Source organism: Clarias gariepinus, chromosome 1 (assembly GCF_024256425.1).
Source record: "Clarias gariepinus isolate MV-2021 ecotype Netherlands chromosome 1, CGAR_prim_01v2, whole genome shotgun sequence".
NCBI lineage: Eukaryota > Metazoa > Chordata > Actinopteri > Siluriformes > Clariidae > Clarias > Clarias gariepinus.
The window spans coordinates 49237732-49298517 of NC_071100.1; the positions used below are offsets into that span (position 1 = coordinate 49237732).

At 39.3% G+C, this 60786-nt stretch overlaps 3 protein-coding genes across 4 annotated transcripts; 1 reads left to right on the top strand and 2 right to left on the bottom strand.

The window, feature by feature from the left end:
* Nucleotides 1-19411: 19411 nt before the first annotated feature.
* On the bottom strand, nucleotides 19412-21815 carry chst2a (carbohydrate (N-acetylglucosamine-6-O) sulfotransferase 2a). 2 transcript variants are annotated; one of them, XM_053500019.1, is made up of 2 exons: nucleotides 21621-21815; nucleotides 19412-21414 (listed from the first exon to the last, which is right to left on the bottom strand). In XM_053500019.1, the coding sequence occupies exon 2, from the start codon at nucleotides 21359-21361 to the stop codon at nucleotides 19973-19975; it is 1389 nt and encodes a 462-aa protein (XP_053355994.1). In that variant the 5' UTR covers nucleotides 21362-21414; nucleotides 21621-21815; the 3' UTR covers nucleotides 19412-19972. The 2 variants fall into 2 exon arrangements, with proteins under 2 accessions (XP_053355994.1, XP_053355986.1); XM_053500011.1 differs by having other exon boundaries at nucleotides 19412-21519.
* An 8429-nt stretch (nucleotides 21816-30244) lies between these two features.
* pls1 (plastin 1 (I isoform)) lies at nucleotides 30245-43635 on the top strand. Its single transcript, XM_053499563.1, has 16 exons — nucleotides 30245-30328; nucleotides 30428-30536; nucleotides 30890-31050; nucleotides 31206-31335; nucleotides 31951-32083; nucleotides 32709-32790; nucleotides 34967-35132; nucleotides 36173-36315; nucleotides 36854-36949; nucleotides 37659-37857; nucleotides 40562-40640; nucleotides 40929-41043; nucleotides 41457-41590; nucleotides 41777-41900; nucleotides 42809-42933; nucleotides 43020-43635. The coding sequence occupies exons 2-16, from the start codon at nucleotides 30479-30481 to the stop codon at nucleotides 43156-43158; spliced, it is 1884 nt and encodes a 627-aa protein (XP_053355538.1). The 5' UTR covers nucleotides 30245-30328; nucleotides 30428-30478; the 3' UTR covers nucleotides 43159-43635.
* On the bottom strand, nucleotides 41784-54750 carry pcolce2a (procollagen C-endopeptidase enhancer 2a). Its single transcript, XM_053500695.1, has 10 exons — nucleotides 54665-54750; nucleotides 53425-53533; nucleotides 52534-52789; nucleotides 51659-51783; nucleotides 50466-50602; nucleotides 49273-49439; nucleotides 48478-48561; nucleotides 48097-48264; nucleotides 46454-46586; nucleotides 41784-41858 (listed from the first exon to the last, which is right to left on the bottom strand). Exons 1-9 carry the CDS (start codon nucleotides 54733-54735, stop codon nucleotides 46456-46458), a joined length of 1248 nt encoding a protein of 415 aa, XP_053356670.1. The 5' UTR covers nucleotides 54736-54750; the 3' UTR covers nucleotides 41784-41858; nucleotides 46454-46455.
* Between the last annotated feature and the right edge of the window lie 6036 nt (nucleotides 54751-60786).

Consider the following 60786-nt stretch of genomic DNA (forward strand, 5'->3'; position numbering starts at 1 on the left):
TCCTGTTTAAAAACTTGCTTCGATCGTTAATTATTTACCTTCATAAACGTTATAAGAATATATCGAGGATTTTATCAAGGATGACTTCCTGTCATCATATAAAACATTCGAATCTTTTCATGTTTAAATTCTCTAAGAAAAAACCTTTTAAATAATATAACATAACATTATAGAAAATCAATCAGTTAATTTATTCATTTTATCTTATAATTGTATGAAACATGTAAAAACCTTTTGGCATCCGTTTCTACTTTATTTTCTCAGAAATCTATTTTTCAGCAGTATAATTCTTACAAAGTTTTAAATGTTCTAAACGTTTTATTTTAAATGAATTAAGTATTAATTGTAGCTCATGTGTATATTTAAGATTTTAAAGAATAATTGGTACTTTTTCTATATTCAAGTTTACTCTTCTTATTCACACTGATATTATTCACACTGGTATTCACACTATCAAATGAGTCGGTCTGTCACATTAGCCGTATTGTGCTTCTATCTAGTGGTGAAGTCTACACACTACACTTATTGTCAACTACAAAACCTTAAAGCATACATTATATTTACATTACAGCATTTGGCTAAGCTACTTACATTTTTATCTCTTTATCTGAGCAGTTGAGGGCTAAGGGCCTTGCTTAAGGGCCCATCAGTGGCAACGTGGTGGTGGTGGTGGTATTAATCGCTATTAATTCTAGGCGACTGTAGTTTAGCCCAGCTTGGTGATTTTTTTTTGTTTTTTTTTTGGTTCCTGATCAAAAGTTTAATACTCATGTTGAGAACATTGTTTGTGCACCACTCATGATCAAAGCGTGAAAATTCACTCAGTCATAATTAAATTCTTCTTCTTATTTGTTGTTGTTTTTATTTTGGTCCATCCACACGGCATTTGACTGACGAATACTCCACATCCTAGAGATATATCTGGCATTTCTGCGGCAGTTACAGTACTTAAGCACTTAAGGTCGCAGCTCGACGCATGATTCTCAGTCACACATGATTTGGGAACGCCAGTTAGCCTAATCTGTATGTCCTTGTACTGTCGGAGGAAATCAGAGTACCTGAAGGAAACCCACCAATCACACTTCATGCAAACTCCAGGCACACAACGCAGAAAAAAACGCTCAGGTCACTGAGATATCTGTTGCAGGACAGTGAACAGGACACAAAGTTAAAGTTTTACCAGTAAAATAAATCCTGACCCTCTACAACCACCTGAAATGACGGGTTTATATTTCTTGGCAGACGCATGAAGAGACCATGGGCTGACAGTAATGAAGAACTTTAGAGTGCCTTTATAACCAATCAGACTTGCAGACAGCAATTAAGTTTGTATCATTGTCATTATGAACATCAGTGTCATGGCAATATTGGCACGATTCTCAAAGATTTCTTCGAACTTTCCAACATTATACAACATACACCTTTAAACAGAAGAAAAGAGTTTAAATTGTGTGTGTGCACAATTATTCTGTTTGTCCTTGAGTTTTCCGATATGTGTTTTTTGTATAAACCCGCCGACCCTGATGTCTGTCAGCTTTCTGTTAGTGACCATGATGCACTCCAGCTGGTAGCTTCTCTGTGCCAACATGAATGGGTTTGTTTGACATTACTCACCCCTTAGCAAGTGAATCTGGCCAAACCTATCAATAACTTTTTTAAATACGTTGAAGATGATTAAGAACCTTTTGAGTCAATTGTTACAAAAATTTCTGGAGGGAATATCTTGATCTATTAGAGAGAATTTGCTTCCTAAAAGGAATATTGTTGGTCTTTCGGCTGATCCCGACGCGGGGTCGCCACAGCAGACCATCCAGTCCACACATACAAGCCTGGCAAAGGTTGTATGCCAGATGCCCTTCCTGACGCAACCCCCCAACTTTAACTTTAACCCGGCTTGGGACCAGCACTGCACTGAAACACCTAAAACATTTTTTTTATCAATCAGAATTATCTGCCAATAGAAAAAAAGATTTTTGCTGGCAATTTCAGTGACATTTGACTAGAAATTATCCTAATATTCTTATATTTGGTTTGGTGTAATTACAGTTTATTAAAAAAAATTTTACCTGTTCACGTGACTAAATCACAGGTGAAGTCCAAGGAACTCGGTCCAGATGTAATAAAGAGGAAAGTAGATAATGGAGGTAAACATGGAGGAATTTCCTCACAGCAGCAGATTCAAAGATCTGTTCAAACAACAATATGTAAGTTATTGGGAGATGGAGCTGATATGCCAAGGTCTGGATCAACTGTTTTCCTCAGCTGAGAAATAGCTGTTGGAAACAACCCAAGAACCACCAGTTTTCATGGGCTGAAAGGCTGCCATTGAAAAAAGAAGGTCCTGCTCCAAAAGTCCACACCTTCAAGCTCAAGGAAAATATACACCTGTCCACGTGGACAAAGAAAAAGCCTTCTGAAAGAAAGTTTGGACCAGAGGCCTTCAACCCCAAGGACAATGTCGCAGAGGTAAAGCACAGTGGTGGTGGCCTGTGTTAACTAGATCTGGTGCATTGCACAAAGTGGATGGAATTATGAAGAACCAGGAACCTCAGAATTCTTTTGCAGAACAAAAAACCCTCAAAGCTGGATGTGGAATGAATGAATCCAGCTAACTTTTAGCTAGGGTTAGGTCTGGTCAGTCCCAGGAAACAAACAACAAGTCAACTTAACATTTCTAATTTAGTCAAGAAAAGTGGTCACATTTCTATCCAGAATTTTGCCAGACCCTCGTTGATGTCATCTGCTGAAGAGGAAACCTGTTAAAGATTGTTCAACCAAACATTATTTGTGCTGTATGAATCATTTTGAGCATGTGTTGAGATGTAATCCTCAAATACAGTATGTATGGATAGATTTTAATTTGGTGATGCATCTAAGCTGATGAATCGTGTCAACTGGACTTCTTAGCTACTGTATTTGGATGAGTGATGAGACTTATCTAGCTGACCCAACTCAACTACCGGATAACCTCACCTAGATGACTGAAAATCTTCACAGACTTCCTGCTTTTTCTATTTCTATCTTCCTGCTGACTGGAGCTTAAACCAAGCCAATTGCATTTACTCATTTACATACTGTAAATGCTGAAATGGTGCATTTGGTATTACAGTAGGTATTAAAACATACTTTATCTGGTGGTATTGGAGTTGGGGCATTAACACACTTACACACACTTTGGGGGAGCTCTGAGACCTGTGTTAACATGTTACAGGACAACACCTTTAATGGGATCTTTAAGGCAATCATGTAAAGATGCTTAGAAAGTGGATATCCAAAGGTTTAATTTTATGTGTATACATATTCAATATATACGGTATGGCACTATCGCCTCTATCTCCTCCAGGATGAAGGATTCGAGTCCCGTCTCTGGCCTTGGGTCTGTGTGCATAGAGTTTGCATGTTCTCCCCATGCTTGGTGCATGTATGGTAGAATAACAGGCAAGGTAGAGTTATCATCAATAGTAAAAAGCAAAAGAGGATTGAAAATTGATGCTAGGTGAAAAACCATCAATGCCAATGGGAATAGTGGTCATGGATAAGAAATACAGCAATATTCTCCAGCACATCCCAAAGATTCTCAATTGGGTTAAGGTCCGGACTCTTTGGAGGCCAATTCAAGTGTAAAAATGATTTCCCATGATGTCATGATTTCTATGCTCCTGTCATCACAGCATAAGGGAAAAATTTTTAATGAAAAAACCTGGTCGTCATCTAACTCAATTAACACTGCTGAGTCTAGACCTGAGCAACTGAAGCAATCCCAGATCATAACACTGCCTTCAGAGGCTTGAACGGTGGACACTATGCATTCCCTTCTTACCCTGACACGTCCATCACTCTGGAATAGGCTCAATCTGGACTCATCAGACCGCATGATCTTTTCCCATCACTCCACAGTCTATTTATGCAAACTGAAGGCCTTTTTTCTCCAAAAAGTCTTAAGAGTCTTATATATAAAGAGAAGAAAACAGGCCCCAAAATGGAACCTTGGGGTAAACCTAAGGTAAAGCAAGAGGAGATAAAGATATAGTCTATGTTTATCCATGTGAAGAGCTTTCTTACAGTATGTAACCTTCGACCTTGGCTGTGTATACACCTTTCCTGTTTGTTCCTTGGTCCCTCTCTTTCTCTCCACCATGAGTTTGTAAACAATGCATTTCGTCACCAGATGGAGACAAAATGGCCTTTTTCCTGCCTCGCACTAGAACACACCCTGACGTTCTGTCTCCGGCAGTGTTTCTTGCTGGTGTCCTAGAAATCTGGAAGGCATTAAAGAAAATGTTTTTTCAGTAGTTTCACAGTATACACAGGGGTGTCCGCAGTACCAGTTCATTTAAAAAAGACCTGTAAAGCACTGCGGCCGCTCCACATCACCTAGAGCTAATAATGCAAGGTTCAAGAAAGGAGTCTCCAGGGTCATTTATTTTCTACCAGGGTCAGTACTTTGTCTCAAGGATATCAGAATTTACGTTTCTCTGGAACATGACATGCATTGTTTTCGCTTATTATTTTCCTAAAACACCAGAGCCTGAAGTGTTTTTATTTAAGGCTCTGTCTGTAAAAAAACAGAAAGTTGTACGGATGATACGTTCTTCAAGCATCTTAGCAAAACGTGCTTTCGAATACGTTATCTAAAATCTATAATGTCTTCTTCACTCATTTTTGTTTTCAAATGATTCCCGTGTTACGAATGAACAGTATGAGAGACACTAAATTTTTGGAACGAGTCCAGATTCTTTCACCCTTTACACAGGGTGCGCCCAAGGTTAAGCTTACTTTTTTTGTTGTTTTTAGCTTCAATTGTGCATCCATATTCTCGACACTATGCATTTTAAATACAGTACACACACACACACTTACACATGGATAAGTGTTCAAACAAAGCCACTTTCACGTGTCACAAAATGACGTGTTTGACAAACAAATGTGACAAAGAAATAGAAGAGTAGAAGAAATAGAAAAGAATATACCACCAGCAATATTTGTTCTGAGGGATTCTTTGTACTTTCATGTCTTTGTGTGTGTGTGTGTGTGTGTGTGTGTGTGTGTGTGTGTGTGTGTGTGTGTATGTGTGTTTGCCATACAGTGACTCAACTGTCACTTGCCTGAAATGTCGAGTGGGTGGATGAAACCAGATGGAACGTTATGAGACTTATGAAGAATGGCAGCGTGAACTCATACAGGTGGGTGGGGCTCTAAATGCAATACAACGTCACACACACGCGCACACACACACATGCACAATATAAAAATGAGTAAAACATGAAAAATAATGTACAATTAATCTAATTTATGAAAAAGTATTGTCCCAATATATATAATATATAAAATTTAATATATATACACTACCGTTCAAAAGTTTGGGGTCACTTTCTAACTCCATGATGGTTCCTGATTTTTATTTCTTTCTACATTGTAAAGGAATGCTGAAGGCATCCAAAAAAACTGCATTAATCTCCTTTGAACAGTTAATGGTGAGATGTTTCTGCTACTTCTGCTCTGTAAAGACTTCATAACGCCTCTAATCTGAGGTGCTGTTAATTGGTCATTTTTCAGGCTGATAACTCTAAATGAACTTCTCGTCTGAGACAGAGGTAGGTTTTGGTCTCGCCCTCCTGGGACGGCCTTCATGAGAGCCAGTTTCATTATGGTGCTTGACGGATTTTGCAAATGCACTTGACAATACTGTTCTTGCAAGAACTATTACAGAAAGGCTGACCTCTGTGTCTTAAAATAACAACTAACTGTTGTTTTTGTTGTTGTTACGTAATTACCTAATCCCATATGTGTTATTTTATAGTTTTGAAATCCCCAGTATTGTTGTAGAATGTAGAAAATAAATCACTAAACAAAAACTCTGATGAGCAAGCCAAAGGTGACGGCGACAGTGGCAAGGAAAAACTCCCTGAGATGGCAATAGGAAGAAACCTTGAGAGGAACCAGACTCAACAGGGAACCCATCCTCATCTGGGTGATAACTGATAGAGATGATATAACATCATGTGTGTTATGCAGCTGAAAGTTCAATATAACAGAAATTCTTTAAATTAACATGAAGTCCAGTTCAGCACAGGGAGTCAGTAGGTGCAGAGGGCAGATGGGGTCTGGATCACTGGGAGCACAGGAGCAGGATGTGTAGCTCCAACCATCATAAAGCAGAATCCAGCTGGAGCTGGTCCGTCTCTGGATGGTTCTCGTGACGACTTTTAGCCGGTCTCCATAATGAAGAGAATAAACCACAGAGGTGGTGGACAGTCCTGAGAACCTTCCGCTTTAGAATATAAGCTCCAGGATTGCATTCCAAACAAAAGCTAGAAAGCTAGTGTACTATGTAGGTGGTAAAATCCCTTTTTCCACACACTAAGTAGTGCCCTTGATCAGGGGGTAGAAAGGGATGTTGAGTTCAGCCTTGAGTGAGGAGCTACAGTAGCAGTTTACATCTATTAGAGGTCTAAAATGTGTATAGTGTAGACATCTATGGCATGTGTATTATACATCTAACATGGGACTCCAATATTCATCTATTATGGAGGTCTAAACCACATCTAGTTATAGAGCTTAAAGTGACATTCGACAATAGAGGTCTAATAGATTTCTATTTAACTTCTATTATGTAACATCTTAATATTCAACCTCACATTTACTCAACATGTATATTATCACACATTACAGACAATTAGAATACGGAAAATCCTTAATGTTTGAAAATGAAAACTAAGCTTTTGGAAAACTCCGTCCAACGTGAAGATTAAAAGATAGTGACTGTGTTAATGTTGCTTACATACAAAACAGAACTCTGACGACACACAGACCCTGCAGACAGCAACGGCGGTTTTGGACGAGACCCGGTCGGACTTCTACATGGCGGAACCGGTAATGACATTTGGTCTAGACTTCTGATTGGCCCCCCTGTTGATTAGGGTCCCGACAGCACTTATCTTGCGATTTCATGTGGACAATTTCATGTGCGCGAGAATTAATAATACTGAGCGTGCGGATTAATAAATCGTGCATGCAGATTTACATTTTATACAGCCTCTGAAAACAAATTCATGAAAACATACAGTACATAGCAAACAGGTGTTGTTTACAAGGTACGAGACATGCTTTATATAAATATCGCTTATTTCAGTAAAATGCGAATGGTGTCATTCAGTAACAACAAGGACAAGACACAAGGGAATTTGTTCTTTTCATATAAATTGACACCTCCAAACCATAATGATTTCTTTTATATATTTGTGGATATTTGATGCAATTTGCTTTATAAAAATGTTTGGATTGATCTCTCACTTTCCCCTTTCCCACAAAAAAAAAAAAACCTTCCGAACAGTGTTTGACTGATGGTACTCAGTTAGCGACCTAGTAACCCAGTGTAAGGATCTAATGATGGGGAACGTAATCACTTTTGTAAATCACTCTGGATGAGCATCTGCCAAATGCCGAAATGTAAATGTTCAACCAAAATGGTTTCCTGCTAAAACTGATACATCGTTGGATTTGGTTGACAATAAAAAGGTGGCGCCAGCTAGTGCAGACGTCTGTTAGGGCTGTATTAATCAATATATAGATGTGTAACAAAATGTCCAGATAAAGATATCTGATAGACATCTATACACATTTATGCGAAAATAGTTATCATATAGATGTCCAGTAGGTTTGAGTATCTCAAGAGGATAGTTTCCCACGTGAGCTTGGAATGAATTTACAGACGTCTCGAACTCTTTCAGCCTCATATAACCTCTCATTCAACCACACTATAATCGTGTGCAGCAGGACTGTCAGGTTCCCGCACTGAGCCTGAGAGAGAGCGAGAAAGAAAGAGAGAAAGTCCAGATAATCCACGTCACTGTGTTTCATGAGAAACAACATCTGTACATGAGAAATACTGCACGAGGCATAAACCCCACCCAGAACCTTTAAATCATGTTTGTAAAGTAAATCCTTTGCAAATGCATCAAATGAACGAATCAACCATGTCGGAACAACATACATCTTTTATAACCCTTTACAGATGGATGTGCAGCAACAATAGCTTCTCTAAAACCATTAGGGCTTGTGACTTTCTGCATTGTGGTAAGCCACATCCGATCCCTCCAGACCAGCAAACTGCCCAAACTTTCTGCTCTTATGAAGAGCCTGTACACCTGCTGATTATCAGTTAATCAAGAGCGGATGAGCAGCACCTGGCTTACCCTCTTAGTATTGCCTGCATGGTTTTTTTTTTCTATTTGGCTTTATTGTTGTTGAACATCAGGTGAAAAAAAGATATATGATGTCCATCTACGTCAGCAACCTTAAACACAAAGAGCCATTTGGATCCACAGAAAAGGAAACACAAAGAGCCACTCTTTTTTTTTTTCACCTTTATGCTATGTATAAAAAAAAACTATGGTGTGCTCCATTTATGAAATCAATGAACTGCTACAGAGAAAACTAAATTTTATTTCTGCATGCAACAAAACATTTTAAACTCCAAAAAAAAATTTTGGGTTAAAGGTTACTTAAAAAAAATACTTAATGTATATTTTCAATTCAATTCAATGTTATTTGTATAGCGCTTTTAGCAATTGTCATTGTCGCAAAGTAGCTTTACGCAATCGAAAGAATTATTTAAGTTTGTATGAAATGTGAATTTGTATGAATCAAAATGGTCAGATTGTCCCTGGTGAGCAAGCCGAGGGCGACAGTGGCAAGGAAAAACTCCCTGAGATGGTAATAGGAAGAAACCTTGAGAGGAACCAGACTCAACAGGGAACCCATCCTCATCTGGGTGAAACAGAAAGCAGGAATCTGCATTTATACAGTGTGTTAGTTGGCAGGCAGTTCAGCATAACAGTTGATGTTAATTGATGTTAATATGGAGTCCAGTTAGTTATTGAAAACTCAGGTAGACTTGTAGGAAATTCAAGTTCTGAACTATTGAACTGTCAAGTCCCCAGAGAAACAGTTGCCAACACCAGTCAAGGCCAGAACCGTCTTCATGGTAGAGTGAAACCATCCCCAGACACGAGACGGATCCCAAAGAGACACACGTGATCCATGTGACGAGATCTCCAACCAGAACCGGGGCACCAGCATGGGTCAGACAGGTCCGGAGGGGCAGAGGGAGTCTGGATTATGACATGTGTAGCTCGACAGGAAGAGGAAAAGAGAGACGGGGGGAGAGAGAACAGGAAAGGGGAGAGCAGAAGAGGAGAGATAACAGTTAGGTATGGTCACAGTCACACAATGTATAATATGAATGAATATTTAGTGTAGAGTGCAAGCAGAGACTCCGGCAGGACTAACTATGACATCATAACTAAAAGGGAGAGCCAGAAGGAAACACAGACATGAGGGCTTCCTGAGATGTAAAGCAACCAATCACCTCACCGTCAACAAACCTGAGTGATCAATGAGAGTGAGGAAGACAGCATCTAAACATACCAGTTCACCATAATACTCTACGTCCATGAGTCCCCCAGATCTGCTCCTTTACCTAAGGCTAATCTATTTATAAAAATGCTTGGCTAAATAAATAGGTTTTTGGCCTGGACTTAAACACTGAGACTGTGTCTGAGTCCCGAACACTATTTGGAAGACTATTCCATAACTTTGGGGCTTTGTAAGAAAAAGCTCTGCCCCCAGCTGTAGTTTTCATAATACGCGGTACTGATAAGCAGCCTGCATCCTTTGATCGAAGTAGGCGTGGCGGATCGTAAGACACTAGCAGTTCGCTCAGGTACTGCGGCGCGAGACCATTTAATGCTTTATATGTCAAGAGTAGTATTTTAAAATCAATGCGAAATTTCACAGGGAGCCAATGCAATGTAGATAAGATAGGGGTGATGTGCTCATATCTTCTGGTTCTGGTGAGGACTCTCGCTGCTGCATTCTGGACTAGCTGAAGCTTGTTTATGCATCTAGCTGAACAACCAGACAGTAAGGCATTACCATAGTCCAACCTAGGGGTGATAAAAGCATGAACTAGTTTTTCTGCATCGTTTAGTGACAGTATATTTCTTATCTTGGCAATATTTCTGAGGTGAAAGAATGCTATCCTGGTAATATTATCTACATGAGCTTCAAATGAAAGGCTGTAATCTATAATCACACCGAGGTCTTTCACTGTCGCACTTGATAAACCAGAAAGGCCATCTACAGTGTGATCTAAAATCTTACTTCTAGCTAAATGCGGTCCTATGACTAGAACTTCTGTCTTATCAGGATTAAGCAGAAGGAAGTTAATTAGCATCCAGTCTCTCATATCCTTTACGCATTGCTCAACTTTAGCAGGCTGGTTTTTCTCATCTGGTTTTGCAGAGATGTATAACTGTGTGTCGTCAGCATAACAATGAAAACTAATACCATGCTTACGGATTATTTTGCCCAAACTTGAGTGGATTTGAGTCCACTTTGTATTTATGAAATAAAAAAAAGCAGAATTTAAATTATCCACCCGCAGCAAACAACAATATCATCTGCTTCTGTGTGCCGTCATCCTTTTATTGCGTGTACTGGAGCGTGCCTAAATAAAAAACAGGGGTTGAAGAGGGATGAATGAGCCACATGCGGCTGGGGATCCCCGGGGTGCCGCCCCCTGATACGGGCTCAGTAGGTAGTGGTGGTGCACTGGGTGTTCTGGTGGCTTTCCATCATGACTCCCTTTGAGTTTTCTTGGTTTGGTTTGCTTTGGGTTTGTGCTGTAGGGTACGTACAGTATGGGTAAGGTATGGGTGAGCCCTGGGTACCCATGATCCTGTCACCAGTTTACTGATCCATAACTGATCAAATGTTATACAGTTCAGTAGGTATCAATGGTATTAATGTTATGGCTGATCTGTGTATATAAAACACAAATAGGGAATAATTTTTTTAATATAAAATAATATGTATCTAAGGAAGTAAAGTAAGTTGTTAAAAAATTTGCTGGCATCTCACACCAAAGCTCAAAACCCTAAACTATGTCTTCTCTCTTTCGGCATCAAATAAAAATGTCTCTTTTCAGGATCTTTGTCACTCTTCCTATCTCTTATGTCTGAGGTTGCGCTCTGCCCTCAGAGCTCATGGTGTTCGTTGGGATTCATCTCAATTAAAGACTCGTCCTCTGCTTTAACAGCTACAGAAATTTACATAAACTCAGAGCTCAGTTTCTCGTAATCCCTTCATTATGCGTATTGATCCTGTCATGGCTTCCCTTTCAGTTTGGTCCAGAGAGCTTGGAGTGTATGGGAGAACAAAACTGGGAGAATATTCTAATTTCATCTAAAAGTCTGGCTCATCAGTTGATACACTTCAGGTTCACTTACACAGCAGCCTGCAGAGTCTATTTGTTGAAACTATTTAGTGATAATAAACTCTTTAATAAATGCTATACAGGCTCTATTACTGTATGGGATTATATACAGTACAGTATAGTATGTTTTTTGTACAGTTTTTTTAGTATGTGGTTAATATTCTTTCTGTAATTTTGATGGCTGATATCCGTTTATGCCCAGGTTTGCTATCGATAGTAAATAATTCAGTCAGAACTCTGAAGGAGAATATTAATGAATGTTAATGACGACAGTGACGGCCCATTTTTAATTAAGCCGTGTTTGATCCGCATATTCACATATTTACACGGCTACGTCTCGAACAATTAATAACTGTAGAACTGCTATAGGGTTCGTGAATATTTAATGAAGTGATTTGTATATATTATTATAATATAATAATATATAAGTATTTAATTAATTTATTAATTTTCTTCTGCCTTTTTCCTGAATTTTTGCTGTAGTAGTAGTTTGTTTCTATTCACAACTGAGTAATCCGTTTAAAAAATAGTTAAACTATAAATAAATAAACAAACAAATGAATGAATAAATAAAAATGTTTGTTTGAGGTATAAAAAATTTATATATATATATATAAACAAAGAAACAAACAATTGTAAGAAAGTCGTTTATGACATTTATGCACTATACTACATACAGTATATAAAGGATTGTTTGTTGGTTTGTGTGTTATAACTACATAATAAATACATTATTCGAATGAATAAACAAAAAAAACAAAAACAAATACCAGATACCAAATAATGATTTATTTACTTATTCATCTTCTACACTGCTTGTCCTGTAATTGTAATCTCACGCACAAGGGGGGATTTATGTTATATCTACAGTATATATAAAATTGTTTTGCAAGACTGGGTTGTATATTAAGAAAGAAAGAAAGAAAGAAAGAAAGAAAGAAAGAAAGAAAGAAAGAAAGAAAGAAAGAAAGAAAGAAAGAAAGAAAGAAAGAAAGAAAGAAAGAAAGAAAGAAAGAAAGAAAGAAAGAAAGAAAGAAAGAAAGAAAGAAAGAAAGAAAGAAAGAAAGAAAGAAAGAAAGAAAGAAAGAAAGAAAGAAAGAAAGAAAGAAAGAAAGAAAGAAAGAAAGAAAGAAAGAAAGAAAGAAAGAAAGAAAGAAAGAAAGAAAGAAAGAAAGAAAGAAAGAAAGAAAGAAAGAAAGAAAGAAAGAAAGAAAGAAAGAAAGAAAGAAAGAAAGAAAGAAAGAAAGAAAGAAAGAAAGAAAGAAAGAAAGAAAGAAAGAAAGAAAGAAAGAAAGAAAGAAAGAAAGAAAGTCTTTCCATTGTTTACTTAACATGCTATTCACAAAATACTTTTTTACTTTAAAATGAATAAATAAGTCAATGTATGAAATAATAAATGTCTCTACCTTCTAATGATCTTTATATGTATACCCACTCACAAAAGTAAATACACCCCTCTAATTTTAGCAGACATTTTAGTATATCTTCTCAAAGGACAATACCGTAGAAATGAAACGTGGATATATTTTAGAGTCGTCAGTGTGCAGCACAGTACAGATGTATAACAGTACAGATTTACTGTCCGCTAAAAATAACTCAATATACAGCCATTATTGTCAATATGGCTGGCATCAAAAGCGAGTACTTTATGTATTATTTTAGTACCTAGGTAGGATTGTTGTTTGGATTGTTTTTTGTTTGTTTTTATACTGTCCCATGCTAACTTTATCAAACTTCACACATCTTCAAGTTATATTTTCCTCCACAGAAGTCTAGCCTAAATAGGTGAAGAATGTTAAAATAGACTGTTCGTGTATTTTTTTTTTATTTCCTGGAGTTACATTTGGCCTGAAGTTACAGTAAATCCGGCTTGTAATCCTGCTGTACGAGCTCATGATGTCCTGCTTTTTGATGCATAGCATGAACACCCTCAGCATACTTCACCTGTTATTGTAGTCTGTTTGACTTTAAACCTGTGACGTCCTGGATACGCCTGAAACATCTGCTCTGTATTCATACACCAGTCGGGACACAAAATTTCCCACATTTACATTTACTTTATTTATTTATTTATTTATTTATTTATTTATTTTCTCAGAACAGTGTTTGAACAGCATTCCTGTGCGTGGTGTCCGTGAGAAGGTGTAGGTGTTGTTCACATTCACATACACGTCCGACAGCATAGCTGTCACATGAACATTTCAGTTTGTATAACATGAACTGTTCTGGTGAACCATACAGAGTTGTTTAAAATAGCTTTTTTTTTAAATATATATTTCATAATCCTCCACAACCCTCCGCATTGTGTCTAGCGATGAATAATTAACATAATTATAGCACAGTTAACATAATTAACGAGATTCCAGAACTGACCATTTTTCCGTCCCTGACTCTGGTATTAGCATTATTAGTATTATCAGGTATTGGTATTATTTTTAGATGACGTTCAACACTGTGGTTAAGAAGACAAGAAATTACTCGCTCGTTTTTTAAAGACACTAAATGGTGTTATAGGATAAGCGCATAACAAGATTTATTAAACATATGCAATACCTTATATAATCACTGGACTACACAAAATCACATTAAGTAAGTGCGCAGTGACATTTTTTTTTTTCAATTTACTCCTATTGATTTCTTTCTGATTGTTTTTTAAAGGTTCCATATCTTATAAGTCTTTAAAAAACTTAACATGCTTTTCTCAAACTGTAAACGCCTTTTATGTCTCTCCTCCACCAAACCCATCATTTCAGTGTTTATGCTACTGCTGAGCCACGCCCCTCCAGATTACAGCAAAGGTAGTCAGGGGTGGAGCCCTTCTTATATGAGGTCACATACTGTACTGTATATGGGGGAAAAAATCGAAGTGGCTTGTTTGAACCCCGTCAGTACAAAAAAGATGAAAACGCTGGCGATATTACAGAATTTTTCCCGCCACACAGATTTTTCCTTTGTACATGTACACATCTAAATTTCTAAACACAGCTGCGGGTTTTGCATAATAGGTGCCCTTGAATGAAAGAAATTGAATCTAATACGAGCGCCTCGCTGTTGGACGCACACATCCACTTGTCCGTTCTCAGGTTACATGCACTCATGTATTCAAAGAGGACGCCTCTGTCCTTCCCGGCATATGTCACCGACCACAATGGGTGGTTCAGAGAATAGTGTCTCGTTACTCCATCTGCCTCCATGTCTGATGGAGATATCAAGATCAGGTTGCTTATTCCTTGGGGTTTTTGTCTTTATGGTGTGCTTGAACTTTAATCAACAGCTGTACACAAGACACAAATGATGCTCGTTCTAAGCCGCACAAACATTCTCATACACGGCACTGCCAGATTTGATTCCGTCCGGAGTTGCATTAATTTTCTCTCCAAGATCTTGTAATTGATGATGTGAGAGCTGGCCCGCTGCGTAAAGCCTTCTCCATCACATCCCCGAATATTCTCCCTGGAGCACTCTTTCACACTCTGAGCCCAATGAATCCTGGCATCGCCATCTTGGAACAGGCCTGTACTATCAGGGACGGAGAAACTTCATAGATGTGATGACACGATCATTCAGTACATGCAGGTCATCAGCTGACTTAATTTTTTGTGCACATACTGTAATGTTGCCGAACCTAGACCTGGTGTGTGAGGTACACGTACCGTACTGTAGGTGTGTGAGTGCCTGGACGTAGCCAGACGTCCCCAGTAATGTAACTTCCCCTGCAGCTGAACCGACACCAATCTGCTTCTTTTATCATCCATTTATTATGCGAGCTGTCTGCTATACCCGTCCATGTGATTGAGCTGTTACTATAGAAACATATCGAAACATGTTAGAACATGCGATTTAATACTTTTTAAACCTGTAAATAACACCGTTTGCTTTAAATAGGGTGTTGAAAGGCATCGCCGCTGTCAGCATTTTGAAAGAGTCCGTAAGCAAATATGCCACAAAGCTGAATTATTATGGGTCAGAACTATTAGGAAATCTGGGCGTGTGTTTGTGTGTGTGTGATGCCCCTAAGCTTAGGAAATTTCGATATTACCTCAGCTCACACAGCACAAAGCAACACCTTGTGCTGCTCATGAAAAAAAATACCCAGCTCCTCAGGAAATCTCCTAGTTTTGCTGAAAATCACTCCGGCGCTCTGTTGGGGGTTTCTGGAGTTTTCCCAACGAAAAAAAAAAAGCCCGAACGTAAGACGTCTAACACTGGCCCGATTCAGTTCATTGTCGTTTGTCAGCCCTGTGCAGATTCCTTTACCTCTCAGATACACATCTTTATACAGTTTCACGCTGGATGGAAGCGAGATAGCTACTAATATCAGATCGGAGTTGCTATCAGGCCGCGCAGGCGGAGAGCGATGTCTATTCACAACGACGGAACGAGCTGAAAAAAATCTACAGTTGGGATTCTGTTTCAGATAACACTGATAACACCGCTGCTATCCAGGCCTACAAAATGTCAAGGAATAAAAATCGAGCAGCTAGACCAGCCACGGTCCAGGAGACAACATACTGTATATATATATATATATACACAACTCTGGAATGAAAATAAGAGAGCACTGCGATTTACTGGAGAAAACGTCTGGAAAGTCATCAAGAGGAAGATGGAGGGTCACAAACCAACAAGCAAAGCTGAGCTGAGTGGGATAGAGTTCCCCAACAGCAATGTGGAAGACTGGAGAGGCAAAACACATGGGAGCTGTAATTACAGACCAGGGTTATTATTCCACCAAATACGATTTTATTAATGTTATTTAGCCAAAGCATCAACACAATTTGTTTACAAATTCTTTGCATTTTGTTTTATTTGAGTTATTAGAGCTCTTGGGTTATTTTAATTTGTTGTGATGATGTCATTTCCTCTAAATAACAATAGTTATATTTAAAATTGAATTTAGCAGAAATATTGTCAAAAGTTTACAAAAATGAAACTAAACCGTTCATCCCACCAACACATGCAGCTGTACTGTAAGAAAAAAACAAACCATAAGAAACTGATTATTTTGCAGTGCTCTCTTATTTTTTTTTCAGAGCATATACATATATATATATATATATATATATATATATATATATATAAAACGATAAATATAACAAAAAAAAGACATTTAAATCTCTTCAAACTGAAGCGACATTTCTTCAAAATTACACATGGGTTAATGACGATAAAAAATATCTACTGTATGTATTTATACTGTATACAGTGAGCCTTGCTGGTGTGTGTTAACAGGGGGTTAAAAGTTATCATTACTTTTATAAAGGGTCCATTTTACCGCTACCAGAGTATGGGAATGATGTCATAAAAAACTCTTAACATAAGCATATTCTTCTTATTATTATTACTATTATTATTATTATTATTATTATTATTACTAATTGTTCATAAAAACAATCGAAAACATCCAGTAAAACACCTGGTTATGTGTATCTGCGCTATTTCTTTGCCTGTGTGAGTCTTTATTATTATATTTTTGAACTCAGTAATGTTTGTACAGTTGGTTAACGTGAAATAAAATTCACTTCCTCATGTTGTGCTGCAGAAAAGGGCTCCGTCACTCTGTACTGCACAATCCTGAGCCCTATATAGGTTTTTTTTGTTTTTTTTTAACTAAACAAAACTGCACAACAAATAAAAGCAAAAATGCTATTAAAGCTTTAAGGGCTACAAAAAAATAAAAATAAAAATAAACCAGTGCATCCTTCATATGTTGCCATTTTTACACCTAAATTTAGAACAAGGTTGTGGGTGGAAAATTACCGAGTGCCTTAAGGGACGTAGTGTAGAGGGAGGAAAAATATCAAAACTTGAGCGAGAGTATATCTGGGTTAGTGTGAGAGTCATTGCTAGACACGTGCTCTCTAATTGTGTTGAAGTGAAATTATAGAATAATAATAATAACAATAATAATAATAATAATAATAATAATAATGATAAAAGAACTATCTGCCTCTGTGCAAGAATACACCTTGGATGTGATTGGTCAGAAAGCAGACGGAATTGAATTGTGTTTTTAGTCCCATTTAACATAATATTTTTATTTATTAAATTTCAGTGTGTGTATGTGTGTGTGCCCTGCGATGGATTGGCCCCCTGTCCAGGGTGTACCCCACTTCGTACCCTAAAACTCCTGGGATGGACCCTAGGTCTCCGCCACCCTGAATACAGGATAAAGCGAGTGAGTGAGGGAGTGAATTTCAGTGTCAATCTACAACAGCAGTGATTGTAAGTTATTGATCATTAAAGTAATTCATCAGTTAAGAAATCCCGCCTTCTAGGTTTAGCTAGTTTGTTTTTGTAGCTCATTATGAGGATTATTTTGCTCCTGGAGTTAATCTCTGTCCTGTGATTCCAAAATGTCCTCAAAATGTAGATTTTGTTTTATAGGAGATTTTAGTTTTATTCAATGTATTTTAAACTGTGTGAGATAAAAAAACAAAAATAACATTTCAGTTGTGTATAAGTTGTTCCCTGTAGACTGTAAAAGCTTCAGAACTTGGCTGTTGGATTGTAGAAGGACGAGACGGAGGAAAGAGAAGAAACAAACCGAGCGTAGTCCAAACTAAATGATAAGGTGAAAGAACACGTGTCCTGGAACAGGAAGAGAAATCAACTCCCTGTATGTGAGAACACGATGTACGGGGTGTAGATTATATCGGCAGAGGTGTATACAATGGAACGATGAGAGAAAGAGAGAGAGAGAGAGAGAGACAGAGGTCACCTTGAAATCTGCACGCTCCAAGTTTCATTAAACCGTTGTTACTTTGCTCTTTAACAGTGAATGACTTACTTGTCTTTATAGTTTATCAGGATTTCCGCCACAGTGTGTGTGTGTGTGTGTGTGTGTGAAACCGACTTCAACAAATAGACAGTATGCTGAAGTGAAAGCAGGAAAAGTGTGACATGTCTAGTTGAGGGCGATTAAGGAGAAATGTGCGCGTGTCACTGCAGTGACCCTGTTTCATCACGCATTATGAATTCAAAGAAAGAAAAACAACTGGAACTTTTTCTTTCTTTTTGTTTTGTTTTGAAGGCCTTTACTGTAAATTCCTTTTGGCAACACGTGACCGTGACCTGTCCAACATCCTGCAGATTCGAACCCATGTTTTTTTTTCCCCAGTGCTGCAGGCGAGTGTGCATCTTAGTCCTGTACATGGCACTGTACTTTATGTCCCTGTTACCCTACAGTGTAATATGATTTGTGTGAAGATAAGTTCAGTTTTAACTAGGGGGCAAAAAAAAACAGCCAAAACATCGTATCACTGTGACAAAGTACCCAAAGAGGAAAAAAAAAGGAAACGATACCATCGTTGCCATTTCATTGTCTTTATGTAATATTTAACGCCTGCAGGGCCGTTGGTGTTCTGAGTCTCGTGCGATGGACCGCCCAGACTCTGCTTTGTTTGTCTACTGTCTTCACCTGTTTCTGGGTAAACCCCCTAATCGATTTTCCACCAATGTGTTTAATACTCTTTATTTGTTAATGTTTGAAATTTTCCGAACTGAATGCATGGTCTGCTGTTTCGTTCCTCTTATTATTTAGGATTTTGCTGAACGTTTGCTCCTTTAACCACAACACAAACCAGCAAATGGAAACGTGATCGAGCGTAGCGTTCGATGACTGACCCCTTCCAGAAACAAAGAACACATCTCCGCACTCTCACAAAAAAAAAACAGAAATAATAAATTATGAAGATTTTAACCTGATTAAGTCTGATGTCTAAGTGAAAGACGAAAGGAGAAGTGGAACAGAGGAGAATGGCAGGAAGCCAGCGCAGTTGCCAAGGCTTCGCTCTGAGAGCCATCAGGTCCCCATGTGAGGTCCCTCTGTGTCCACTTAAGATCCTTGCTGAATACCGTGTCCCTATTTAGCGCTGCAGCTCTCCGTACTATTTCCCTGACATACTTCTCCACTTTTGTGAATCCTGCACCACTCTAAAGCCTGCGAGTCTCTAAGGAGGGAATGTAATCGCGTAACTTTCTACAGTTACTATGGTGAGACAGATGACAGTGCGTGCCAAAGGCTGCTTTTGTTCTTTCTTCATTTGGAAAGATTTTTATGATACAAACAAGAAACAGTTTATCATAAAAAAAAATTTATAATAATTTAAAAAACAAGAAAATTGTCTTTTCTTATTTTTTGGTCTTTCATTACAATCAATGATTTTTTCTATCCTTCCAAACAAGGCACTTCATTCATTTATTCATTTACTCAAATCATAACCAGAAATAAGTTCATGTTATTTGCTGTACATTATACAGTCGTTAAAAATCCAGACCCCAAAGTCTATAAAAGCATGATATACTCCCTGCTTAATTAAATATTTATATTTATATCAGAAGGCATAGAGTCAATAGAGTGGGTTTCCAACCGTCCAACTCTTCACAAAAAGCCTCACCACATCCCACGTACACACTTGGTGTGAAATGTTGTTGCAGGCTGTCTGTTTCAATAGAGTGAATAGCAAAGAAGAAACCTCGAAACCTGTGCTTGGTATAAAGCAATATCAGCTTTCTGAGTCTATATACACCTTGGCACAGCTGAAATGGTAAATCTGGCAACAAATGCAAGGTACTGTACGTTTGATCAAATGGCACCAAGTATACTCTAGAACCCAACACCATGTGATTTAGACAGCATGGAAATGTCAATACACTCCATTCAATTTGTGACTGTAGACCATTACAAAGTGTTCAAACCTTGGGAAAGGTTAATAAACTCTTGCTCAGGTCTTTCACCTCCCACAACGTACGAGCACGTACATATCCAAGAACGGACATGCCGTAACGACAGTAGTCCTCCACCTGCCGGATCTGTTGGAGGCTAAGCACCGTTCTCCACGTGTTAGCAGCCAGCGTCGCGTTCCTGGATGAAACCTGAAAGGGTTTGGCAGAGTTACTGTGGCCACTAGTCATGTTCAAGACGAAAGCTTCCATGTCGTGACCAGCTGTCAGGTTTACAAAGCGGTAAACATACTTTAAAGTCCTGACTGGTTTTTCCACCAAGTCCTCGTATCGCACCATGAGGTACTTGCCATTGAGCCAGCTAGGAGCGCTCAGGACCGTGTTCAGAGTCTTGGACATGTGCTCGCAAATGACCTCCAGGGCTCCGATGGCATGGTAGTCCGAAATATCTTTCCTGCTGGTTTTGTGGTTCGGGTCAGCCATCGGAACACGCCGGACCTTCGGGTTCCTGCTGCGTATCACTTGCATGTTCTCCCGAATCAGGCCGTACTTGGACCGAATCCTGGAGTTGGCGATGGCCCGTGGGTCGCGCACCAAATGGACCACTTTCAGATTGAGCGAAGGGTCCTCCATCAAAGGAGCCAGGACATTGATGTCCAAAACGCGCACGCCTTTAATCACGACGGTGTCATACTTTAGGCACTCCTTCTCCAAAGCTTGAAGGCTCTGACGTGGACACTTTTTACACACGTTTTCGTCAACCATTCCCACCACATCCTTCTTATAAAACGAGCAAAGAGGATAGGAACAAATGACTTTATTAAACGGCGCCCCAAAGACTCCCAGAGTGGTTATATTGTTCCCAGGTTGAGTGTTGTACAACTGAAAAACTGAGAAATCACACTTGTACAAAGCCCTAAGCATGTCCCTTTGTGCTCCTTGGAGTGACAATGCATCTCCAGGGTACAGTTTCTGCCAAATGTGCCAGAGCGGCTCGTACAAAAAGAACACACTAGGGTTTTGGTTGAAAAGCTCGCCGAAGAAGGACGAACCCGAGCGCCACGTGGTCAAGACGTACACGAGTTGCCTCTTCTTCACCGGCGGCGCTCGGTAGACGGCGTGGCGGTTCGGTCTGTGCGGGACGTTCGTGTTATCGCTCACTTGGAGGCTGCACGCTTGCGACTCCGTGGCCCATTTGTAGTTAGCCAGGTTCAGCATGGTCAGCGCGAGAAGTACGAAGTAGGCGAGAAAGACGACGATCTTCTTGCGACGCAGCACTTTGAACACCAGTCCAGGGTTGGCAATGATCCTGGTGTTGGTCCTGCAGTTGTACGTCCTGGGCTTCTTTCTGAACGCTTTCTCCCATGATGGCTTAAGAAAGGATGCCTTGTTTTTCATTTAGGGCAGAATGATGTCACAGTGCGCTGTTAGCAGGGGCAGGAGTGTTGTGCCTGAGGACGGACGAGATGAGGATGAGGATGAGGACGAGTCCCAATTGGGCCCATTTGATCAATATTGGGTTAATTAGGCTGCAGTTCTCCAGGGGAACCGGGAACCTAGACACAATGGACTTCTTTAGATATAATATGTAATAATAACAAATAATGTTTAGTACTAATGAAGATAAAGACAAGTCAAAACTGCATGCTTCGCTTACCAGGCAGCATCCCTGAGCTGTCTTCTTTAGATCTCTCTCACGCTGTAGGTTAATAAAAACAACCTCGTTGTGAAGATGGAACATCCAGGCATTAAAGAGAGAGAGAGAGAGAGAGAGAGAGAGAGAGAATATCTCGTTCCTGGGATGGACACCGAGCTGAATGTGATGCTCCGAGCAGCAGAAGCACCTCCTGTTTACTACTGAACACACACACACACACACACACACACTCTCCAGCCCAGAGACTTCAATCAGAGCTCAGAGACACACAGGACCCGCCCTCTCTGCGCAGCGATTGGTGGAGGCGGCGCCGCTGGGAAAGAATGTGATTGGCCGAAACACACGCGCGTCAAATCTCCCGCGAGCGAATGCGGAAGCGCGGTGACCGTTTATCAGGCGCTCGCGCTGTGTACGTTAAACGTTAACGGTTATAAAGATGTAAATCAAATTCTCTTTAACCCACCAATGAGTTTACATCAGTTACGTCACTACTGAGTCCGTTTATCATCTTATTATTTTTTTTATCAAAATATATTTAATTTTTATCAAAACAATTATCTTCAAAGTCTAGTGTAGATATTGATTTATCTATTTGTGATATAGTTTGTTGTTTTTCTCATTGTAACTGTGACATAGAATATATAGGAACTGTATTTATTTATTTTAGTGGGGAAAATATTATATTTATAAACTTCAACATTCCCAAAATTACATCATTTTCTTTGTGATTTTTACACTAAACAATATTGGTACTACATATTTTAATTTTTTTTATAATGATTTGATAAATATATATTTTTATTATTCTATTTATTTATTTTATAAATAAATTATTTTATATTATTTTTGTATTAGAATGTCTTCCGCTTTCATACTTTAATGTTGTAGTTGTTTACACATGCAATATAATAAATAAATTAATAATTAATGATACAATTCTCTTTCATTTTATCTGGAAATAAGATAAAAAAAAATTAAACAGTCAGTTCTGTCAAGTAAAAAACAAAGGAAGGACGAAAAGTATTAGACTTTTGTGATGTCAACCATGTAAAAGTGTTTAATTAACTAAACGTAATGTACTTAATAAATAAATTGGTAAAACAAAATGCCTTATAAACCCTACATCTTTATGTTCTTTATTGTTTGTTTGTTTGTTTGTTTTTCTGTTCCTTCTCACATTTTCAACAAAATTTGTGGGTTAAAGTTTTGTCGTCTTGTGATTTTTCGCCATGCATATTACCTATTAAGCTGTCTCCATTCCACCAGCCAGAACGGTTAGCCTGAAAAATCTGCCCGTGTCCACAATTTCTCACCACATAAATGTTTATTATGGAACAATGCTAATATTACCATCCAAAGGGAGTCACTTTCTCTTTCAAAATGGCACCAAATAGGTATTGATCACATATATTTCTATATAGAATATGGAATTTTGACAATATATTCAAAGGACTTCAAAAGAATGATCTCTTTTAACATGAAATTGTAAAATTTATTCATAAAATTAAAAATATAATTTTCTAGTTGCAGGCAAAACGCTTGTACCACTCCACAAGTGAAAAAAAGATGAGGAATACATTCTATCTGTTTGTTGCAGAATGTACAAATATGTCCACGTATTTTGCAATAAATTAGAATTTCCTATTCCAATTAGAAAATATAAATCAGTGATTAAGAGAATTGTTACAACTTTGTAAATCTCATCTTATTTCATGTGAGATAGTGTTTTTATTACTGATAATAAATATAACAATAAACATATATGTCAAAATTTAAACAAGAAAGTGTACCCTAAAGTACCCTAAGTGAACATGTCAAACCTGTGTTCAGTGTGAGCAGCGTTGTTATCTAGCACAGCCTTAATTCTCCTGGGCCTGGAATTCACCAGAGCTGCACATGTACAGTACTGTATAAAGTGCTATATATAATGCAAAATGGTATTTATATATAAGATGTTATATATACAAGGCATGAATATTTTAATTTGAAAACTAAGAGATTTAGGAGGAACCCTTTCCCATTTAACACCAATTTTCCATTTCTTTTCCAGCTATTACTTACTTTTGATTTGCCAAAATAAAAGAAAAAAAATCAAATTTCAAATTCCAAGGGCTCTAAATTGGAATAATTTTGTCATAACATCCTCATTTAATATAATATGAAGCAACAACAATGCAAATTGTGTTCATTTTATCACTTAGAAATTCATTCTTTTTCAATGAGACAAATTATCTTTTGTTTTATTCCCCTTAATGCTACAGTATTTTCCCAAGAATTACTTTTTTTAAAGTAATTTTTAAACACACCAGTTATCCATCTGTAGCTTTCAATGTTTGCCATCATACAGTATGTAGATCAGGGATTTACTTTGAACTTCCTTTAATGTTAGATATGAATATGTCACTCAGTCATTTAGTTCTTCGTAACTCATGTCCGTGTTGTCTTTGTAAGTGTCCTGGTTCACTTCTGCTCACATGATGTCTCCACTCTGGATATTTTCCTCGCTGTTTTCCCTTTCCTGGCCTTGGCTCCATATGTTGCTATCTCAGTATAAAACCTTATGTTTGGGTTACACTACATCGTCTTTCAATGCTCTGGTCAGATCCAGAAGGACGTTAAATTGAGAATGAGAAAGGAGTTACATACTTATTGTATACGGGCTGGTGATCCCTTGACACTGTTGCAAAGGGGCCTTTTAAAGAACATTTATCAGTATTATTTTAAATATAACCAAAATGTGTCAGCTCTCAGGGGCCCCACTTCTTAAGACCACTTCAATCACTTCTTAGGACTGAAACCTGATGCATGACTTTTTTTCCCTGGAGGAATTGAAAGAAGTGAACTTTCACCACATGGTGAGGGAGTGCAGCCCATAGTGGTGGTTGTGATACACACACTATACACTGATACAAACCCAAACAACAGGTGAAGTGATGAGGACATGCTGTACAATGATAAGGATACTGATTATAGATGACAAGGAAATCCACAACGCTGGATCACTGACGAATCATAGCAGTGTGATTATGATGCTTTTCTTGTGCATGAGCGCCATCTTCTGTTCTTCTTCATATCTTCTGTTTCTTCCCTCTGTCTCTGAAGAAATATTAGGAGACCCTTGAGTTTAGGGTGGAGAACAGCGCTGATTTGGAATGCGTGTACGTGTTAAAGGCAGCACGGTGATGTAGTGCTCAGTACTGTCGCCTTGTGCCCATGCATGTTTGTTTGCATGTTCTCCTCGTGCTTGATGGGTTTTCTCCAACAGTCTAAGAACATGCAGCTTAGATTCATTGGCTTTACCAAATTGTGTGATGGATGGATGGATGGATGGATGGATGGATGTGTAAGTGTACATTTTTCTTTTTATAATTTATCCTCATCTACAGGAACATGATATGAACAGAAGCGCTGCTCATCAACAGGTAAGGAAGGAAGTTGGGCCCCTGAGAGCTATATATAAAATAATGGTGATAAATGTCATTTAAAGGGGCTCCTTGCCATTATTTTGCCCCCACAGCCTCACAGCTGTTTCGTGACAGATTGTTGTCCTGGAAGACAGACATTGACCTTTGTCCTGGACAACTCAGGGTTTTTTTTTTTCTTTTTTGGTCTAGGAGATCCAGGATGAGAAATACAAAATGAGTAAGCTTACATCATGTCTGACCAATAATAAAAATATATATATATTTTTTATGTAACTCTTCACTGATATAAAGAAAATTTCATTCATATCACAGCCAGCAGAGGGCGCTGGTCCAGCACACAATGTTTCATCAATGCATTTAAATTACTACAAATGTCCAGTTTCTTCATATAAATTAGTATGAAGTATGTGACTATTTTACAACAGAGCTAAAACACTGAGCTAACTCGAAAAGTATTGTAGCAATTTGATATTAATTAAACTTTTATTTAGGTAATTACGGGGGGCTCGGTGCTAGTTTTCTCGTTTATTATGTGGCAAGCCGGTCCCCAGTCCCAAGCTGGATTAAATGGGAGGGAAGAGCATCTATATCTATAGCCTTATTCTGCTTCTGGTTTATCTTGTATACAGGCTTGGAGTCTATCACAGGAAACTCAGGGCACAAGGCGGGGGTGTACCCTCGTGCTCGAAGTCTCCTGGGATAGGATCCATGCCCCATGTGAGTGATGAGTGAGTGAGTGAGTGAGTGATGGTATCAGAACTGCACTGACTCCAGTCTGGTCTTTCTGTTCTTCTGTGTTTGTAGATGTTTGCATCTTGAGCTAAACTCTCTGTATTTGCATTAATAATCCTGCCTCCTCCAGAGTCATCCTGACTTACTGTAGCTAGGTGCCATGAAGGAGAGTTCCATCACCAAGGAAAGAATTTCGCGTTCATCCACTTTAGCTGTGGTCTTCAAGGGCTTTTGATAACCCTGAGCTTATGAATGCATTCCTTTTCTTTAAAAAAAATGTGTGAAAATGTGTGGATTTGGCCACTCCTAAGGGATCTGTGCTCTCTCTCTCTCTCTCTCTCTCTCTCTGAACTGCATACTGAGATTTCACATGTTTTCAGCATCTACTAAATATAAATTCAATACTTGGGATCTCATTCCTTAGTCATGAAATAAATAAATAAGAAACAAGCACAAATGGCTATAAGACTGCTTATCAGTCAGCTGTCCAATTATTTTTGAGCCTATGAAACTGCTGGGACCAAAGCCCATGAATTAAAGCTGAAAGTCTACACTTCTGCTGCAATTCACGTTCCTCGTGGTGGTGTACAGAGGCTTCCAAGCTTCAATTTTCTCAATTTTTTAATTTTTTTTCAGTCTCAATGCATGTTTTATTATTATTTAAGGTGGTAAAGAGCAGGATATGAGCTAAAAATAATTATAACTTCAAACAGGAAATAACATGCCAGATAATAAATCTGAGCCATTATCAGAGACAAGTGTTTCAATTTGTCACTTTATCCAACACCTTGTTTACATAGAATTACAAGAAATCTAAATTCGATTGTTGTTCATCAACATGATGATGGGGGGAGAATACTCTCTCTCTCTCTCTCTCTCTCTCTCTCTTGACGGTCAGCAAAATCCCCTCTTTAAATGCTACACACCTCTGTGGTTATGTACGCAGAAATGTAGTGAAGTAAAAGTACTAACATTTCCAGGACAATATAGTGAAGTAAAAGTATGAAGTATCTTCTAGTATCTTTAAAACTGCTCAAGCAAGGTACAGACCTGCAAGGGGTCGTCAAAGCGGACCATCTGACCTGCTTTGGCACATGTACTAGGTGGGACACACCCTAGACGGGACGCTGATCCATCTCAGGGCACATAAGCACAGACTCACTCACAGCCTAGGGGCAATTTGGAAACGGTAATTGCATGTGTTTTGGACTGTAGGAGGAAACCTGAGGAAATCCACCAAGCACTAGAGAATGTGTAAACTTCCTGCACACAGACCCAAGGCGGAAATCAAACCTTCGACCCTGGAGGTGCGACGCTGCAAACCAAAACCAAATGAAGAAAACAGATCAGAACTTAAACAGTAAATCAGAACAAGATCCCAAACAGAAACAAGAATAACACTGATAGAAACCCAACGGGATCCAAGACAAGGGGTTGTGAAAAGACATATTTAAAAAGGGAAGTAAATGTAACAAACTAAAACTCATGAGAAACCAAATTGTAAAGCACAAGACGATAAGTGACAACATAGTCACCCGAAAACATAAAGAGTGCAAAAACGCCATAGTCCAGTGGGGCGCACCTGTAGAAGTGCACCACTAGGGGGCAACCCTGAAAAATCCCTGCAAATTTATAAAAATCAGTTAAAACCCCAGTCAAGACATTAACATATAATTCTACAGAAATATACATTTAGTGTCCATTCAACCAAAGTCAATTCCAGCAAGCAGGACATAATTAAAATAATATTCCTGCATGCTAGCAGTCCTGCGGTTAACAGGATTGCTAGCATGCTGACATGGGCAAGCTAGTCAGTTACTCTGAAAATTGTAAAGCTGATTTCGGTTTAAAACACGCTTTGTTAAAATGTATTTGGTTTTAATTTATTACATTTTTTTTTTCCTGGTAATGCAGTGAGTTTGGGTCGTTTCTATGGTTCCTCAGGCTTTACTTCGAGGAAATTAGCATAGCTTCTATTCAAATCAGCGCCGCTCAGACCTGCAGCTTTTCCCTAAAAGGCAACAGACAAGCTTTGCCTTACCATTTTGGGGTCGGTAAACAAAAACTAAGGCTTGTCAGTATTTTCATTGCAAATGCAAACTGCCTTGCAGGCAGCAAAGAGCTTTAAAAGGTAAACAAGCTACAAGCTAAATGTCTTCCTAAAGTAGCAACAATTTTTTTTTTTTACCTTGGGTAAAGTTTGCGGTCTACAGTGGAACATTTCACTCACGTCCCATCAAGGTTTTGTTTTCCATCACCGATGAAAAAGGTGCCCTGAAGCTTAAAGCTGAAGTTCAAAACTCTCTCAGTAACTACTGCTATCTGTTTGTAGCTACAAGTTTCATCTTGTGCAACAACGTAGTTCCTGCATCACTTATGTTACAGCAGCTGCAAACTATTGTTCTCCTACTGGTTTATGGGTTTTGTTGGTGAACCAAGAAAGATTTTGTTTCGCCAACAAAACCCATAAACCATGCACCCTAGAGACTCCTATTGTAACATTTCAAACACTTCAGAATCACATCTCAGAATCCGTTGAGATGGCGTGACCTCAATACGAATCCCTGTGCATGTTGTTGCTATAGAAACAATAAAGTATAGGCTAATATGAACCATTTAGCTGGAACTATTGTCGAATAGAAAATGAATCTAAACCTTCTGTCCAATTAAGAGAAAAAAAATAGTGTTCAGAGACCCTTTGCTCTTCCTCTTCCGCTGATCCCTCTCGCAGAAGCCGTCTGTCCGAAGCAATTAATCAGAAAGCAGGTGAGAGGAGAAATCGAAGTGGGACGTGCTTCATCCATGCGACGTTCCCGTTTCTGCTTGGTAACTGATCCTTCTTGCAAAGAAATCAATAATGCAGGTGGTAGAGATGCAAAGCCCCGTGACGGCCTCTTAAAGAAGTCAGCATGGCCTGGTGTCGGGTGTCTCCGCGTTTCTGAGTCTCATTCATTTACACTCCTTTTTTTTATGAGGAACCTCGAGGTCGGACGACTCATCATGCAATTGTCAAGATAAATATACTCTGAACATGAAGTAAGTCTGGTGACTTAGCAGGTTTGGTAAGCATATCGCTTTATAAACCATCCAGTTCTGAGCTGGCCTCGCTTTTCTTTTTCAATGACTGGGAAGTGGGTTTGGATTTCAGTTGTGCTAATTATGCTACATACAGTATATTAAGCATGACATGTGCTAGCATGGGCAATGTCGTGACCAAATGTTGTGTCTTTGGGTTTTCCAAGGAGAAATTGTTGGTTGTCGAAAGGTTGTGCTAATGTCAATTTAACAACATTATGGACAATGGGACATCGGGTTGCTTTGGAAAGTTTGAAGAATGACTTCGATGAAATGGCGCAGGAACAACGTTGACTACATGTTAATGGGAAAATGTTGAACGTATGCGTCTAACCCAATGTTGCAAAATTTACCAGAATACCAGTCATAGAAAGAAACCAATGACATCTGATGTTTATGGGTCCTTTACATATAAATAAAAACATTTATATGTTTTGTCCCAAGAGTTTTAAAATCTGAACATGCACTGGGTTGCATATGGCTGGCCTCTCTTGCAGCCGACTATGTTTTTTTTGCTTCAACGTGAACACATGTTTTACATGTCAAATCCACTGGGAAGAGGCCACTTACAAAAATATGGAAAACTCTATTCCAAACGAAGAGATTTTCAAGACCAGGACACACATGACCTCTGCATGAACTGTACATCTCGGCTGTTTTATTAACTACTAAAAAACCACAACGTATTACGGCCACATAACAACTGAGCCAAATACACACCTACAGGTGTCACATGCACGATCAATCCCACTGCATACACAGCGCTCATTATTTCGGAAATCATTTACATTTCTTTGATTTACATTTACATCATGTGGCAGGTGCTTGTGCTTTGAAGTCTCTGAAAAAAAAATTACTTACTCCGGGTTGGTACTACACAAATCAGGAAGTGCCAAAAAAAGCCCTGCTCAAGATTAGTCAGTGTTTGGAGGATTTATGAATATCCAACAATCTCCTAAAATAAAGCCAGAGCTTGAGATCATTTAATACGTTTTGATTTTGTGCGCTGGTTGTGTAATGAGTGTGTTTGCATCACTTTGTTGCTTCGAACAACACTATCATAAAAACATGTCCTACTTGTGCACACACACCTGCCATCACCAAGTACACATGCTTTTGTGTGTTTCTTCATATACACAATAACAGCCTATATTACAATTGTCTAGTCTCGGTCAATGGAACAACTGGCGATGAGACAGAAACAATGCGTTAGGGCAGCAAAAGACTGAACGGTCTGTACATCCTCAGCTGGTAGTCTGGAAAGCTCTACCTGACTCATGGGTAGGTTTTAAAAAAGTGAACTTCGAAGCAGACACGGTCAGAGAGGCCTCACCCCAAACACAATTTATTAAAGCAGAAGGTCTCCTCCCCTTCCTTACTCTTGTACAGCAGGAGCTCATCTCATTTCTCACACCGCCCGGACCTGAGGCAGGACACAAATCTACCGTAAGACAGGTGCATCTGCAGCTTGCTGAGGTTTGTAAGTCATTCTCTTTTGTCACGATCTGCATACGGTTTGGATCTTATATGCGATTTTGGGAGTAACTCCAAGTCACGCTTGTGTTCTTCCTCCAGGCCACTTGTACGCTTGAGAGAGGCTGCGGGGCAGGCGGCACGACCGGTAACATGACCCAGATCTCAGAGGAGGACCTGGCGGACCTCAGGGTCGCCTTCGACAAAATTGGTCAGTCTGTCTATGAAAGCCTGAACTATCTTTTAAAACTTAAAAAAATCTTCATGTTTGAGGCAAAATGCGATAAAGTTAAAGGAAATATTAAAATTAATGCACGTCTGTCATATTTACCATTATGTGTTGTTAAGTTCTTGAATGATATAAGAAACATCAGCGTCAGTCTTATGTCACTGTATTTTCATTTTCAGTGCAGTGATTGTAAAAGTGCCTTAAGCACTCAATCGTCGTACGTGTAAGATGACCTTTACTAAGGAGAACAGCATTTGTGTAACAAATTGGCAAATTAAAATAAATCCTTTGAAAAGACTGATTTGCTTCTCTTGCCTTTCGCTCCCTCTGCACAGACCTCGACAAGAGCGGGTTTGTCAACGACTACGAGCTGCATGACCTCTTTCAGGAGGCCAGCCTGAATTTACCAGGTTACAAGGTGCGAGAGATTGCAGAGAGGTTCATCGCCGGCGACACCAACAAGGACCAGAAGATAAGCTTTGAAGAGTTTGTGGCGGTATGAATGATCTATGTACTGTTGTCTGTTTGTGATATTAGCTGCTAACATGTTAATCCACGGCTTTGATGAAATGGAGCAGGATGCCTTCAAGGGGTATTTATGACTTTTGATCAAATATTCTTTTGTGTGTGTGTGTTTTTTTGATCCCACAGATATACCAAGACATAAAAAGTAAGGACATAAGAGAAACCTTTCGCAGGACCATCACCAGGAAGGATGGGATCTGCTCATTTGGAGGAACGTCTGGAAGCTCCAGCCAAGGAACCCAGCACTCGTATTCTGGTGGGCTAATTACTGTTGTCTAGATCATTCTGGGCTTTGTTCAGAGCTGACTTGTGTACCCAGTAAACATTTGATGCCAGAACTAAGTAACTGATGAGGGATGGAGTTTGAATAAAACAGAGGTGTGTTTTAGTTGAGTATAAGTTAGAGCAAGAAGCAGTATCGCATCCAATGATAAAATAATTTCTAGCTACATATTTGTTATTTTATTTATTTATTTATTTTCTTCACTTAGAATAAGTGATTGCGTTTAAAGATGGTTGTCTAGATGCTATTTCATACCCATGTCGGTTTTACTTAAGAATAATCAGTCTAACAGTGAATCCACATAACATACTGTACCCAGTATAACAATTGCCCTAACTTTAAGAATTAAGTCAGGGGCTGAATATAGTCCTTTCTTCTTTGGTGCACCAAATTTGATTATTTCCATTGATGTAATTGCATGCGTAGTTCTCTCAGGGTGTTCTGTCATGTGCCCGTAGCTCTGGCTGAAATTTGAGCCAGTTGCTTGGATGAAGTCCTTTTATGGTCGTTGGTTGTTCACAATTCCCATTGGTAATCTGATCCTGCTGCTTCTATTGCTTATGTCTTATCTGTAAAACTGGCCCGCAGATGAAGAGAAAGTGGCCTTCGTCAACTGGATCAATAAGGCCTTGGCAAATGACCCAGACTGCCAACACTTTATCCCCATGGACCCGAATACCGACAGTCTGTTCACATCTGTCAAGGATGGAATACTCCTCTGGTGAGATGATACCATTTTTTTTTTTTTTTTTTGGTATATCAGGGGTGTCAAACTCATTTTAGGTAACAGGCCACATTACACTTGGTCCAATGTCAAGTGGGCCAAATCAAAAAAATTGATTGGCTTGATTAAACCCAAGTGCCTTGCACGAGTAAGTACTCACTTCTACATATATCGGGTAACACACTGTAACCAAAACAGCTGCAATGAAAAGGAATCTACAGAAAAAAATATTCCATAATACTGAAGTGTACCTATATAAAAGCTTTCTGACTCTTAGGTTGCTTAGTGCTTAGCACTATCACCTCACACCTCCAGAGTTTGGGATTTGAATCTCTCATCTTCACTCTGTTTGCGTAGGTTTCCACCCACACTCCAAAGACGCACAGTGTAGAAGTTTGAGTGTACTGTATGTGCCTGTGCCCGGCAATGAGTTGCCACCCCATCGTGTGCTTTAAGTTTCCTTTACCTTTGGCTTATTGCTCTTGATTACCAAAGTCAAATAAAATTAGATCTAATTCATTTAACTGTAACATGATTTTCTTTACATGTTTGTCAAGAGATCTGTGGAGTTCGATCAGTATTTTCTCCTGATAGTTTGTATTGTCTGTTGCTTTGCTTGCAGCAAAATGGTCAACCACTCCCAGAAGGAAACGATCGACGAAAGGGTCATCAACACAAAAAAACGCAGCATGTTCAACATGACTGTAAGCACTTACTCTACGTATATGATACATCTCCCTGCAGGAAGCCTAAGATTGGTGAAACAGTTCTAACCGTGTTGTGATGGCGTTCATTTGTCAGGTTCATTTGTTTTGAAAGTTCGAATGACTTCGAGATAACGTTGAACGGATGACCACAAAGTTGCATATACAACCTCAAATGAACAATATTATATTAATTATTTGTAGCATTTAATCAGATTAACATCCATTCGCACAACATCCGAGGACATCCACAGTCCCTTAACTGTCTACCAGGGTTTAGAATTCCGATTGGTTATTGGGACGGACGCAACAGCTTCCCGCACGCAGCGTGTGTACCTCATGTCACGCATCTCTTGGTGTTGAAATGTTCCCTCTCTGTTTCATTTTCTTTCAGAAATATTACATTGAGGTGAGCTCTACAGTGAGCTCTACAGTGACCTCCCAAATTACTCTACCATGACATGGTGCTTGTACAGAGTCCGAACTGCATCACGTCCTGTTTGACGGGACAGATCTCAGACATTTTTACCCTTTCCAATACAATATTCCAAATAATTGCTGTTGTCTGGTATTTTTATACCATTCATTGTTTTATATATATACATTTACTAGCACCAGCAGCATGCCCCCTAGTGGTCCAGCAGTAAACATGCAGTGCTTTCATTGTAGACACCAGAGTTTGAATCCCACTCTGGCCACTGGTTTGATTTGGTTCATTTCTATTTATAAATTAGTTTTTTGCACAAGTGTGTTGAGAGCATTCGTTCAACGTTATCCCATCATTATGTAGAACCTAAAAATTTACATTTTCAGAAACAACCCAATACCAATTTTGTTCCATCATCTGTAACCTAAATTAAAATAATCAACATTACCCAAACAAAAGGTCCTGCTGAGACGTCTTCTATCTAGAGAGGAACTGATCACCACATGGATCATATGGTTTTAGCAGAAGGCGGTGCTAACTCTAGCCACCCCCTCTGGTATCTACAGTTAATATGCATAAGTAGTGCTTGTAAAATACCACTTCTAGAGTGTTTGGGCGCATTGTTGTTGCTAACTCCTAACTTGTTTAGTACTGTACATGAGCTTCAGCCAGTTCAGTAGTATGAGTATCACTGTTGTTGTGCCTGGAGAAGTACTTGGCCTTCTTCCCAGGCACTGCAAAGTTGTAATAATGCAGTTTTCCTGTAAAGCACTCGAGTTATGAAGGAGGACAGAATGACGGATTGTTAAATTCCAATCCAAGGGATTTGTAGTCAGCGCTCGCTGCAAATGTGCCAGCTAGCAAATTTCCCTGGAAAATTAAGATGTTCCCAGATCCCTGGCAGAATCTTTCTGTCTGTATATATATCTCTGTTCACCGGGCGACAGAGCCGTGCTGATGTACGCGAGTCACTTTGTGCCAGGACAGCAGCAAAGTAGCAAGACATACCGGGCTCGCATCCAAAATGGTCTCTCCGTGCTTGGCTGGGTCAAAGTACGACACAGCCATATTGCTGCTCTCAAATCCAGCTTTATGTGCTAAAGGCCAGTCGACACTTCATCTTTTTTTCATAAGCTTTCGATTTCGCTGTGGGTAGGTGAAGAATGAAGCAGAGCCAGGCTGATCTCCAGGCCAGGTCTCAAGGAACTCAAGGCTCTGATTGATGCCAGACGTAGACCAAAAAGAACTCAGGCTTTGTCAAGCTACAGTATATCTGGGCAGCATTCCTCAGACGTCACTTTAGACATGTAAGATGATATATCCTTGGAAAGGAGCTATACAGTATATTTGGTAGATGATTGTGTGATGAATACACACTTGAGGGTGTGCTGTTAGAACTATACTTATGCAACCTTTTTATACATTATGTCTGGCTTTTAAAGTGGAAAAATGTCAAGATTGGCCAAATAGTTTAGTCTGTTCCAACGAGCTGCTCATGGATTTTCTTAGTGGCGTCTTCCAGACCATCTGTTTAGTGGCTTCTACTGCTTTCAGGAGATTTTGTGGTGGTGATGTATATGTACAGTAGATAATGAAGAACCCATCATTTGGAGTTTTTTTCCCCCCATGACTTCTGCTTACACCATCATTTATAAAAACCGAAAAAAACAACCATAACCATGTACTTATTTTATTTTTTTATTTATTTTACATAAAGACCCAATCCTATTTGTCTTTCTTGTCTTCTAGGAGAACTTGATTCTGGCTCTTAACTCCGCCTCAGCCATCGGATGTATGGTGGTCAACATAGATGCTCAGGACATGATTGCTGGAACACCTCACCTGGTGCTCGGGCTGCTCTGGCAGATCATTAAAATCGGCCTGTTTGCTAACATCGAGCTTGCGAGCAACGAAGGTCAGACATTAACGTTATAGTCCGGTGACTATTATGGTTACTGTGACATCTATCTAGTTTGAAACCAAAGGTTAGTGGTGTAAGAAAAAAATTGAGGATATTGAAGATGCCGGTAGAAAAGAGAAGTTTAATGCAGCATAATGGTGACGAAATACATCAAGCTCTTCACATTCCTCTGTGTGAAAAGGAAAAATCTGGACTAAAGGATGTATTCTGTTCCTAAACCAAAACCTTCCCAGTCCTCATCTAAATAGGCTGGATTGGAATTTGTGTCTGAGCAGTCTATCATTTCATACAGTAGAGAAAAAAATTAAAAGCAAAAATTTGCACACCCTTTCAATTTTATAACGTTTCAATTCATAGTGGTTTGTAACAGTAAGCAAAATTGTTAATTGTTTATTACTATTCTCACTTACTCATTGTCTATACCGTTGTATCCTGAGTCACGGGGGCCCTGGATCCTATCCCACGAGGCAGGGTACACCCTGGACGAGGTGCCAATCCATCAGAGGGGGCACACACACTCACACACTATCGCCAATTTGGAAACGCCAATTAGTCTAATCTGTATGTATTTGGACTGTGGGAGGAAACCCAGCAATCACAGGGAGAACATGCAAACTCCATGCACACAGAGGCGGGAATCGAACCCCGACCCTGGTAACCAACAAGCCACTGTCAAGCCCGTTATTGTTATCTGATTCTCTACGATAAAAAAGTTTATTCTTTTAATGCTGTATAAAAAAAGTTTTATTTATACTGACATTTCTGATTTCTACCATCAAGCTCCCATTAGGTTTGCGTGTGAAAGAGTGGAAAAAAAGCATTAACATTTAGAAAACGTGCACATTGTAGTAGTGCTACTGCTCCATTTTTCTCAATACGAACTAAAACAACAAAAAAAATAGTTTTAGTGATTGACTTAATGATCCAAAAAGATTTGTTTTTAGATCATGGATTCTTTTTAACACAGAAATGGCATTTCATTGATCTCAGTGATATGTTTGTAGCTACGCTTGTAACTATGCCTGTCTGTGCAGCTCTGATCGCACTCCTTGGTGAGGGTGAAGATTTGGAGACTCTGTTGTCGTTGTCACCCGAGGAGCTGCTGCTGCGCTGGGTGAACTATCATCTCAAAGCTGCTGGAGAGAAACCAATAAAAAACTTCACAGACGACATCAAGGTAGCATCACCGTGCACTTTTCTAAAAAAAAAATGTCTTTTGGGGTTTTTGTTGGTTGTCAGAAATGTTGCGGGGATGTGAATTTGGTAATGTTACAGATGTTGGACTGATGTTGATATTGGGTCGTTTTTGATAGTTAGAATAAAAATGAAATTAAATGAAATGATGTCAGAACAACATGGACTGCTACAGTAGATGATGAGCTAATGGGGTCAGCAAAGGTCATGGCAATGTCATTACAGCTATTACGACACTCGTTACGACATTAAATATCATGACATTAAATGTTTGACTTCCTGCCTCCCATGTCGCTACATTTATTAATTATCAAGAGTTATCTTCTACAAACTGTCATGATCTTTTCTTTTCCTTCCATTAATTAGCAGGTAATTAAACATATACTGTAGTCACATAGAGCATTATACAGTATATATTACAACCGAAGCATAACACTGATGTGTGTAGCCATGCGTTAATCACAGCTCTAGTATTCGGTAAGATTTTCAGTACACGTTTTCCGTATGGGTTTCTCTTGCAGGACTCCAAGGCCTACTTCCACTTACTGAACGAGATCTCTCCCAGAGGAGACACCGACCCTGGGATCCCCATCATCATCGACATGTCTGGCTTAAACGTGAGTCCGTCTATAGCCTTTTGTAAAAAACCTACATGGCTTTCTGTACGGCAAAAAATGTAATAGAGACCTCAGAGACCAGATGAACAAAAGCAGGAATGTGCAGTGCATATTAAAGCATCGTGAAGCAAGTAGAAAAGTGAAAGTAAAGTCAAAAACAAAAAAAAAAGGAGAAAGGGGTCACATGAGGACAAGCTGAAATGGGTTCAAAGTTAAGCGGGTTAGCGAGAGATCTATAAAATCTGGCAGCCAGGTAATGAAGAAGCACTACCTCGTCTTACATTCCTCACACTCGGGTCAGTGATTAACCTGCGTGCAAGTTTTCTCCAGACTTTAAGGTGCAGCAAAGCGATGTACATGCCTTGAATAAAAAGTGCAAACATTGTCCCAAACACAATATCTCACTGAACTAGCCATCTCAGAGCCTATGCAGTACCGTGTATACAGACTTCACCTACACTAAAGTATAAACGATTCCCAGCGTCACAAGCATGTTGCGAAAATAGAATCCAGATGTAGATTTCGATCCCTAATGCATGAGCCAGCGGTGATGGAAAACTCCCTGAGACGACATAATCCAGAAACCTTGAGACACAAAGGGTGCCTGTGCTGATAAATCCTTCCAGTACACGGATCGCGGATCAGAGACGACTAATAAGTGTGGAAATGAGAATCAGATAAATCTTATTGGTGTGATTTCTGTTCGCAGGAGGTAGATGACCTAAAGAGGGCGGAGCTTATGCTGAAACAAGCGGCTCGGATCGATTGCCGTCAGTTTGTCTCGCCTCAGGACGTGGTGTCCGGGAATCAAAAGCTCAACATCGCCTACGTCGCCAACCTGTTCAACATGTACCCGGCCCTAAAAAAGCCAGGCTCCGAAAATGGCATTGACGTCAGCATGATCGAGGGTGAGTCGCAGCATGCTAACGCTAACAGCGAGACACAATCGTTCGAGGTTAACAATGACTAACCGGGCGATTTCTATACGTTCTATTCTTCACGCAGTGTAAAGCAATACATTAAACCCCCTCCTGATAGCAGGTGTGTAAATAAACCAGTTTTTTATTTTTTCATGCAACGTTCTTGAACATGACCTGTCTGTCCAGGCAGCATTTGTCACAGCATCACACAAAACTGGCTAAACAGAATTTAATGAACCTTTGCCAGTTCTTCTGTATTTCCCTGAAGTTCAATTTGCACCTAAATGAAATCAAAATGCTGAGAATAAAGGACGTTATGAGCATTATGTTTCCATTACAAATCACAGCATCTTGTGTGTTTTTCGTAATGCACGAGCTGACACAATCCGCAATACACAACACGACAGCGCGGATCGCCATGGCTTACCCCAAGGCGTAACTTGAAAAGGGTGCGTACGCCATAAAGACTGAACCATGCGCCATGAATTCAATCAAAAAGTTATAAACAGTTTTGTGCCAGATGTTGTCTTTTTTTACTCATTTAGTGCTTTTTCCCTCGAGGTGCATAACTCAACAGAGCCAATTAACGCCATGGTTTACCGTGCACACAGTACATAGAGTATGCGGAAGACACAGAAACAACCGTAATAGATCTACAAGCGGACACAATCTATATTCAGTGGGGCAAAACAGGCTGACGTACGTGGGATTTAACCTGAAATAATAATAATAATATTAATTTCTATCTTTCTAACTATTTCTACAAACTCTTTTCCCATCAGCTAATTGTACTAACGCTAGTGTGGTATAATTACAAGTATGCTAATCCCTGCATCAGTTACTCAGATTGAATTACAAATTGGTGATGCAGCAAAAGAGTTGATCATGTCTCCACTTTTCTTTTCACTCCCTCCTGCCCAGAGTTGACCCCACCCATTGTAGGTACTGTGTTAACGCGTGGTTCACTTTGCATGCTCAGGAGTGTGTTCTTCTTCTCCTCATACTGCACTAAGATTATATACTATAAAGCCAACCAAAAGTGAACAGATTGTGTTTTTACTTGGTGAGACTGAAGTGAAAGCACACAGGTACATCAGCAGATACCTTAGCCATGTCTCCTTTATTAACTCCGAAGGCCAGTCTTCCTTTATAAAGACTGACTGTCACTCAGGCCACGCACAAGTCACCTGGGCCAGCTGTGTTTATTGTGACACATACAATAGGCCACGCCTCCTAAACTACACTGATAGTTGCATAGGCTATCCCTCTTACTGTTACTGATAGTCACATACTGTAAGCCATGCCTTCTTCAGTGGGACTGACTGTAGCATAGGACATTCCTCAGTCATTGGTATTTAGTCACACAGGCCACTCCTTCATTATTGGTATTTAGTCACATAGGCCACGCCTCCTTCATGCGGTGCTATTCACCTAGCCGCTTTTTATTAGGACTGACAGTCACAAAGGCGACGCCTCCTTCATTGTGACTAATAGTCATGTATACCACTTCTCCTTCATTGGGATACCTCCTGCATTGGGACCGCCTGTCACAAAAACCACTTCTTCATTTGCTCTGATAGTTACATAGGCCACACCCCCTTCATTGGGCCTGAAAGTTACATAGGCCACTCTTTCAATGGAATTGACAGTCACAAAGGCCACTCCTCCTTCATTGGGACTAGTAGTCTCTTTCAGTGGGGCTGACTGTCACATAGGCCACACCCTTTACTGGGACTGGCACTTACATAGGCCACGCCCTTTATTCCTTCATTTCCATTGATAGTCATATAGGTCATGCCTCCATTCCTTTAATTTCTCTGATAGTTACATAGGCCACACCTCCTTCATTGGGGCCAAAATTCACATAGGCCACACCTCCTTCATTTGCACTGACAGTTAGAAAGGCCACGCCTCATTGGGAATGATAGTCACATAGGCCAACAATTATGTTGGCAATAATCGGTTTATGTTAGATTTTACTACACTTCTTACAAAAGGTCGACTTTGTACTTTGTGTTCTTCGATAAATAAGGTAAAGACAATATTATTACAAGCAGCAGCAAAAAAAAACAAAAAAAAAACATAAAAGCGGGTTGTGAATATGGAACGATGAAAGGTGTGTGAGTCTGTGTAACTGTATCTGTGTATCTGTGTGTGCAGCATTTTTTTTCCTCATATGCTGTTTACTAATTAACAACTTGCTTGGGCCGGCTGATCACATTTTATTTGAACTTTCACAGAAACAGAAAAGCAAAACCTCCGGTTCTGCACTGAGAGCACTGAGAGCACAGCTTGTCACCACCACCTACTTAACAATTCTCTCATTAAGATTCAAAAAAGATGCTAAAAAAAAAAGGAATATTGTTTATTACAGTGTATTGATGGATTGCAGGTCCACTTTTTCTGATTCATGCCTAGTCTCGGATGCCTCAGGACGTGGTTTCAGCTTGTTTCAATAAAGGAGCAAAGGACCAGTCAGTAAAGCAAAATGATGGACAGTGTAAAAGGAGTCCATTGATTACCCTTCCATTTTAGAATGAATCATTTTTACTTATGGGGTTAAAAGCATGTGAGTGTGCAGTGGTTTTTTGAGACTGAGCCTTTTTCCAAACCTTTTACTGTACAACACTGGCTGAAAACCTTGGACAAGTGTGTAATTTCTCACTCGAATGATTCCATTGCATTTCTGCAGGGGAATCCAGAGAGGACAGGACCTTAAGAAATTGGATGAACTCGCTGGGGATAAGTCCGAGAGTCAATCACTTATACAGGTAAAGCCATGGAAAAAAGGTTTGCTCTTCTGCCATGTCATTTATCGGCTAAATTTACCAAATTCTGGAAATGATGTAATCATGCATACACGTGGCAAATATCAAATAGAAATCTTCAATTCGTTTACCTTATTGTGCTTATAAGCAATTCTCATTCGCTTTATTCTGTACTGTAGCTTAGAAAGTCTTCCTGCTTGGTGTGTAATTCAGGCAGGGTTATCGGTCAGGGTTTCAGCAGCTCGTGACGACTATAAAGAAGTAAAAAGCCTCCTTGTGTTTACTTTGTAGTGACCTGGGAGACGGCCTGGTTATTCTTCAGCTTTATGAGAAAATTCAAGTGCCTGTAGACTGGAAGAAAGTAAACCGTCCACCGTATCCTGCCATCGGTTCCAAAATGAAAAAGGTGGGCACGGGTTCAATGCCATGCTGTTGAGTTTTACATCAGAGAAAACAACTTAAATAGGGAATAAAAACCTGCCATCTTTTTTTATTATTAAGCAATAATTCAATTACAAAAAAACAAAAAAACAAATCAGCAATATATATATTTTTTTTGTCCTTTTGTCTAACAAGACATTTATCACGCAACTTGGTTTAGGATTTTATAAAAAGCATGAACTTCCACAGACCACCATACTCAGCTTTGTGTACAGTAGGTGCAGTAATTTCCCAAGAGCACATCATAGACCTGTTCAGAATTCTGGCATTAAAACAAAATCGAACAAAATGCCTCTGATGTACTGTGTGTAAGTGTTGCAGTAAGTGTCCTGAATTATGGATGTCTTTCTAATGAAGCAAATCTGTCCCTGTTCCCAGCTGGAGAACTGCAATTATGCTGTGGATTTGGGCAAAATGCTGGCAAAGTTCTCACTGGTGGGCATCGGCGGTGACAACATCAACGAAGGCAATCCCAAGCCCACGCTGGCGCTGGTGTGGCAGCTCATGAGAAGGTACTGCAACATTTATAGGATGTGAAATATGTTCTCAAGTCATTATCCTTAGGATTGTGGTTGTGAAAGTTGTTACAGTAACAATTACAGCCCTGAATCTAATGAGAGATTTGATATGGTTGCATGGGCGTGATTACTTTTGACAAGGAAACAACAAATATGATATATTTTATGTGCTGCATGCAGGTACACCCTGAACGTGCTGTCCGACATTGGTGATGGAGAAAAAATCAATGACCAGATCATAGTTGACTGGGTGAACACGACGCTGAAAAACAATGAAAAAACATCGACCATCAGTAACTTTAAGGTAATACCTTACAGTATATATATATATATATATATATATATATACACTAACAATTGTCTTCTATTGTAACTTTCAAACTGCTGGATGTCAAACCAAAGAAGGTTTTAAGGAGTTGGACGGACGCTAGCGAAGCTGGTATTTGTATTTATTAGGCAGGCTTTTTTTAAACCCAAAAACTTGGCCTGCAATTCCCCTGGGAACCACCCATTAGTACTTTTTCAAAGGAATGATCAACAGTGCTTCCAAAATTTCCATTTTTCCCATTTTGACTATAGTCATACCTCCCTCAACACCATAATAAAAATGTTCAGCTGGGTCTTCTCAGCATTATGAGGAACATTTGTAAGCATGATTTTTAATTTATGAAGAAAGCTCGCTCGTAGAAATTCAGTGGGTTCTGTCCAATTGAGAAACGAAACATATGACGTCAATCCAAAACAAGTTACCCCTTTGAAACTAATCAATATCACCAATTCTCCTATAGTTTTACACACACAGCTACATGCCTTATGTCAAAACATTCAGTCAGGTCTTCTGGAGAAGATTCCACAAAATGGAGAAGATTGGACAAATCGTTTGGGAGTTAGGAATGTTTGTTTGGGACCTGACGCAAAACCAATTTATTTATAAGAATGCATTGACTGCTCAGTGTAAAGGTTTGTCCCAAGGAAAACGTGTTGGCTGAGAATAAGTTGTTTTCACCGTTTTGCATTAAATTGCCAACATTTAAGGCCCACAATTAAGGCCAAATCATAAAAAGCATTAAGGTGGTTGTTTAGGGGATCTGCAGCCATTTGCACCAGTTGAATTTAAGCCACGACAGAGCTTCAGTCCTTTCAGAACCAACACTGCTCTGTAGGGGGCAAATCTGCACATGGGTTTGTAATGGAAGTATCTTCTACCTTTAGGACAAATCGATCAGCAGCAGCATCCCAGTGCTCGATCTGATTGATACGATTGCTCCTGGATCCATCAGAACTGACTTGGTGAAGACGGGAGACTTGAGTCCTGAAGACATGCTCAACAACGCAAAGTGAGCCACTCTTTAATCGTTCCATTTAATCTTGTTTCTCTAACACAAAATATCACAAAAATTTTTTTTCTTCCGTTTGTTTTCAGGTATGCCATCTCAATGGCACGAAAGATCGGTGCCAAAGTGTATGCGCTGCCCGAAGACCTGATGGAGGTCAACCCTAAGATGGTCATGACCGTGTTCGCCTGTTTGATGGGAAAAAGTCTGAACAAAGTGAAGGCCTGATTAGAAGTTATAAGTTGTCCAGAGGATATCAATTTGACGGTATTCCTGTGTTCGAAACAATGTCGCATAAGAAGTAATACACGTTTCTGGGTGAAGAGCAAACCTACGTAGAAATGCAGTAGGTTCTAATTTTTTAAAGAGGTGGAGTTGGGAGCTTCGCGGCTAAGAATCGTTCATCACTGTCATCACCTGCTGTTTTTCAGTTCATGCACTTTCCGAGCCTCACCAAGAAAAAGTCAAACCTTTATTGACCGGCATTTCATACTTCACTTTTCATTTAAAATTATCTTTATTTTATTGATTTTTTTTTTAATTCGTTTGATTTGTAGGTAGCAATTTAATTTCTAGAACAAAGAGTTGTTGACTGATTGGTTTATTTTGCTAGCAAGGTATTTTGTGTTACTGTATCAAACTGTCTCGATATGTTCATAAACTTGCTTCTGGTGACTTATTAAACTTATTTCCAAACAAAGTCAATTTCTGACTAGCTATTTATTTCGATATGAAAGGTCAGATATTGGTAATAAATATCCAAGTTCTAGAAAAACTATGCCATAGTATTGATTGGTATTGATGGCATTGAAAGTATTATTGTTTTCCTAAACCAGAAGTCCAGCTACATAAAATAAAAAAGGGGGAACATTAACACATTCATAGACACTCATGCACGAGTGATAGTACCATGCCTAAGAACACTTCCTGGCTGACCAGCGTACACATTATTATTATAGTTCTGTACCCGAGTACACTGTGCCTTCCGATACAGCAGGTGGCAGTAGGCACCAAGTTGTTTTGCAAGCTGACCAGCAAACACAAAATGAAGAAGAGAACAAGGAAGTACATTTTCATGCTATCCATGAAACCTTACTGATATTTCATAAAGGAATGTCAATAGCTCACAGGGATTTCAGAGGAGCCAGATACTTCTGGTGGTGTCACATTCTAAACAGTGTACCATGTTTAGGTACGGTTGGCTTTCATATTTAATTTGACCCATTTCAAGTGAGCTCAAGCACAGTCCATCGCAGGGCACACACACAAACACATGCACGCTCATCCACACACTTTGGGAATGCAAAAGCAATTAGCCCAATCTGCATGTCTTTGGATTGTTGGAGGAAACCAGAGAACCTGGAGGAAACCCACCAATGGAAACCATACAAACTCAGGCAGGAATCAAACCCAGACCTTGGAGGTACGAGGCCACAGTGCTTACCACTACGCCACTGTACCGCCTCTATTGAAATTTTGCGGTCAAGTGTGCTCCTGTCTGGGCCTGAGTCTGTATTGTGAAAGCACCTTTTGAGTCCATTGAGGTGTAAAGCTTCAACATACAAAGGCATTCTAAACAATTGTTCTATTGCCAATTCATGGAGGTTTAGCATGACACGGTCAATTGTACACATCAAATTATCATCGCATGCATTAGTTGATGGTGCGAGACTGATGCACAGATCGAGGCATGTTGTGGATCTGAAGCAAATACTGAAGACAAAGCTTTCTGTTTGGGAACCGACTTAATAAATAAATGTAGTTAATAAGTCAGCTGTTAGGATTGCTGGGCTTCCTCTCTATGAAAGGTTAAAGAGCTTGACAATCCAGCTGAACCTTATAGCCGAGACTTGAGAAAAGCCAGTCGGACTTGAGAGAAGCCAGTCGCGTCGCCGCTCCCCCCATGAATGAATGAATGAACCACTGCCAGATAGCCACCACATGGGATTATGTCCAGGTTGGACCAATGTTCCAGGTCTGAACCTGTCATTTTGGTAATAGAGAGACAGCATCATTACCTAATAATGAATCAAAAAGTACATTTAACCTTAAAGTCATTACGTCCACATCTTCCAATCTTTAAGGAAATGGATCGTAAAGAGTAACAGAGGGAAAGATAGGGGAAAAAAACACATTCCAGTCTGCTAATGTTACATGACACTCTTCAAGTCTATCGGGAATCCAGTCAGTCTCCGAGAGGTGAAAGTGCTGAGAGAAAAAAGATGTTTTCGGGTTGACTTTTGAAAGAACCCAGTCGCCAGGGAATGCATGTAGATTAGGATATTATTCTAATCGGGATCGTTTTCCGGCGTTTAGAAACGGACGATAAAGAACAGATTCTCATTCCGACATGGCAGCGAGCTTCTGGGAGTCTGGAGGTACGGTCCACGCTGTGGTGCTGCTGGAGTCTGGAAGAAATTAGGACTCAATTCAGTCCAGCAGTGAACGTGTCTGTGTGTGTGTAAGGGGGTGGACCGTCAGCGTTTGTGCTTGATCTACTGTAGTATAAACGTTTCGAATACTGTTTTGCATAGAAAAGCATTGTGGTGGTAGAAATCATCAACTAGAACGAGTTATGTTCTAGACAGTTTACATACCTGCAGAGTTTCCTGATTGATTCCAGACCTTACAGTTATAAGATAATGATGTGACGTTAATGGGTTTGGTCCAGGTGCTGAATAAAGCGCGGACTTCTTTGTCACTTAGTAATTTGGCCCAAAGTGAAAAATAGTCTAGACATGCAGCGGAAGGAAAGACACCATATGCTACAGACTGCGTTCTTGGGAATCCTTTGGGAACCCGGCTGTAGATCGTTTCCAAAACTCAATATCATTGGGAAGCTAGATAAGCAAGATAAGCACGCCCACTTACAATGCAGTCTAATTATTCTCTAAGCTTTTAGATTTATTTTTTTCTGTCGTTCCTTACTTTTCTTTGTCAAAAGTAATCCTTTATCTCTGCCACAGGAGTCAGTTTTCCACTAGTGAGCCTTTGGCATTACATTTGCATGTATTTATTTTGTGAGATCCTTTTATGCAAATGGCCCAGGATACAGTTTGGGTGTTCATCAGTTTGCTTGTGGTCACTGGCGTGAGGAAAGAAGAAACTTCAGGTAATCCTGACAGTCGACTGCCTTCTTGTGCAAAAAATAAATAAATCACGGAAACGTTTTATTGTTTTTTTTTAACTTGATACTCAAAACATACAGTATGTCCTAATGATCACGTGTACATGTTTGATGTTACGTTCAGGTTGTTCAGGAATAAATTACAGTACTGTCCTCCTAACGACACCAAACAGAACAGTTTAACAGCACATATAAATAAAACTAAATAAATTAATACTACTGAGTAAGTGTAGCCTGTAACTGTGACTGTAAACAGACCACTAATGGACCGTTATTATGAGAGAGTTATTAGGACTCTCTTAAAATGAATGATTACATTACGGGAAATACTGTACAGTACGTTCTCGATACAGATCCAGAGGTTGGCCTGACGAGACACCAAATCCAACGTGTTACCGTCAGCACCGCACGTTGTTCAGCACGGCCAGATCCTTCTGCTTCTTAGTCTTGAAGGCCATGACAAAGTTCTGAGGCAAAACCACGCCCTGTCCCTGCTCGTCCACGTGACCCATGACGATGTAGTTCAGACCTCGAGACAGAAACAATGTTAATCTTTTACATTGTGATAAAGTTTTGAAAGGTACCAGCTTGTATATGCACACAAGAGGGTGAGTCAAAAATTATCCTCATTCCCTTACACTTTCCGTTCCTGCCGTTCCGACTCGCAGCTCTCTAAAACATTTTCTAATCAGGGAATTATAAGAGCTTGTCTGCAGATGGACAAAGTGTATCGAACAGCGAGGAGATTATGTCGAAGATGATATAGTTGTCTTTACTGAAAGTGAATTACAGTAAATTCCACAGCCAGAGTGCAGAAAATTTTTGACTCACCCTCATACTCATATGTATGTATAAAAAATTAAAGCCTCTTGAATGAAACCGGCATGCCGTGCTGTGATTATGGGAAGCCATTGGGATCAAACTTGGTCATATGATCATTTTTTGTAAAAAATAAAAAGTAATGTGTAAATATATTTAGATTGATCACACACACACACACACTTACACGCACACACACACATATATATATAGTGATCTCAATTCATTATTCTTCTGTTGGAAAAAAACAACAGTGGAGAAAAAAAATCATTTGATTCCCTAGTTGGAGAAAAAAAATTCTAATCTTAGACCAAATTCCACTCTGCCAGCTTGAGAACTTTTTGTTTCTTCCCGTCTTTAAACTAAACTTTTAAATTCTTCTCTTTGCCACACTTGCTAAGCCAAATAAATAAATTGAACGGCCTTGCACAACATTCCAGTGGTAATAATAACTGCTGGCTATGACACACACACACACACACACACACTACAAACACTTTTGGTCGTTAGGCTGCACAACATGATGCCACAAACAGTTTAAAATATATATATTTTTACCGAGGAAGACTGTATGCCTAAATATCCCCGAGTTTTTAAACAGACAGTTTTATAAGCGATGTGTTTAAACAGATAAGATAAGAAGGACACTTTCATGTCTAGTGTAAGTGCGAAGAATTCCGAGGTGTCATCTTCAATCAGTGTGTTACGGACGTAAAGGATGTGCTCGAGGACGTTGAAAATGATCGCCGCAAAATAATGAATAATTAAACTCTCTCGCAGGTCCGACAGGCAGCAAGAACGAGCTGATTTGCATGCGGTTGCTAGGAAACTGCCGCGAAAAACACCAACGCGACTATCCCGGCGTCGCATCATGAGCCCCGCTCGGGCTAGCTGCTCGCGCGTTGCGCGCCGTTGCATCATTTTGGGTTTCGGTGTAAACAGGCAAGCTTCCCTGCCTGAGTTTTTCTCCTCTATAATTTAACCGATTTGGTCGAGTGACGAGCTGCCAGGTTTTCTTTACGGGAACAGGAGCGGAGAGTTCTCCTGTGACTATTCGGGGATAATGAGGGAACTCGTCGTGTGCGGTTTGGAACGATCGACGAGCTGAAAGGCGAGCTGATGTAGACGTAGAAACGCACAATTTGTCCACAATTTTGGATCGCCCGTGCGAAAACGCTAACTAGTAGCGGCAGCGCCTCCGCGCGCCTCAATCCACTCACCTCTCCTGACCAAAGGGCACTTCTTACACAAGATCACCACTGTAGTGCTCATGCTCTTCCCCGCCTGCTGGATGGACAGGTTTCCTTCCTTGTACACATTGCCGATGGAGAAGGTAGCGAGCACGCTGTGTTCCCTCATGGCAGCCGAGACGAGCGTTCCTGTCAGCACTGTGATGAGACGACAACAGAATGTCAACTCGGCGGTAAATGTGCTGGTGGACGTGGGGTTTATGCAATAAAACATCTCCATCAGAGATCTCCATCAAGCACGTGCAGTGATCGTTCCAAACATGAAAGTACAGAGTGAAATATGTGGCGTGATGAAAAAAAATCTCGAATTTGATATGCGTGAAGGTTTAGACAATTTATTTATTTTTTTACCAAAGTTGCTTAAGCAGTAATGACTTTCGATTGTTCCGCTCCTCTTGCACTTCTGCTTGCAGAGAGCTTCAGAATACACCAGTGCTGTGGGAGTGAGAAGAAATCATTATCGCCACACTGGAGGAAACAGCAGTACAATTTCACAGCGCTGGTTATAAAAGTGTGAGGATGCACAGGGTACGGGAGGTGCCAGAAAAAAATATCCTGTTTGACCGAGCTCGGAGATTCCACATGCGCAAATCGTCAAAGCCCGGTCCAATTATACTGTTGTCGAATTCTCGATTCTGATTGGTCAGAAGATGTTCATGCATTTTCTATGACGGTGTATGTTTTGAATGGAAGCATTGATGGAAGGAGTCACCAGCGTCGGTACTTTTTCTTTCACAAATGTCCCGTAAAAATGTAACTAGAAATGAAGAAAAAAATAAGTATGCTGTATCTTGTATCACTCCTCGTCTATTCCGCTTATTCGGAGCCTATGCCAGGGGAACTGGGGCACGAGGTGGGGGTGGCAATCCAGCGCAGGGCCACAGTGCTAACAAAGACATTTTTAATGACCCCATGGCACAATATTATAGTCAATGATCAATGATGAACATTTTCCTAGCTGTTATCATAAACTATCACTCAAAACCTTCTGAACAGCGAGGATCGAGCACTCAGTAGTGCCGTGTTGTAGAAACAGGTGTTACCAGGTGTAGCATTAGCTTAGCTACCGTACGTTACTGAGATCATACTGTAGTTCTAACTCCGTGCAGTAAAGTTAAAAACGGTAAAGAAGGTAAAAAGACAAACCTACGGGCGCTGCAGTGGTGGGAGAGGCTGCAGTAACGGGGACGAGGGAGCCCGTGATGGTGGAGTTCTTCGGCTTGAACGCGTAATGGCAGATGAAGCCGTCGGCGGTGAGGCTCAGATCAGACACGAACTGGACGAAGAGGTGACTGCCGTCAGAGTAGATCGGCCTGAACATGGACACGACACGACACAAACGCCTTTAGACACAAGAACATACTGGGAAAAATAATGAGGACGTGGGATAAGGGTGAGGGTTTTTACTGACTCCTCATCAAAACAGGTAAAAATAGGATTTAAAACGGAAATGTCTAGAGTTAATAAAGCAAAAAGCCTTTTTTTAAAAAGCATTAAGCCTAAAAATTAACACACAAAAATTGTAAACAAAAACTTTGTATTTAATCATTAAAATTGTATATATAAAATATCAAATTTATTTACAATAAATGCATTTATTTACAATTTATTTACAATAAATTACAAAATATATAAAATTTATTTACAATAAATGTTAACTTAAAATGTTAAATTACAAAACATTTACTGCAAAAAAATAACTGCAAATTATTCTTTCAAAAATCTAACTCTAAATCTAACTCTTTAAAATTAATCCAAAATCCAACAAATTTAAATAAATTATTTTTTTTTATTTAATCTTTACAATTACAAACAAATCAATAAATGCATTTTTTAACAGAATTGAAGAAACTAACAAACTAAAACTTTGCAATTACACACTAAATGTTAAAAATTACTTTAAAACATCAATGTTTAAACAAGCAGAAATGTTGGAATTGATCATTAAACTACAAAAATATCTAATTAATTTAATTTAATCTAAAAATTACAAAAAAAGATTTACATTTAAAAATATTTCTCTAATTTATTGCTCATAAAAAACTTTGTTAAAAAATTTAATTTAAGTGATATTTTATATTGTTATTGTGTATTATGAATCACATTAAAATTAAACAAATGTGTTATTGTTTATAGCCGTGTTTTAAAGCAACACTGCTGTATTCTTAGGAGTATTCTGTATTTCCCAACTTTTCTATCTGGTGATTGCTATCACACTTCTACTGTATGGAGAAGAGAGGATCTGGTGGTGATGTACAGTAAGGGAGATGTTTGCGTAGTGATATGGAGAGTCTGGGAAACTGACCACAGCACCAGAACAGCAGAGATGTGGATCTTACGCAGGAGGGCTGTCGCCGCAGAACTTCCCGATCCTGCTCCCGTCGCTCGTTTCCACGCCGTTGTAAACGACCATGTGATCGTAGCGGCAGTAGTTATCTCTCTCCACGTCGAACTTCTCGAACTTCAGTTCTACTATCTGGAATTAAAACATGGTCATTCATCCCAAAACTTTTTTCACTCTTTAAACACTTTTTTTATTACCATCATCAATTAGGGCGGGGTGATATTGTGATATAAAAGCTTTAGTTTTTAAACAATAATTGTTCTATTAAAGTGTTAAAATCTTCCCTTTTTTAGCAGTAAAAACAAATTTTCCTGTTTTTTAGCAGTAAATATGTTTGTATATTTTTTAAATATGTTGAAAATAATAATTTTAAAAGGAATTAAATGAAATGTTAGGATTTATCAAACTGTAAAAATGTCTTTAAGAATTGTGATGTGTTAATTTTAAAGAAGCAGAAATGCTGCAGTCAAGCCTTAAGAGTACAAATAAAGAGAATTTATGACAAAATAAAGAACAATTAAAATGGGCAAAAATTAGGATAAAATGACATTGACAAAATAAAGTTAAAAGAAAATTTACAACTAAAATAGTAAAAAAAATCCAGATTTAAAAAACTGTTAAATTTTTTTTATTTAAATGATTAAAAGTTGCTATAATTAAATGAGAAAAATATATTAATATATTTTAATTCTTATATAAAATTAAAGCAGCAGGCGGTGCAGTTTTTTCTTTAAAATTACAAAAAAGATTTACATAAAATCTTCAATAGAAAATTAATTAACCCTTAAAATTACTAAATATTAAATTAAACTGAAAAAAATTAAGCAGCAGAAATGTTGTAATTAATCACCAGAACATTATGCATTAAAAAAAAATTACAAAGAAATGTATTGAAAGAAGTACAAATAGTTCAATTAATCAATAAAATGGTAACATTTATACATTTTAAGGATTCTGTTTCAAAACTCATGGTTACTGTATAGCACAAACAGTGTTACCAATAAACAAATGTGTTTAGCCATAATTTTAACACAACTTTATTCTTGGCAGTTAGTTACCGAACTTTTAAATCGCGACACATACAGTGATTTTATTGTCATAGAAATGTTTTCATTGTGAGACTTTGATCAACCTTTAGGTAGTATAAACATAGTATAAACATACACATACAGTAAGTATTCCACTCACATGGTGCTCAGGTGCTACAATATGCCATGAGCATGTCACCCCTGGAGGGTAGTCTCTCTCCGGCCAGTTTGGGGTCATGAAGGTTCCTGAGGGTTTGTCCAGGAGTCCGCCGCAGTACCGCTCCCCTAGCACGAGCGACAGCAACACAGACACTGAGCACACACTCGCTCATGACCTTTTAAAGCCTTGGCCATTTTCAGTGCTGGAAAATATATCAAACCAAATGAAGACCATCGGACAATCTAATGCAGCGGTACTAAGGCCCTGTAACACACACTTTCACTTTGCAGCACAGCTCGGTGCTGAGAGGCAGCCGGGGAAAATTAGAGGTTACAGTACGTGAAGAGAGCGGCTGTGGACACGAGCAGGCTTTCCACAATATCATACTTTTCATCTTTCCACAAAATGAGCTCGGAGACAGCGCGAGAGAGAGAGAGAGAGAGAGGAGAGAGAGAGAGAGCCAGGCCTCGTTCTATATTTAACCACGTAGGGATGGAGGTTCATAAAGAAATCCGCCGCAAGTACAATTTTCTGCATATTACAGAGTGCACACAGCACACGGCAGCAGCCAGAGCACTGAATCGCTTGGTTAGGAAAACCAATATCGCTAACGTCTCATTTTTAAATATACTGTGTGTGTATGTATATATATATATATATATATATATATATATTTATTTTTTTTTTAAATATAAGAAATTATGTTCCAGGCTATTTCTGTCCTGTCTTAATTTTCAATCGTTCTTACGTTAAGCACTTGGTGTATAAAATTTCTCCTGGAAATAAATTTACTTGCCTTGAATGCTGTGACTCTTTCATTCCTATAGTATAAAACGTTACTGTACATTTGCTGATGGTACAGTAGCTCTTATTACCCCTGGCGTTTGGCCGAACAGCAACGTATCCGGCCAGGAAGCCGCTCCCGGCCGTGTTGGCGTCTGAAACCATCACTACTTGCATCCTGTTGTGGCTGGAGATCAGCGCTCCCGGCCGTGCTGTGCCACAGAAGCGCCCGAGCCGCTGGCTGTTCACGAATCCGTCGTAAACGTCCACGTAGTCGTAGCGGCAAAGCCCGTCGTTTTCCAGGTCGAGGGAACGGAAGGTAAGGGACACCACTTTGCCGTGAGGCACCTGTAGTTGGGGGGGCGAGTAGAAATGGGAGAGCAAAACAGAAAATCTGTAGATTTTTCTTAACATTTTTCTAACATTGTTGCTTTAGCTGGCCCCGCCCACTTTGCTACTTTTCCGCCAGTCTAGCTACCTCGAAGTTTTTCTGTATTGAATGTACGATCTTTTCTGTAAAATACCTTTCACTTGGAGCTTTCCTTGTTTGAATGATGTGACTATCCACAAAGTGAGCTTTTTGCAAAAAAAAACAAAAAAAAAACAAATAAGTAACCTAAAAATGATCTTAACGCAAAATATACCAAATCGTATAAATAATAAACAACTGGAAGCATAAACACGTTGTTTTAGCTGCTATTTTATTAGCCATAGTGTTTACACATCTGCACGATTTGCTGATCGGGAAACGCTTTCTTAGATGATTTAAACCCATCGCTGATGGATGACAGCGCCCTCTCCTGGTCAGCATTTATTCAACCGCCATATTCTTGACCTTTTCACGCAACTCACATTAAGAATATTCAGAAAACGTTGTGTGTGTGTGTGTGTGTGTGTGTGTATGTGTGTGTGTGCCTGATTTCTGACCCAGAAAACCACCTAGCTATTTAAACCTAGCTTATTTACAACTCCATGACGCTTACCGTGATTTTCCACACACATTTGGTGTTAGGAGGGTAAACCCCGGGGTAGCCCTGACTCCCGATGAGTCCTGAAGTTCCAGTAACGTTCCCACCGCATGTAAACACCGGCCTACGAGAAATAAGACGTTAAACGGAATGTTTTGCTAGCTACCTAAAGAGCAAAAATTCCTGCTGGATTATTATATTAGCAGTAATGGAGTGAAAAAAAGTTTTAGTTCTTGAGACGGTCTATAAAGATTACGAGGTGAATATCACTAAGGGAAGTTTATCTTTTTAGTTTCATGTTTTCCATTTAAAACTGAATTATTTATATATTAATTTTATAAATAATGTTATTTGTTAATCAGGAATGCTTCTTTACAGAAATCAAAAGTAACAGTTTATTTTCCTGTGGCTTAATGGTTTCCATTAAACACTTCCCTAATGGTTTTAAAGGTATAGTAGTAAATGACATCACATTTACTGTATCAACAAGAAATGTTATATGTTACAATTTCTTTGTGTGTAACTTTATAAAAATTATTACTTACACATATTAATATTGCAGAAGGCCATCAAATCTGTTAAATTAATTGGTAAAATTACTGAACAATTAAAAAGAAATATTACTTGTTTTCCATAAAAAATAATATCACAATTAAAGTGGTTCTGATTCAGGTTCTGGTTCTGACCTGTAACTCATTTTTAAGAAGCGTATTTACGTCTCCTTTGTAAAATAAATAAATAAATTGTACATTAATCTTAACAAATAAATAAAATAGATTTAATGGACGTTTATGATATTAACATTTGTAAGTAATAATATTCTTGTATGTTACATAACGTACAGCATTTATGTTTGATAGGTAGATAGAATGTGATTCCATTAACTACTGTACCATTAAAACCATTAGGCAAGTGTTTCATGGCAACCATTAAGCCACAGGAAGGTGAACTGTAACTTTAGATTTTTATAAAGAAGCATTCCTGATTAATAAATAATATGAATTCTTCGAAAACACAAATTTAATGTTAATTCGACAAAACAATATTCGCTCAAGTTTGTATAATAAATAAACAATATTTATATTTAATAAAGAAAGTTCAGACTGGACCGAGCCTTGGGAAATTATGGATATATAACTTTAACTAAGTTTGGCTTTATTATATAAAAACTAAACACACAACAAGTTTAAGGTTTATTAAACAACCAGCCATTTAAAAATGTAAAGAAAATAAATAAATAAATAAAATAACTTACCTTCTTTGTCTTTCACTAAACACCAAGTCACAAACTAACAGAACCCACACACTCCACGTTACAGTCCACATCTCGAGCTCGGAGTGAACATGATGTTGGCCGTGTCCCAAATCACGCCCTACACTCCTTCCTGCACACACTCGCACGCCTGTGTCACATGACTGTCTCTACACCATTCACAGCGTTCAGACAGTGACCAGTAATAACTCAGCTGCACTATACCTCCCTTATGGTGCGGTTTGGGACACGGCCGGCTGCAGGGTTATTTATTTTTCCTTTCCAGTCTGACCGCAGAGGATGAATGAGCCGTTTGTTCCAGTGAAGGTCTGCAGCGGGAATTCAGGAATTTAAAGGGTATGGGAGAAAGAAAAGGATTTTTTTTTTTCCTTTAATGTGTCACTTTTTTTTTGCAAACTTGGACAGAGAGCATTATTAATAATAGTGTGTGTGTGTGTGTGTGTGTGTTTATATATATTATTTTGTCAGCAGGACCACCACTAGATGTCTGCATTGCACAAGGATTTTTGTCAACACCTCATTCACTCTAGGCACTGAGAAAGATTTTTTTTTTAAGTATTGGCACCCTTCAAAAGAAGGCACTGATTGTTTACACTTTGTAAGAACATGCTTTTTTTTAACCTACTTTTTATTCCAAACTAATATGTGGCAAAAAATATAAAAATAAAGGAAAAATTCCATCCATCTGTCCATCCATTAAGGAACCGCTGTTGTTCAACTAGGAACCGTGGAGGCCAATGGTGACCATTTTATTTATTCCCATTTTTACAACCGTGTTGGGTCAACATCCACACAATATGGACAATTTGGGAGCTCCAGTTAGCCTAATCTGCATGTCTTTGGAGTGTGGGAGGAACCCAGAGGAAACTCACCAAGCACGGGGAGAACATGCAGACCCGAAGAGGGACTCGAACCCGGACCCTGAAGGTGTGATGAAAGTGCTAACCACTAAGCCACCGTCCCACCAGGGGAAACATTATGATGCAATTAATGTCTGTTTAATTGCACTGATGGTAGTTGTGTTTTAAAAACACATATTAATAAAACATTTTGGAACAGCAGCTTGAATGTTTGATTAGTAAAACCTGGTTGCATCTACCGTACCAGGAGGTAGAACCCGAATCAACACAGAATTAACACTCTGTCCTACCAGTACCACTTCTATAAAGTGTTGCATCATGTTGTTTGACTTAAATACCTGCCTGTTCATTAAAGAAAAAGGATCTCCAATAAACTCTACCCGTACTCTTTGGATGCCTAAATGTCCAGAGGCAAGAAATCTTTCATCAGCTCACGCTGCTTTCCCATCGCTAGTGACTGGAAATTGCTTCCAGGCTCACACGATTTCCTGCTAACATGTTGTTGTTAGCGTGGTCGTCGCCTTCTTACAGACAGAACTCAGACAGAGGGACACGTTTTACCACCCCGTATTAGCAGCCCTGTCTTTTGCAATTCCCAGCAGTGCGAGAGCGCGGCAGATCGTCCATTTGGGACGTGGCCTTTGCGCAGAGTCAGTACTAGCGCTAACTGGAAAGGGGTGCAGCGGAGTGTGCGACAGATCATTCATTAAATCTCAGGCGCTGGCCCTAGATGCCCCAGAAACTCACTCAAACGTAAATAAGGATGTCTAAGGCTTGCTAAAGATGCTGAAGGTGCCGCATTCCTCCAGAGGGCAGAGTATAAACGTCTGCTGTAAAACAAGAGAGAGAGAGAGAGAGAGAGAGAGAGGATTGTGTCTGTCTGCTGTGCGATATCGGCCTTGAGAAACACACTTTCGAGGGGAAGATCGCATTACAGCGTGTCTGTAGCTGGTGTGGTCAATATAGAAAGCATTCAGCCTTGAGAAACACACACACACACACACACACACACATCTGAAAGAAGATCACGTTTCTCTGGGTTTGTATATTGTGTGAAATGTGGCTCATCGTATGGCAGCTATTCATAAACCCCCCCAAATCCCAAATGACTCCTTATTTTCTGCGTAATTGCACTATGTAGGGTCGCTCACCAGGAAAAGCAGGAACATACGCATATGAGGCTAAATAATTCAAACATCCCCCCTGACTGGTTGACTTATAAATCGAAAACACAGAAATTAGGAGTTTTGTTTGTTACGTTGTTTTTGTTTCCTGCTCGAGCTAAAATCATAACTAGCTTCTGTCTGCCATAGCTTTCGTCTGTTTTTGTTTGACGCTTTTGCTAATAACAATTCTAGCATGTCTACGCCATTTAGTTTCATGAAAAATTCCTGACATCTTTCGTTTTGTTGTATTTAGAAATATTTGCTTTAAAATGCCTAAAACTATGACTTTTACGATGTACGTTAAATGTTCAAAAACACTGAAATTACAATCTTCTGTTTCTATTTTGCTAACCTTGCTAACAATATAACTAGCGTTTGTGCTGGAAAGTCTCATATACCGTTTTGCATGTGCCATCTTAATTATGAAATAAAGGGTAATGCCGTCTCTAATTAATTCTATGTGTTTTGTGTAAAAAATAAATAAATAAATATTATCTGACGTACATATTTTTCACTGTGCCATTATTTATTTGGCAAAAATGAAGCCAGAAAGAAAAAGCATGCGGGCAATACTAAGTACCCCCTTATTGCTTCCACTGGAATAAAGAGGGTAAGTTGCAGCCAGGTGCTGCTAATCATCAGCCTTTGATTAATTGATCGTCAGCAGGGGTGCAGCCCTTTATAAGCAGAAGATTTGGCAGTTTGCAGGAGTGTGTTAACACAATGCCAAGAGGGAAAGATATAAGCAGTCGTCTTAGAAAAGCAACTGTTGCTGCTCATCAATCAGGGAAGGGTTATAAAAATCATTTGCAAACAATTTGGAGGTCAACGTTCAAGGATTATTCACAGGTGAAAAGCATTCAAGACAGTTGCCAGTCTTCCCACGAGAGGACGTCCCAGCCCTTCACCCCAAGGTCAGACCGTGCAATGCTCAAAGAAATACAAAAAAAACCTTCAGCTATATCTCAGAAACTACAGGCTGTGCATCTTAACTGTTAAAGTCCATGAAGGCACAATTAGAAGCAGACTAATCAAATACGGTTTCCTAGGAAAATTGGGTTGAAAGGGGTCTACAAAGAACATGAAAGATTGACTGATGTTCGGAAAAACTATTATCCAAACAAACCACAATGCTTCTGGAACAATGTCCCGTGGAAGTGAAGTTGTTTGGTCTTAATGCCCAGCACCGTGTTTGTGGTTAAGTGTGAGGCCATCAGTCTGACAGCTAAAGCTTGGTCAAAGGTTGGTCATGCAACAGAAAACAGAACAATGATCTGAAGCACACCAGTAAATCTGCATCAGAACAACAGAAAAATAAAAGAATCAAGGTTTTGGAATGGCCTAGTCAAAGTCCAGACCTCAACTCAATTGAAATGCTGTGGCAGGACCTTAAGAGACCTGTGAATAACCCTTGTAAAGAAACATGGACCAGAGACAAACAAAGTCATACAGGAAATGATTACCTCAAGTGATTCCTGTTAAAAGGTAGGCCTCCGAGCTATTGAACCAGGGGGGCACATGTTTTTTGGTTTGTTTGTTTCTTTTTGGTTTCATTTCTGTTAAATAAACAATGGGAAGGGGCGAAAATTATATGTTGATCGTCTGAGGTTTTATTTGCCTAATACTCCAATATACCCGCTACGATCAGATGATTTTTATTATGTTTTTATACAAAGCATGTAGAATTATTTAGAGGGGGCACTAGATAGATAGATGGATAGATAGATAGATACTTTAAAATGTCCAAAAACAAAACTTAGGAGCTTTAATTATCCTTTTTACACAAATTGGTTAATTATGAAACTAGCATTTGTTGGCCTGATAATGTTGTGTAATATTTCAGCCATTTTCACTTCCTATAATAGATTCAGAATAGTTTCAATCAGGCCCTTTATCCCCAGTGAAGGACAATCTTAATGCTTCCGCATACCAAGACGTCTTGGACAATGCTATGCTTCCAACAGTTTGGTGGAGACCCTTTTCTATTCCAAAATGACGTGCACAAAGCAAGGACTATAAAGATCTGGTTTAATGAGTTTGGTGTGGAAGAACTCGAGCGGCCCGAACACAGAGCCCTGACCTCAACCCCGTCGAGCACCTTTGGGATGACTTGGAACGGAGATTGTGAGCCAGACCTTCTTGTCCAACATCAGTGCCTGACCTCATAAATGCTCCACAGAATGAATGAACATGAATTCCCACATGAAACACTCCAAAATCTTGTGGACAGCCTTCCAAGAAGAGTGGAAGCTGTCATAGCTGCAAAAGGGGGACTGACTAGATATTGAAGTGTATGTGTTTGGATACCATGTCACTGAAGGTTTGGCCCAAAACTTTTGTCCATATAGTGTATAAAGATACTTAAAAGCTTTATTTCTTTTATTTCTATTTGCTGCTTTCACTAACCATGCTAATATAGTGACTTTGGTGGTTTTACTAATCTTGCTTACAAAACAATTAGGTTTAAAAAGTCCTCATCACTTCTGATACTTAGCTAATTCATATTGACACATTTCAACAATGAAACACCGAACAACATAAACAGATTTGGTCAACAGAGCTGGTAGCTGTTTTTCTTTGAGATTCTTGCTAATTTAACGGGCCACTAACAACATTAGCTTGTACATGTCAGTATAACAGAGGCAGCTTTTTAGTTTTGCTAGCAAGCCAGTGTGTAGTTTCCCAAAGAAATAAAATCTAAAATCTTGAAAGAAAATCTTGGCCTATTAGTTAGTAAATTAATATAAGTAAGGTACTTTTTTAGCCGGTGCTTTAAGCTATTGAACCCCGGGTTAAACATGTGTCCCTGTCGAATCCAAACCTGGCAAAACACATGTGCAAAACCACTTAAATTAGTCTCACTTAGCTAGACGTTTCTGTTATTTTTGCTACAAGGTTAAGTTCCGTTTGACTCCAGAGTTCCTGTACCCTCTCTGTGACATCGAAGTTACTAAACTATGTTTTTCAACTCGGTTGAATGGTACAATCTTTCAAATTTGGGAATTTGTATTAGCTGGGGTATAGTCATGAACTTAATTACATAGACATGAAGATAGTGTATGTAATAAAGATGTACCATTGATGCTTCTGTTTTTAAGTGTGCATGTTTATAATAGGTAGGGTACATGGCTCCGAATAAGCTAAAGACAAAATGGATGGAATGAGCCCGTAAAACAAGTCAGTATCTGGTAGTTCACACATTTCAGTCTCGTTTGACGGCTATCCCGAATACAACACGGTTAAATCCCAAACGGCTCCCTACTTCCTACATAAATAGAATACGCAGGGTATGAAATAATGGCTTCCACACTCATTGGAAAGTCTGCCAGCCAACTCGGATTGCCCCGAGGCTGAATCCCAAATGTCTTCCAAGTTCCAAGGGGAGGGAGTAATGGCTTCTACACCTACACAACTGTGTAATGCACTCATCGCAGGAAAGTCAGACAGGCACTTTCGCATAATTGGTGTATTCCAATCTATAAATGTCCACGGCATATTGTACGAAATAGGACTCCTACACACCGTGGATTTCCTCTAATTGCAAAAAAAGCAAGCCATACATCTATATCATGCTTTTTTTTTCTTTAATACGGCGCTGGTGTAATCATAATGTATATGACTAGGAATGCAGGCAACCATCTCAGAATGAACAGTACCTAAAACACATAAACAATTAAGAGCAAACGGACGGGTTTGTCAAGCACCCCTCTGGGCCAGGGGTGAGGTTTCAAATTTGCACATGGAAACCATGACGCCAATTGCACGGTTTGTTTTTGCACGAGGGGGTCTGCACATATCACATGTCCATACATGTTTTGACTCTGGATGCTCGGACGGAGCCCGGTTTCCCGTGATTCTTTCTGCAAGAGGCAGGAAAGAAAAAAAAAACTCCTTCTCCTCCTCCAACCTCCCCGCAGAGAGAGAGAGAGAAAGCCCATGATTCAATGCACCATTTGATTTACAGCTTTACATCTATATTTACTCTTTTGGCAGTCATTGTTTTCCAAAGTAGTTTATGATCCATGCCTCGAGCTGAGCAGTTGAAGGTTAAGGTCCTTTGCTCAAGGGTCTTTTTTGG

What these genes read in the sequence shown, in the direction of transcription:
- chst2a (XM_053500019.1), bottom strand. Translation starts at nt 21,361, where the DNA reads ATGAAAAACAAGGCATCCTTTCTTAAGCCATCATGGGAGAAAGCGTTC.
- pls1 (XM_053499563.1), top strand. Translation starts at nt 30,479, where the DNA reads ATGACCCAGATCTCAGAGGAGGACCTGGCGGACCTCAGGGTCGCCTTC. An exon ending in AAGGATGGAATACTCCTCTG is followed by an intron (nt 32,084 to 32,708) that starts GTGAGATGATAC and finishes CTTTGCTTGCAG; the next exon opens with CAAAATGGTCAACCACTCCC. An exon ending in GCAGCATGTTCAACATGACT is followed by an intron (nt 32,791 to 34,966) that starts GTAAGCACTTAC and finishes CTTGTCTTCTAG; the next exon opens with GAGAACTTGATTCTGGCTCT.
- pcolce2a (XM_053500695.1), bottom strand. Translation starts at nt 54,735, where the DNA reads ATGTGGACTGTAACGTGGAGTGTGTGGGTTCTGTTAGTTTGTGACTTG. An exon ending in TGTTCGGCCAAACGCCAGGG is followed by an intron (nt 51,784 to 52,533) that starts GTAATAAGAGCT and finishes CGCTCGTGCTAG; the next exon opens with GGGAGCGGTACTGCGGCGGA. An exon ending in CACCACTGCAGCGCCCGTAG is followed by an intron (nt 48,562 to 49,272) that starts GTTTGTCTTTTT and finishes TCACTCCCACAG; the next exon opens with CACTGGTGTATTCTGAAGCT.